Below are 72,089 nucleotides of genomic sequence, written 5' to 3' on the forward strand. Positions count from 1 at the left end.
GGTAACCACTAGGCATAGCTCAAATATTACATGGGGGCTCCTTTCTTCTCAAAGAACAACGAGCTTGCACCATTGTAATAGGCTATCAAGCTAGGCTTGGAAGCCACGTGTATTCACCTAAAACCCCGGGTTATCCTGCCTCTTTAAGTAAGCCACTCAGTCCAGGTAAACCTGGTATGACCCATCGAACGTTTGACAAGTCAATCTCATAGACCGTGAACTTGTCAAAGCTAAAACGGTGATTGGTTAAAGATTGAGGTCCATCTTAAAAGGCTTTGCTAAATGGTGTAACTCAGCGGCCTGGCAGCCCATGAAAAGCCTCGATTAAGGCCTGGCAGCCCATGAAAAGACTTGCATATTTCTTTTGTCTTTGATGTTTTTATAATCTTTTAATAAGGGATTTATGAATATTTTCTGATAAACCGGTGTTTATTAAAACCCGGCGTGACTTTCAACGCTTAGTTGTCAGTACATGATCAGTTTTAAACCGGCAATACGTTGCTCCGGTCTGGTTTTGACTAGATGTCACCAGCATTATACGAACAAATCAGCGGCTATTATAGCCTGGTATGGTTTTTATATGAATCGGCAAGAGGGCAAGGAGTCATCAACTGTGATGCCCCCGATTCAATCGTACACTAATCATACACGTAAACGTGTACGATCAAGATCAGGGACTCACGGGAAGATATCACAACACAACTCTACAAATAAAATAAGTCATACAAGCATCATATTACAAGCCAGGGCCCTCGAGGGCTCGAATACAAGAGCTCGATCATAGATGAGTCAGCGGAAGTAACAATATCTGAGTACAGACATAAGTTAAACAAGTTTGCCTTAAGAAGGCTAGCATAAACTGGGATACAGATCGAAAGAGGCGCATGCCTCCTTCCTGGGATCCTCCTAAACTACTCCTAGTCGTCATTAGCGGGCTGCACATAGTAGTAGGCACCTCCGGAGTAGTAGTAGTTGTCGTCGACGGTGGCGTCTGGCTCCTGGGCTCCAACGTCTGGTCGCAACAATCGAGTATAGAAAGGGGGAAAAGGGGGAGCAAAGCAACCGTGAGTACTCATCCAAAGTACTCGCAAGCAAGGAGCTACACTACATATGTATGCATTGGTATCAAATGGAAAATGCTATCATATGTGGACTGAACTGCAGAATGCCAGAATAAAAGGGGGATAGCTAGTCCTATCGAAGACTACGCTTCTGGTAACCTCCATCTTGCAGCAGGAGAAGAGAGTAGATGGTAAGTTCACCAAGTAGCATCGTGTAGCATAATCCTAACCGATGATCCTCCCCTCGTCGCCCTGAGAGAGAGAGAGAGCGATCACCGGTTGTATCTGGCACTTGTAAGGGTGTGTTTTATTAAGTATCCGGTTCTAGTTGTCATAAGGTCAAGGTACAACTTCGGGTCGTCCTTTTACCGAGGGACACGGCTATTCGAATAGATCAACTTCCCTGCAGGGGTGCACCACATTTCCCAACACGCTCGATCCCCTTTGTCCGGACACACTTTTCTGGGTCATGCCTAGCCTCGGAAGATCAACACGTCGCAGCCCTACCTAGGCACAACAGAGATGTCAGCATGCCGGTGTAAATCCTATGGCGTAGGGGTCTGGGCCCATCGCCCATTGCACACCTGCATGTTGCGAGGGCGGCCGGAGAGCAGACGTAGCAACCTCCATTACTAAGGAAGTTGCGTTACACGGTCCAACCCGGCACGCGCCGCTCAGTCGCTGACGTCACGAAGGCTTCGGCTGATACCACGACGTCGAGTGCCCGTAACTGTCCCCGCGTAGATGGTTAGTGCGTATAAGCCAGTGGCCAGACTCAGATCAAATACCAAGATCTCGTTAAGCGTGTTTAAGTATCCGCGAACGCCAACCAGGGCCAGGCCCACCTCTCTCCTAGGTGGTCTCAACCTACCATGTCGCTTCGCCTCAAAGTAATAGTTGGGGGCCGTCGGGAACTCAGGCCCACCACTACCTGGATGGAGCCACCTGCCCCTTCAGCCCCCATCTCCGAACAGCATCATAAGTAATGTAACAGTAAAAAGTATATAGCATATGCCTGTGATCACCTCCCGAAGTGATCACGGCCCATTAGTATAGCATGGCAGACGGACAAGAGTGTAGGGCCACTGATGGAACACTAGCATCCTATACTAAGCATTAGGATAGCAGGTAAAGGTAACAACAGTAGTAGCAAGGACAAGCTATGCATCAGAATAGGATTAATGGAGAGCAGTAACATGCTACACTACTCTAATGCAAGGAGTATAGAGAAGAGTAGGCGATATCTGGTGATCAAAGGGGGGCTTGCCTGGTTGCTTTGGCAAGAGAGAGGGGTCGTCAACACCGTAGTCGTACTGGGTAGCAGCGGCGTTGGTCTCGGGGTCTACCGGAGAAGAAGAGGGGGGAGAATCACTAAATACGGAGCAAACAAAGCATCACAAAACATAACGAGGCAATACGCGGTGCTAGGTATGCCGTAATGCAGTAGGAGGTGATACCGACGAAGGGGGAAAACAACCGGGAAAGTATCCCCGGTGTTTCACGTTTTTGGACAGATGAACTGGATGGGGAAAGTTGCATGTTTGCCACGCTAGGGATGTGTGGCAGACGAACGGGTCGCGTATCCGGATTCGTCTCGTCGTTCTGAGAAACTTTCATGTAGAAAGTATTTTCATCTGAGCTACGGTTTATTTTATATGATTTTCTAAAGTTTTAATCATTTTTAGAATTTATTTAATTATTTAATTCTAACATTATCTAGAATAGTGCACACTGACGTCATCATGATGGCAGCATGACATCAGCAGTCAACAGGGAGTTGACTGGGTCAACCTGACATGTGTAACAGGTCAATTAGCTAACACTAACGAGAAGGTTAAGCAGTGTTAATTAGTGGGTGGGGCCCACTGTCATACTCTCTGCGCTAATCTAAAAGGCGTCATTAGTGATTACATCGCCGGATCTTCGCCGACGACGACCAACCGACGGCGGTAGTTCATTGTACGTTCGATATAGGGCCCCAATCTTCACGCGGTTTGCGGCTACGAGAAGCTGGCACTCGCGCGGGGCCATTGGGACAAGCGGGGGGAGCTAGGGTGGACTGTGCTTGCCGGAATCGAGGTCATGGCGGCTGCCATAGTTCGGGCGTCGAGCGGGTCACGCGCTGGGGCTCGGGTTTGACAAGTGAATGGGTCCAGCGGCTTCTCCAGGAAGCCCTGAGCACACGCATGTGCTCAGCTGTCCCAGGGACGGTCCATCACAATGACGGTGAGGTGCACGGCGACGGCCGGAGCAAAACGATGGCGGTAGTGGCGCTACAACTACAGATTAAGGGCGGGGACAGAGGGAAAATGAAGGCGGCCTCACAATGATTGCGTTGAAGAGCTCGTGCTGGAGCGGGGTAAGCTGGGGCGGCCTCAATCGGCGAAGGCGACCGGTGGCCGTGGAGGAGGGAGGAGAGGCGGGCATCGGCGATGGTGCTCCCTGGCTTCGTTCGAGCGTTGTGGAAGACGAAGGCGAGCCCGGTGATGCGGATGGACGACCCCCTAGGCTCGGGGTGGTCGGTGGCCGCGAGCTCCAATAGAGCGCGTCCATGGAGGCGCTCGGACGCGCGAAGTAGAGAGCGAGGGCGGGTGCGGGGAATAACTAGGCGTGCTAGGGTTTGCGAGGAGAGGGGAGACGCGGGGAAATGAGTGGAGCAGGGGAGGGAGAGAGAGAGCCGGGGACCTTATCCCCTTGCCGACGCCGGTGAACGGGTCCGGCGGGTTTCGCCCCTATTGCTACCCCGGTCGGAGGAACAGGGAGAAGAAGTGACCAGGGGCGGTGGACTTGGCCGGTCGGGTGGCCGAGGCCCAGGTGGGGCTTGGGGCCTTGCTCCTTTTTTGTTTCTCTTTTTCTTTTATTCTTTCTGTTGTCATCTATAGTTTCATTTATTTTAGTTTAACAAAATACCAAGTTAGCCCCTAAATTAGTATCATCAATATAGGCCACTTCCAAACCTAGTTTGGACCCAAATAAATTAGTTCAATAATTTTATAATTTCAAAAGCAATTAAATTACTATTTTAGCCACTGTTTTTAGTTAGTCTAGGGCATTTAAACATTTTGAAAAAGGTTGGTTCCACCACCAAAATTAGTTACGGATTATTTTCCACATGATGAACATTTTAGTTTTAATATTTGAAAACATTTACCGTTTGACTTGATTTTGAATTTGAATGAGTTTTGAATCATCGCGAGATTATCAACAGTAATCGCGGTGACGTGGCAACATTAGCAGAGGTTTACTGTAACTTGATTATCCGGGTGTCACAATTCTCCTCCACTACAAGAATTCTTGTCCCAAGATTTAAGAGGTAGAGCAAGGGGGAAAGGTCTGGTTACGATATTCTAACGAGCGTTCTCGATCTTGGTTGCTCTTCTCGAAGCGGTCGATCCATTACATTGATGTCTACATTTCTCTGCTTCAGGTCATCATGACGAAGTCCGCATCCTTTCTTCGGGATCTTCACCGTACTTATGAAAATGATAAGGGGTAAGTCGAAGGAACGAAACTCTGCATGGTTGCTTATCCGATAGATAACATTAGGGAAGGTGGCGAAAAGTAACTCTCGAACTAAAACTTAAGAAAATGCCAAGAGCAAGTAAGAAAGTACCATGAGAAGTTTCAAACGGGTAGGCAATCATTCGAAGCCTGAAACAAAGTGTAAAAGAGGGTCCAGAGCAATGGTAATAAGTTTTGCGTTTGATCCAGAATAGATCACAGGCAGGTGGCCCGTGAACTACATACGAAGTCAAGCTCTAGGAATAAGTTGGCAACAGGGTGTATAGGAGAGCCGGGTTTCGATCCTGTAGAACTGTGGGTTATGGGCCCACCATGTGGGTTAAAAGTAGGAAGGGCGGTGACATCTTGCCAGATCATGTAAGCAAGGCCTGTTAGAGGATAGTCTATCGATTATGTCGGCAACAACATCGGTACCAAGGGCGAGGGACGAAGAGAACCCTTTTCCTGCTCGTTGAACGAGGCGGACCAATAGGCAAGGTTCTCGTCCATCGGTGGCTACTGGAATGCCATCAACAATAGTAACAGGGTCTTACTGACAAAGTTGTACACCGAGGTGTTTACATAAGCAGTGAATTATTACTGCTTAGATCATATAGACCTCAAGAAATGTTGAACCAAACAATGGAAAGGATAATATGATTATGAAATTAAACAAAACATGGAAAGGAAAAATGTGTTTAAACACATATTTCAGGGGTATGTCCTTCCCAAGAACAAGAAGAGTATGATATCCAAGACCAGATAGAAGGTAGAAAACTCTCTAGGTAAGGGGAGAGAAATTTCATGACTTTACCCATACAGCGGTGTTTGGATAATTGATAAAGAAAAGTTTAGCATTGTGGTTCAAATGTTCTTATGAAAATCGGAGTACCACATGCATGCTTCGGGATAGCATTGACATGGTCTTAAAGCAAGGATCAAACTTGGTTACACAAAGGATTCATCAGGAACAACATATAGAGAAGTCTTACAATTTCCTCATGGGAGAATGTTTAACCTTGCTAAATAGGAAACTGACAACAATAGGTCCTCCGACCAGGTGTGCTAGGATGACATCACCTTATTGGGTTAAAGACCAATGTTATAACTCTTGTGAATAAGTTCCAACCATCATATCTGACCGAGGTTCAGATCTGATTGGTGTCAGGATACCTCAAACTTAGGATACCTGAGAAGAAAAGGTGCAACACAAATCGATGAGATGACAATGTAAGATTCTCGGGAATTTAACTATGGGAGTGAGTTCCGACACAAGAGTTCATCATTTAAAATAAGGAGAGGATGAGGGGGTAGCTGATGCAGTCAGCGGCAATCCTCGAGATTTCCAAAAAGGTGGATTTCCACAATTATTGCGAACAAGGAGATAACATTTGTCAGAACAAATGATGTAATGAGGTATGCTCGAGGAAAACATGCATAGTTAAACATTGGTTGAAAGGTGCACCCGAAATATGGGCTTAGGTAGCACGATCAAGGTTAGAATGGTGATTCATTATCCAATAGTCTGAAAATGATCTGTCGACCATTAACTCCAATGCAATAGGGTTGCTAGGAGTACAGAATACAAGCAGCACCATGCACTTGTTGGTATTCTGGTTAGAATCAACATTGGGACCAAGAAAGAATGGTGCTGGTGAGAAGTATCACAATACCAAGAATTTTTAAGAGGTGATGAAATTCTCACGACATTCCTGACATGAAAGATGGTAATACTCCAAGGTAAAGAAGATCAAATGATTGATAACAAGGAACTCAAGGTATAACACAAAACACGAACAAGTTTGTGTTCGAGGGAAGGCAGTAAGGTGGTCAATGATAACACAAATCATCGAGGGCAAGGATGATATTTCTCATCATGAATTCAATTGATATCCTGGAAGAGCTCGGAAGGCTGATGATGATCTGACACATTAGTCGAGAGATTTCGTGAAGATGTAACCGACCGGTGATGACATCAAGTCCCAGGAATGATGAAGCGAAAAGTTATTGGAACCAAGGGTACAACACAAACTCGAAATCAAGCTTGTTGTTCAAGGCGAAATGATATGACGAGGAAAGTCGACGTGAGCTTAGCTCATCGTCGAAAATTGTGCTTCGGAAAGAAGGACCAGATAGCATAGTTAAAAAGTTGCACGATAATGAGATAGCCCATAAGGCTAGGAATGACTTGAAGGACTAAACTCATAAGCAATGAAAATTACTTTAAGAGTTATCATACCAGAATGCGGAATTGGTTCACATATCAGTGTTCTTGAGCGACTAACAACTCAGAACCCATGAAAAATTGGAATCGGTGAGAAATAATAGCTAATGAAGAACTCATAAGATGCAACACAATTCTTAGATATTCTCGAGATACCAGAGGGTAATACTCGACAGTAGATCAAAGTAGAGGTTGGACTGGTGTATTGATTAGCAAAAGACAAGTGCTTTAACTTGTCCGAGAAATGGTATTAAGGAGAAAATATGGTCGGAACCACGATTGCAAAGGACCAAACATAGATACAGGACGAACTTATAACAAGGGGATCATTATCATTTACAAGAAGCTTCGATGATAAGTTCCACATCGGGTCCATGGGCATGAGCACAGGGGCTCAAGGTCGACTCCCACTTCTTCAATGCATAACCTTTCATTTTACTTCCCGCTTTTGATGAGGCTGTAGTGTAGAAATTTTATCTGGCGAAACAACATAAGAGTATGACTCATGAAAACTTTCGAGTTCACACATATTAAGGAAGGCATAGGTTCAACCCGTTAGGGTGTCATGGAAACATATACCACAAGCTTCAATAGTAAATACCACCAGCTCAAAAACAGAGCATGGTTGAGAAAGCAGAGGATATAATTTACCAAAGGCTTTATATATCCGTGGAAAGGCTCACAAGGTTATTTGAATATGAAGGACATGGTCGGATAAAATCCGACAACGGGTCTGATGGTCCACAAGGGATCTGATGTGAGCATCGGTACTCAACCAAAGGAAGAAAGAATGCAAGGAGGTCAGATTACAGAAACAACTGACTAACTCAAAGCTCAAATGCAAAGGAATTATGAATTCCAAGACAAGGGATCAGAAGCAATGTTTTGATTAAGGATGGATAAGTTGAATAGCCTTAGGGGTACAATCGATAGCAATTTGATTGGTCGAGATCCAGCTGATGTTTAAAATGATGTATGAGCCAGAAGGACAAGCTGAAGGATCTGATTAAGGAATGCGAGCATTCGCAACATATTGATTCAACGGACTCAAACTGATAATGACTAAGGATGCAAATAAGTTTATCGGACTTATGAGGTTAATCATAATGCAAGCAAGCAAGAATTTCAAGAGCAATAGGCTATTGAGGATTTTCGGGGATCGAATAGTATTTTGAAGACTTTTGTGAAATACATGAATCAACCGGGGATGAGCGGATACTCGATAAGTGCGAGAAATTATCCGTAAGGGTATGTCTGCGGCAAAGAGCTGCAAAGCGGTGGGCACATGGGATTCTCGAATTATCGAAGAAATTTTCAGAGTATCAAGTAGTAACAGGGGCAACTAGGAACAAAGGTAAGAACGACAAGTGTAAGAAGTTATCCATAAGGATTTATCGGTGGTCGGGAATAGCAAAAGTGGTGGGCATAGGGTCTCGAGAGAATAACAGAGAGTATCTTCGAAATCTTCTGGTGAAGCAGGCCATCATCTGGAATGAAGGGGCTCTTTGGGAGAAAGTATTTACGAGAACCTAGAGTTAGAGTTAGCAAAATCATTTAACCCAAATAGAAGGTAGATCAGAGTCCCAGAGTATAGACGAGGAGTAAAAGATCCTAATTTCACCCAATGGCAACGTGGGCCCATGGGCCGCACAACCATGTTAGTAAAACAATTTTCATCGACTAGACTCAACTTCGGCCAAGGAGTGTGGAAGGGGGATTCCTACAGGCAGTCGGCTCTGATACCAACTTGTGATGCCCCCAATTCAATCTTACACTAATCATACACGCAAATGTGTACAATCAAGATCAGGGACTCACGGGAAGATATCACAACACAAGTCTACAAATAAAATAAGTCATACAAGCATCATATTACAAGCCAGGGGCCTCGAGGGCTCGAATACAAGAGCTCGATCATAGACGAGTCAGTGGAAGCAACAATATCTGAGTACAGACATAAGTTAAACAAGTTTGCCTTAAGAAGGCTAGCACAAACTGGGATACAGATCGAAAGAGGCGCAGGCCTCCTATATGGGATCCTCCTAAACTACTCCTGGTCATCGTCAGCGGGCTACACGTAGTAGTAGGCACCTCCCGAGTGGTAGTAGTCGTTGTCGACGGTGGCGTCTGGCTCCTGGGCTCCAACGTCTGGTCGCAACAATCGAGTATAGAAAGGGGGAAAAGGGGGAGCAAAGCAACCGTGAGTACTCATCCAAAGTACTCACAAGCAAGGAGCTACACTACATATGTATGCATTGGTATCAAATGGAAAAGGCAATCATATGTGTACTGAACTGCAGAATACCGAAATAAGAGGGGGATAGCTAGTCCTATCGAAGACTACGCTTCTGGTAACCTCCATCTTGCAGCAGGAGAAGAGAGTAGATGGTAAGTTCACCAAGTAGCATCGTGTAGCATAATCCTAACCGATGATCCTCCCCTCGTCGCCCTGAGAGAGAGCGATCACCGGTTGTATCTGGCACTTGGAAGGGTGTGTTTTATTAAGTATCTTGTTCTAGTTTTCATAAGGTCAAGGTACAACTCCGGGTCGTCCTTTTACTGAGGGACACGACTATTCGAATAGATCAACTTCCCTGCAGGGGTGCACCACATTTCCCAACACGCTCGATCCCCTTTGTCCGGACACACTTTTTTGGGTCATGCCCGGCCTCGGAAGATCAACACGTCGTAGCCCTACCTAGGAACAACAGAGAGGTCAGCACGCCGGTCTAAATCCTATGGCGCGGGGGTCTGGGCCCATCGCCCATTGCACACCTGCATGTTGCGAGGGCGGCCAGAGAGCAGACCTAGCAACCTCCATTACTAAGGAAGTTGCGTTACGCGGTCCAACCCGGCGCGCGCCGCTAAGTCGCTAATGTCATGAAGGCTTCGGCTGATACCACGACGTCGAGTGCCCATAACTGTCCTCGCGTAGATGGTTAGTGCGTATAAGCCAGTGGCCAGACTCAGATCAAATACCAAGATCTCGTTAAGCATGTTTAAGTATCCGCGAATGCCGACCAGGGCCAGACCCACCTCTCTCCTAGGTGGTCTCAACCTACCCTGTCGCTTCGCCTCAAAGTAATAGTCAGGGGCCGTAGGGAACTCAGGCCCACCACTACCTGGATGGAGCCACCTGCCCCTTCAGCCCCCATCTCCGAACAATATCATAAGTAATGTAACACTATAAAGTATATAGCATATGCCCGTGATCACCTCCCGAAGTGATCACGGCCCAGTAGTCTAGCATGGCAGACGGACAAGAGTGTAGGGCCACTGATGGAACACTAGCATCCTATACTAAGCATTAGGATAGCAAGTAAAGGTAACAACAGTAGTAGCAAGGACAAGCTATGCATCAGAATAGGATTAACGGAAAGCGGTAACATGCTACACTACTCTAATGCAAGCAGTATAGAGAAGAGTAGGCGATATCTGGTGATATCTGGTGATCAAAGCGGGGGCTTGCCTGGTTGCTCTGGCAAGAGAGAGGGGTCGTCAACATCGTAGTCGTACTGGGTAGCAGCGGCGTCGGTCTCGAGGTCTACCGGAGAAGAAGAGGGGGAAGAAATAGTAAACACGGAGCAAACAAAGCATCACAAAACATAATGAGGCAATACACGATGCTAGGTATGCCGTAATGCGGTAGGAGGTGATATTGACGAAGGGGGAAAACAACCGGGAAAGTATCCCCGGTGTTTCGTGTTTTTGGACAGATGAACTAGAGGGGGAAATTTGCGTGTTTGCTATGCTAGGGATGTGTGGCAGACGAACAAGCTGCGTATCCGGATTCGTCTCATCGTTCTGAGCAACTTTCATGTAGAAAGTATTTTCATCTGAGCTATGGTTTATTTTATATGATTTTCTAAAGTTTTTATCATTTTTAGAATTTATTTAATTATTTAATTCTAACATTATCCAGAATAGTGCATGCTGACGTCATCATGACATCAGCAGTCAACAGGGAGTTGACTGGGTCAATCTGACGTGTGTAACAGGTCAATTAGCTAACACTAACCAGAAGGTTAAGTAGGGTTAATTAGTGGGTGGGGCCCACTGTCATACTCTCTGCGCTAATCTAAGAGGCGTCATTAGTGACTACATCGCCGGATCTTCGCCGGCGACGACCAACCGACGGCGGTAGTTCATTGTACGGTCGATATAGGGCCCCAATCTTCACGCGGTTTGCAGCTACGAGAAGCTGGCACTTGCGCGGGGCCATTGGGACAAGCGAGAGGAGCTGGGGTGGACTGTGCTCGCCGGAATCGAGGTCATGGCGGCTGCCGGAGTTCGGGCGTAGAGCGGGTCACGCGCTGGGGCTCGGGTTTGACAAGTGAATGGGTCTGGCGGCTTCTCCAGGAAGCCCTGAGCACACGCATGTGCTCAGCTGTCCCAGGGACGGTCCATAGCAATGGCGGTGAGGTGCACGGCGACGTCCGGAGAAAAACGATGACAATAGTGGCGCTACAACTACAGATTGAGGGCGGGAACGGAGGGAAAATGAAGGCGGCCTCACAGCGATTGCGTTGAAGAGCTCGTGCAGGCGCGGGGTAGGCTGAGGCGGCCTCAATCGGTGAAGGCAACCGGTGGCCGTGGAGGAGGGAGGCGATGCGGGCGTCGGCGATGGTGCTCCCTAGCTTCATTCTAGCGTCGTGGAAGATGAAGGCGAGCCCGGCGATGCGGATGGACGACCCCCCTAGGCTCGGGGTGGTCGATGGCCGCGAGCTCCAACGGAGCGCGTCCATGGCGGCGCTCGGATGCGTGAAGCAGAGAGCGAGGGCGGGTGCGGGGAGTAACTTGGCGTGCTAGGGTTTGCAAGGAGAGGGGAGACGCGGGGAAATGAGTGGAGCAGGGGAGGGAGAGAGAGAGCCGGGGACCTTATCCCCTTGCCAACGCCGGTGAACGGGTCCGGCGGGGTTCGCCCTGTTGCTACCCCGGTCGGAGGAACATGGAGAAGAAGTGACCCGGGGCGGTGGGTGGTGGGCTGGGCCGGTCGGGTGGTCGAGGCCCAGGTGGGGGTTGGGGCCTTGCTCCTTTTTTTTTGTTTCTCTTTTTCTTTTATTCTTTCTGTTGTCATCTATAGTTTCTTTTATTTTAGTTTTAAAAAATACCAAGTTAGCCCCTAAATTAGTATCATCAATATAGGCCACTTCCAAACCTAGTTTGGACCCAAATAAATTAGTTCTATAATTTTATAATTTCAAAAGCAATTAAATTACTATTTTAGCCACTATTTTTAGTTAGTCTAGGGCATTTAAACATTTTGAAAAAGGTTGGTTCCACCACCAAAATTAGTTACAGATTATTTTCCACATGATGAACATTTTAGTTTTAATATTTGAAAACCTTTACCATTTGACTTGATTTTGAATTTGAATTTGAACGAGTTTGGAATCATCGCAACATTAGCAGAGGTTTACTATAGCTTGATTATCCGGGCGTCACATCAACACTCCGGATTGGTGTTTTTCACCCTTACTATACAAATAGTTGGTCAGCCAACGAGGTATGTCACAGGTATCATCTATTTTATATCTGATTAATACAAATCTTGGTTATCCATCCAAGTTATGTATATATTTTTCGGCATCATGACCCGTCCAGTGGTAAACCACTAGGACACTTTCAAGTTCTTATATGCAGGAACACAAATCATAATGGACTATGCATAAAATAGATCCTACAAGCATGACAAGTTTTCAAGTATCAAGCAAAACAAACATGCTCAATGGCATGGCAGATAAAGTGTTTACACTATCTTATTACAAGGCGCTTCAAACAGCCCAAATTGCATTATTGTTTTAAATAGGAGTGGCAGACTACAGCTGATAAACCGGCCAGCGGTTTAGGATTCTTCATCAGGACAATTTGACGGTTGAGGGTCATCTTGTGCAGTCACGTTCTCCTCATCCCTCCCTAGACGCTGGAAATCAACCGTTGACCAATCAATTCCAGTTAAGGCTTGAAAAACAGCCTCTTCATGAATAAGGCTCGAGGGGTCAATGTGAGGAGCATAAGTATGCTTACGGATTGGCGGCACAAGATCTTCAACATTATGAATCAGCATGGGTTGTCTTTTTCCCTCAGCATCGTAAACTGGTTGAAAATGAGATAGATCTGTGTCCTTTGCTAGTTTGCTCACTATCGGTCGCATCTCCTTTGTCAGCCTTCGGAGATCGTCGTTATTGAAGTCTGAGCCGTCTTCTTTCACACCAGGATACCCTTTCATGATATCTGCCGGTTCAAGATCCGGAATCCATGCCTTGGCCTGGATTAGCGCGGTCAGCGCTCCTGACCTTGCGGCTGATCTCTTCAGTTCATTGATCCGGGCAGGCAGCATGGCCAGCTTTTCAATAGTTTCTTTTATTAGCGTTGGTGGAGGTTTGTTATAAGCTGCAGTGCAAATGGCTCGTTGGGATCCAGAGAACATGAGCGCGGCGTGCAAATTTTACTTCTGGTTTACTTCAACAGATCGGTTGATATATGGAGGACAGTTTTGCAAGAGATTAAAGTATTATAAAGTCTCGGTTTATGATTGCCATCATAAATCGACCCTTGGGGGCTACTTCGGGTGATACTTGTACTTTGGATTTAAGAAAGGAAAAGTGATGAAAATACCTCATAGCGTTCCTTCATCAGGTTCACCAAACCGGCTTCATAATCACGGTTTGAGTGCAGACGGTTTAGAAAACCGGAGTGGAGTTCTTGAGCGCTGAGATGGGTGTAGCTTGACAAGTCGGTGCTCCATTTGCCTTTTTCCATGGCAGCATGTTCTTCCTTGGCACTATGTTTGGCCAAAATTGCAGGATGGCCAGGGGAGGTGTGACCAATACTAGTAATGATAACTTCGTCTTCTTTGTCTCCATCAGTCTTTGCTGGAGTTGCTGGGGTGTAAGTAGCTCTCACCAGATTAGAAGATCTATCATCAGCCCGGATTGGATCTGCCGGTTCATCATCAGGCACAGTAGTGTCAACTTCTGGTTGTTCATCAGTATTGTGATCTTGAGGGGGTGGTTCATCAAAGGTAGCTTCAGGATTTGGACCCTGTGGTTCAACTGTTTTCTCCGGTTCAACCGTTTGCTCCGGTTCAATGACCACCTGGTCTTCGGGCGGATTGTTCACCCGAGCCTTTTTGCTGGGCCTAGATGGCTCTAAAAAAGAATAAGATGCGAAAGTTAAGCATAGCATGTAAAGTATGAAAACATCAAAAGAGGGGGTTGAAAGTACTTACCCAGCTACAGTTTTGAGAGGAGGAAGTTGGGTCGCTATTGACTCGCCAGAGGATGAAGGAGGTGTCACCTGATAATTCGAATTGAACGGATTAAGAGGTTGTCGGAAATAGCCTGCCTTGGGATAAGAAGTGTCAGAAGTGGGTGAGACCTCAGATCGGCGCTTTCGAACCGGGGTGTCTTGTAAACCGGCCGAAGTGACCTTTTGGCCGCTGTGTAGGGTAATGCGGCGAGCCTCGTGCTGCTGCATCTTCAAAATAAATGTTGGATCCAAGTGAGCAAGACGATGAGAAAAGCTTACTTTCCGGACCGCTTGACGGATTTTTTGTGTTGGCACATAGGCTGAACCGGAGGAAAGGATAATTACCCCTGCATCATCAGCTTGGCTGCCCTCAGCGTCCTCCTAATAAGTATCATTGTCAATGAGATGCATGAAAAGTGAACCAAGTGAATCAAGTTCTACCTCAACTTCCGGTTCATCCGGGTCATCATCCAGTTCCATACTGATGCGTTCAGGTGCCTTCTGCTTTATGGTTTTTTTTGACGGCTTTTGTTTTAGGACGAGAAGGCTTTGCCGCTTTCTCTTGAGGCTTCTTCTTCCAGAACGGATCATCACCCTGTTTAAAAATAAGCAGAAGGGTATTGAAAGATTGGATAGTTTAAAGATATCAAGGGTAAAGCGGAAGAAGAGTACTTACAGCAGGCGGTTTGTTTTTCGTGTAAAAAGGGTCTAAACCGGTTTGGCGGCAGACAGCTTCCGACTCATTTAATATTTTCTTGACAGGTTCAGTAACTTCTTCATCTGTTAGCTGAATATTAATATGACGTTGGGAGTCTTCTACTTCACCAGTATATTCGCACATTAAACCGGAACGACGACTTAACGACAAGATGCTCCAAGATATCCAACAACGGACAAAGTCTACACATGTTAAACCGTTGGCCAAGAAGGCTCTCAGCTTGGTGAGTTGAGGTGCATACGGGGCCCGTTCCTGAGCACTTAGCCGCTGTGGAAGTGGATGAGTGTTGGCAAGCCGGTGGGCACGGTAACCCGGCAGAGGATTCTCATCTTCAGGGGAGGTGTCTTTACAGTAGAACCAAGTGTGGTTCCACTCTTTAGGGTGACTGTGCAGTTTGGCATGAGGAAATTGCTACCTCTTGAGCACTGCATTGGATTTCCCCGAAGAGGAAGGGATGATGCAGCAAAGTAGCGTAAGTATTTCCCTCAGTTTTTGAGAACCAAGGTATCAATCCAGTAGGAGGCTACGCTCGAGTCCCTCGTACCTACACAAAAACAATAGCTCAATGCAACCAATGCTAGGGATGTCAATTTTATCCTTGGATCCAGATACCCATGGATACCCGACCCGGTTGGGCAAGGGTATGGAGCACATTTTTGCCCATGGGTCCGTGGATATGGATACCCATGAACAGCCGGGTTGGGCATGGTTATAGTTTGTGCTCCATGGATATCCAATGGATACCCGTATGACATGTTGGGCCATATGCCAGTGATAGTAGAAAGAGCAAATCAATGGGAAATGGCAGGAAATATGCAACTTGTGCCATGAGCTATATGCCGCAGAATCAACCTCTGGTATGTCACACTTAAGGACTCATCGTATTACTTGTTGCCTACTTATGCATGGCTTATGTTGTCATTTGTGAGTGAATGATGATGAGTTAATTTTACCTTCGGGAAGGCTTCATGCTGACTTTTTCTATGCCCATGGAGCTCCATGGGTATGTGGGTATCCAGTGGGTTTGGGCATGGGCACAAGTTGTGCCCATGGATAATTTGGTGGATGGGCAGAGGGTAGGAAGATGAGTCATGGGTTGGATTTGGACCAGCTCCACCCGCCCCAAACCCGACCCATTGCCATCCCTAACCAATGCGCTTAGGGTTGTCAATCCCTTCATGGTCACTTACGAAAGTGAGATCTGATAGAAATGATAAATAATATTTTTGGTATTTTTGGTATAGAGATGCAAAGTAAAAAGTAAAAGCAAAGTAAAAGCAAAGCAATAATAAAGTGATGGAGATTGATATAATGAGAAAGAGACCCGGGGGCCATAGGTTTCACTAGTAGCTTCTCTCAAGAGCATAAGTATTCTACGGTGGGTGAACAAATTACTGTTGAGCAATTGACAGAATTGAGTATAGTTATGAGCATATCTAGGTATGATCATGTATATAGGCATCACGTCCGAGACAAGTAGACCGAAACGATTCTGCATCTACTACTATTACTCCACTCATCGACTGCTATCCAGCATGCATCTAGAGTATTAAGTTAAAAACAGAGTAACGCCTTAAGCAAGATGACATGACGTAGAGGGATAGTTTCATGCAATATGATAAAAACCCCATCTTGTTATCCTCGATGGCAACGATACAATACGTGCCTTGCTGCCCCTTCTGTCACTGGGAAAGGACACCGCAAGATCGAACCCAAAGCTAAGCACTTCTCCCACGGCAAGAACAACCAATCTAGTAGGCCAAACCAAACTGATAATTTTAAGAGACTTGCAAAGATAACCAATCATACATAAAAGAATTCAGAGAAGATTCAAATATTAGATCATAAACCCACAATTCATCGGTCTCAACAAACACACCGCAAAAAGAAGATTACATCGAATAGATCTCCACGAGAGAGGGGGAGAACATTGTATTGAGATCCAAAAAGAGAGAAGAAGCCATCTAGCTACTAGCTATGGACCCGTAGGTCTGAAGTAAACTACTCACACTTCATCAGAGGGGCTTGGATGATGATGTAGAAGCCCTCCGTGATTGATGCCCCCTCCGGCGGAGCTCCGGAACAGGCCCCAAGATGGGATCTCGTGGATACAAAAAGTTGCGGCGGTGGAATTAGGTTTTTGGCTCCGTCCCCGATCGTTTGGGGGTACGTGGATATATATAGGAGGAAGAAGTATGTCGGTGGAGCTTCGAGGGGCCCACGAGGTAGGGGGCGCGCCCTGGGGGGGCGCCCTCCACCCTCGTGACTGCCTCGTGGCTTTCTTGACGGAGGGTCCAAGTCTCCTGGATCTTATCTGATGAGAAAACCATGTTTCCAAAGGTTTCATTCCGTTTGGACTCTGTTTGATATTCCGTTTCTCCGAAACACTGAAATAGGCAAAAAACAACAATTCTGGGCTGGGCCTCCGGTTAATAGGTTAGTCCCAAAGATAATAGAAAAGTGGAAAATAAAGCCCAATATAGTCCAAAACTGTAGATAATATAGAATGGAGCAATCAAAAATTATAGATATGTTGGAGACATATCAAGCATCCCCAAGCTTAATTCCTGCTCGTCCTCGAGTAGGTAAATGATAAAAACAGAATTTTTGATGTGGAGTGCTACTTGGCATAATTTTAATGTAATTCTTCTTAATTGTGGTATGAATATTCAGATCTGAAAGATTCAAGACAAAAGTTCATATTGACATAAAAATGATAATACTTCAAGCATACTAACTAAGCAATTATGTCTTGTCAAAATAACATGGCCAAAGAAAGTTCATCCCTACAAAATCATATAGTTTAGTCATGTTTCATTTTCGTCAAACAAGAATGCTCTCATCATGCACAACCCCGACGACAAGCCAAGCAATTGTTTCATACTTTAGTAATCTCAAACCTATAAACTTTCACGCAATATATGAGCACGAGCCATGGACATAGCACTATGGGTGGAATAGAATATAATGAGGGGGGTTATGTGGAGAAGACAAAAAGGAGAAAGTCTCACATCAACGAGGCTAATCAATGGGCTATCGAGATGCCCACCGTTTGATGTTAATGCAAGGACTAGGGATTGCCATGCAACGGATGCACTAGAGCTATAAATGTATGAAAGCTCAACAAAAGAAACTAGTGGGTGTGCATCCAACTTGCTTGCTCATGAAGACCTAGGGCACTTTTAGGAGGCCCATTGTTGGAATATACAAGCCAAGTTCTATAGTGAAAAATTCTCGCTAGTATATGAAAGTGATAACATGAGAGACTCTCTACTATGAAGATCATGGTGCTACTTTGAAGCACAAGTGTGGTAAAAGGATAGTAACATTGTCCCTTCTCTCTTTTTCTCTCATTTTTTGGGCCTTCTCTTTTTTATGGCCTTTCTCTTTTTTGGGGGGCCTTCTCTTTTTATGGCCTTTTTTTATTTATTCCTTACTTGGGACAATGCTCTAATAATGATGATCATCACACTTCTATTTATTTACAACTCAATGATTACAACTCGATACTAGAACAAAGATGACTCTATATGAATGCCTCCGGCGGTGTACCGGGATATGCAATGAACCAAGAGTGACATGTATGAAAGAATTATGAATGGTGGCTTTGCCACAAATACTATGTCAACTACATGATCATGCTAAGCAATATGACAATGATGAATGTGTCATGATGAACGGAATGATGGAAAGTTGCATGGCAATATATCTTGGAATGGTATGGAAATGCCATAATAGGTAGGTATGGTGGCTGTTTTGAGGAAGATATAAGGAGGTTTATGTGTGAAAGAGCATATCATATCATGGGGTTTGGATGCACCGGTGAAGTTTGCGCCAACTCTCAATGTGAGAAAGGGCAATGCATGGTACCGAAGAGGCTAGCAAGGATGGAAGGGTGAGAGTGCGTATAATCCATGGACTCAACATTAGTCATAAAGAACTCACATACTTATTGCAAAAATCTACAAGTCATCAAAAACCTCGGCACTACGTGCATGCTCCTAGGGGGATAGATTTGTAGGAAAAGACCATCGCTCGTCCCCGACCGCCACTCATGAGGAAGACAATCAAAGAACACCTCATGTTTCAAATTTGTTGCATAACGCTTACCATACGTGCATGCAACGGGACTTGCAAACTTCAACACAAGTATTTCTCAATTTCACAACTACTCAACTAGCATGACATTGATATTATTACCTCCATATCTCAAAACAATGATCAAGCATCAAACTTTTCTTAGTATTCAACACACTCATAGGAAAGTTTTATTATTAATCTAGCATACCAAGCATATTAGGATTTTAAGAAAATTACCATGCTACTAAGACTCTCAAAAAAATCTAAGTGAAGCATGAGAGATCAATAGTTTCTATAAAACAAATCCACCACCATGCTCTAAAAGATATAAGTGAAGCATTAGAGCAAAATTATAAAGCTCAAAAGATATAAGTGAAGCACATAGAGTATTCTATCAAATTCCAAATCATGTATGGCTCTCTAAAAAGGTGTGTACAGCAAGGATTATTGTGGTATACTAACAAGCAAAGATTCAAATAATAAAAGACGCTCCAAGCAAAAAACATATCATGTGGTGAATAAAAATATAGCTCCAAGTAAAGTTATCGATATAAGTAGACGAAAGAGGGGATGCCTCCCGGGGCATCCCCAAGCTTTGGATTTTAGGTGTCCTTAGATTATCTTGGGGGTGCCATGGGCATCCCCAAGCTTAGGCTATTGCCACTCCTTGTTCCATAATCCATCAAATCTTTACCCAAAACTTGAAAACTTCACAACACAAAACTTAAAGTAGAAAAATCTCGTGAGCTCCGTTAGCGAAAGCAAACAAAAGACCACTTCAAGGTACTGTAATGAACTCATTCTTTATTTATATTGGTGTTAAACCTACTGTGTTCCAACTTCTCTATGGATTATAAACTATTTTACTAGCCATAGATTCATCAAAATAAGCAAACAACAAACGAAAAATAGAATCTGTCAAAAACAGAACAGTCTGTAGTAATCTGTAGCTAGCGCATGATCTGGAACCCCAAAAATTCTAAAATAAATCTCTGGACGTGAGGAATTTATCTATTAATCATATGCAAAAATAATTAACTAAATATCACTTTCCAAATAACAATGGCAGCAATTATAGTGAGTGCTAAAGTTTATATTTTTTACAGCAAGTTCAACAAGACTTTCCCCAAGTCTTCCCAACGGTTCTACTAGGCACAAACACTAATTAAACACAAAAAACACAACCAAAATAGAGGCTAGATAATTTATTTATTACTAAACAGGATTAAAAAGCAAGGAATAAAAATAAAATTGGGTTGCCTCCCAACAAGCGCTATCGTTTAACGCCCCTAGCTAGGCATAACAAGCAAGAATAGATCTAGGTATTGCCATATTGGGTAGGAAATTCTTCAATGAGGCATCTACCTCCCTTAGGAATTTCTTTCTTTCTAGTGATTATCAAACTCTTAGGCACAAGATTGAAAATTTCATTTGTAGCAAGTGGTTCCTTAATGATAGCAAAGAGATTGGGATGAATACTTATAGATTTAAGATCCGCGGTTTCCTTAATAGATGATTCACCCTTATTTTTAGGAACATACATAAGCTTGGCAATTTTAGTAGGAGGACTTGGAGTATTATTTACGGAAGAAAAAGCGGTTCCCAAGTTTGTAATGATACCCTCAAGTTTATCAATTCTAGTAGAATCTAAGATTATCTTCTCATTAACTATGGGTTCCTTTTCCTTAATATTTTTCAAAGTCATTCCTACCTTAGATCCATATTGAGTAATTTGATTGTGGATCTTTTTATCTAGATTTTCAATTAATTCAATACTAGCAACTTTATTTTCAATAATTTCAAGTCTTGGCATAACATGCTCCAAAGTTAACATAGTTCCATTAACCAAAAGAGGTGGTGAGCCAAATAAATCTAACATAGCATTATAAGAATCAAAAGTATGGCTACCCAAGAAATTCCCTCTGGTAATGGTATCAAGGATATATCTATACCAAGGATTAACACCTACATCAAAATTGCGGAGAAGAACTGAAGTAGATTGCTTCCTGGTAGATCTATTTTGAGCATTGCAAATTCTATACCAAGCATCTTTAGATTTTCTCCCTCCCTTTGTATAAAATTTAGAACTTCATTCTCGGGAGACAATGGAGAAGATATGAGACTAGCCATGATGACAAGCAAACAAACTAACACACGAGCAAACAAAGAGCAAACGGGCAAAAGAGGCAAATAGAGAGAGAGAGGGAGGATAGATACAGAGAGAGAGAGAGAGAGGGCGAATAAAACGGCAAGGGTGAAGTGGGGGAGAGGAAAACAAGAGGCAAATGGCAAATAATGTAATGCGGGAGATAGGGATTGTGATGGGTACTTGGTATGTTGACTTTTGCGCAGACTCCCCGGCAACAGCGCCAGAAATTCTTCTTGCTACCTCTTGAGCACTGCGTTGGATTTCCCCGAAGAGGAAGGGATGATGCAGCAAAGTAGCGTAAGTATTTCCCTCAGTTTTTGAGAACCAAGGTATCAATCCAGTAGGAGGCTACGCTCGAGTCCCTCGTACCTACAGAAAAACAATAGCTCAACGCAACCAACGCATTTAGGGGTTGTCAATCCCTTCACGGTCACTTACGAAAGTGAGATCTGATAGAGATGATAAATAATATTTTTGGTATAGAGATGCAAAGTAAAAAGTAAAAGCAAAGTAAAAGCAAAGCAACAATAAAGTGATGGAGATTGATATAATGAGAAAGAGACCCGGGGGGCATAGGTTTCACTAGTGGCTTCTCTCAAGAGCATAAGTATTCTACGGTGGGTGAACAAATTACTGTTGAGCAATTGACAGAATTGAGCATAGTTATGAGAATATCTAGGTATGATCATGTATATAGGCATCACGTCCCAGACAAGTAGACCGAAATGATTTTGCATCTACTACTATTACTCCACTCATCGACCGCTATCCAGCATGCATCTAGAGTATTAAGTTAAAAACAGAGTAATGCCTTAAGCAAGATGACATGATGTAGAGGGATAGTTTCATGCAATATGATGAAAACCCCATCTTGTTATCCTTGATGGCAACGATACAATACGTGCCTTGCTGCCCCTTCTGTCACTGGGAAAGGACACCGCCAGATCGAACCCAAAGCTAAGCACATCTCCCATGGCAAGAACAACCAATCTAGTAGGCCAAACCAAACTGATAATTCAAAGAGACTTGCAAAGATAACCAATCATACATAAAAGAATTCAGAGAAGATTCAAATATTATTCATAGATAGACTTGATCATAAACCCACAATTCATCGGTCTCAACAAACACAACGCAAAAAGAAGATTACATCGAATAGATCTCCATGAGAGAGGGGGAGAACATTGTATTGAGATCCAAAAAGAGAGAAGAAGCCATCTAGCTACTAGCTATGGACCTATAGGTCTGAAGTAAACTACTCACACTTCATCGGAGGGGCTTGGATGATGATGTAGAAGCTCTCCTTGATCGATGCCCCCTCCGGCGGAGCTCCGGAACAGGCCCCAAGATGGGATCTCGTGGATACAGAAAGTTGAGGCGGTGGAATTAGGTTTTTGGCTCCGTCCCTGATTGTTTGGGGGTACGTGGATATATATATAGGAGGAAGAAGTACGTCGGTGGAGCTTCGAGGGGCCCACGAGGCAGGGGGCACGCCCTCCACCCTCGTGACCGCCTCGTGGCTTTCTTGACAGAGGGTCCAAGTCTCCTGGATCTTATCTGATGAGAAAATCACGTTTCCGAAGGTTTCATTCCTTTGGACTCCGTTTGATATTTCGTTTCTCCGAAACACTGAAAAATGCAAAAACAACAATTCTGGGCTGGGCCTCCGATTAATAGGTTAGTCCCAAAAATAATATAAAAGTGGAAAATAAAGCCCAATATAGTCCAAAACAGTAGATAATAGAGCATGGAGCAATCAAAAATTATAGATACGTTGGAGTCGTATCAGAAATTGAACCTCTTTTCTTTTCTGAATAGAGATGCTACCAAGTTCAGTATTGGGTCCATCTACTAATTCAGGCACCGGTTCAGATGGAAGAAATCCCGGAACAGCTCAACAGTTGGTTCTTCTTGTAAGTACACTTCGGAGAAGACTTAGAAGTTGCATATATTGGATACCGAGCTGGGTCCAATATCTTGAGGGAGGAGTTGAAAGCTGGCAAGCACATCCCAGAAAAACTTAGACCCGGGCGGTTTGAAGCCACGACCTATGTGATCAACAAACACCACTACCTCCCCCTGCTTAGGGGTGGGAGGATTTTCCGGGCAGGGAATCGCCAACGGATCTCATTCTTCTTTGGTAAGGTGCTGATTTTAACCATACCATTCAGTTGCTCCTCTGTGACCCGGGAGGGAGCCCAGTTGCAGGAATAAAACTGCTTGGCCATTGCAAGTGAAAGGCTGGAAAGAAATGTCGGTTTAACAATTCATTCATAGTGATGCATAAGGTGCAACAGAAAAAAGGAGTTCAAGTATGTAAGATTGGTAAACCGGAGGATGATATAATTATGAATGACAAGGCGATAAGTGGAAAAAGAGATATACACATATTATTAAACCAAAATATGACAATGGAAATCAAGGAGTTGTCGGTTTACAAGGGGACTAATGGTATGTGATAGATTGTTTTCTACAAAGGTAAACCGCCTATGTAATGAAGAAGATACAGATCTAAGGCAAGAACGACTAAGTAAGGTAAAACAGGTTTCACAAGATTACATGGAAATTTTGGATCTACCGTAAGACAGGAAAAGCAAAAAGATTTAGACCTAAAAAGGTTGGTCCCGAAGCAGTTCACAAAGGTCTAGATCAATTTTTATGCGCATAAGGGTTTGTTGTGATAGCAAAAGATAAGGAATGCTATAGCTACTACACGGAATACATCAAGCTTGAGGTTTTTATCCATGGACTAAGGAGGAACAGGGAAGAATAGTTGTCGGAGCTTCGGTGAACTTCGATGAACACTGAAACCCTAGGTAGATCTATAGAGGAAAAGGAAAATCTTACAGCGGTTGTTGAAGCAAGCGGAGATACGCCGCGGCTCTCTGGTGCAACCAGGTTGATGCAGCGGCCAACGGAGATGCAGAGGCGGAGCTCAGCGATGGCGGCGATGCTCGGGTGCAGGGTCGTCGCGAGGAGGAAGAAGAAGCGAAGAGATGGAGGGAAAAAAGGAAATGACCCTTGGCCCTATTTATAAGGTAAAGGGGGGAGGTAACAAGCGCGAGAATCGAGGGGCCGGAATATTAGATACCTAACAGGAGCGATCGCCTTGATTGTCGGAGGTTCATTAACTGAAGGTGAGATGTATTATTTTTAAATAACAAGGTGACGCCACAGCGATTTATCATGATCCTGGAGTATGACGTCACAGCGGTTTACAAGATCAAGGCGAAGATGCAACGGAGGAATTTTTCTAAGTGTTGAAGATTGACATGAATAAGTTCAAACCAATCTGGGGCCCTATTGTTGGGGATAATACTACTGGACGTAAACCGGCCAGGAGTAGCCGGATTAACTTTATGAAGATTAGAAGCCCATGAAGACATAAGAATAATGGAGCTTTACGAAGGCCCAAGGCCCAAAGGCGAGTTAAGACATGTAGAAGTAAACCGACTTTATTATGTAACTTGCATTGTAAGATACGAAGGATAGAGACCGAGCCAGACATGTTTATGATCCGGCCTCGGGATTCTATAAACCGGCGGGCGTCAACCTATGTATATAAAGGGACAACCCGACAGCGGTTTAGGGACAACAGACAACAACTCGAGTGCCAGGCAAAGCGGATTCGCTCCCTGGTCATCGAAACCCTAGCAATACCAACACAACTAGACATAGGCTTTTACCTTCATCGAAGGGGCCAAACTAGTGAAAAAACCCCTCGTGTCCCTTGTCCGGTTTAACCCCTTTAAGCTAACCCATAGCGATGGCTCCACGACTAAGTCCTTTCACGAGGACATCTGCCGTGACAAACCCACGACGATACCCATGTTAGATGCCCATCATATTAGGACTAATTTTATAGCCAAAGCAAATTACTATGCTATTCTAAAAGACTCTAAAAATAATATAAGTGAAGCATGATAGATCAGTATTTTCTATAAAATAAAACCACCACCGTGCTCTAAAAAGATATAAGTGAAGCACTAGAGCAAAACTGTATAGCTCAAAATATATAAGTGAAGCACATCGAGTATTCTAATAAATTCCAATTCATGCGCGTATCTCCCAAAAGGCGTGTACAACAAGGATGATTGTGGTAAATTAAAAATCAAAGACTCAAATCATACAAGAGGCTCCAAGCAAAACACATATCATGTGGTGAATAAAAATATAGCCTCAAGTAAAGTTACCGATAGAAGAAGACGAAAGAGGGGATGCCTTCCGGGTCATCCCCAAGCTTAGGCTTTTGGTTGTCCTAGAATTTTACCTTGAGGTGCCTTGGGCATCCCCAAGCTTAGGCTCTTGCCACTTCTTGTTCCAAAGTCCATCAAATCTTTACCCAAAAACTTGAAAACTTCACAACACAAAACTCAACAGAAAATCTCGTGAGCTCCGTTATTATAGGAAAACAAACCATCACTTTAAGGTACTGTAATCAACTAATTCTTCATTTATATTGGTCTTAAACCTACTTTATCCCAACTTCTCTATGGTTCATACCCCCCGATACTAGCCATATATTCATCAAAATAAGCAAACAACATGCGAAAAACAGAATCTGTCAAAAACAAAACAGTCTATAGAAATCTGTAGGTTTTGAATACTTCTGTAACTCCAAAAATTCTGAAACATTAGGAGGACCAGGAAAATTTGTATGTTGATCTACTGCAGTTGGAATTGGTATTTTATCGCTCTCTGGTAAAAAATGAAAATTATTTTCATGAGCGCATACTTTCTGTTTTTATCAGCAAGATCAAACAACAATCACCCAAGAAGATCCTAAAGGCTTTACTTGGCACAAACACTAATTAAAACATAAAAAACACAATCATAACAGAGGCTAGATAAATTATTTATTTATTACTAAATAGGAACAAAAAGTAGAGAACAAAAATAAAATTGGGTTGCCTCCCAACAAGCGCTATCGTTTAACGCCCCTAGCTAGTCATAAAAGCAAGAATAGATCTAGGTATTGTCATCTTTGGTATGCAACTCTTCAATTGAACATTTATAACCCTTAGGAGGTTCTTTGTTTTTGCTAATGATCAAACTCCTAGGTAGGAAATCAAGAAATTAATTTGTAGCAAAAGGTTCCTTAATGATATTGAAAAAATTCGGGTGAACACTTATTGATTTGAGGTCTTCATTTTTCTTAGAAGATTCACCCTTATTTTCAGGAACATAGATAAACTTGGCAACTTTGGTAGGAGGAGGATTTGAGGTATTCTTAGCGGCGAAAAAATCAGTCCCCAAGTTGGTAATAATATCTTCGAGTTTATCAATTCTAGTGGAATCCTGATCTATCTTCTCATTAGCTATGGGTTCATTTTCCTTAAGATTTTTCAGAGTAACTCCAACCTTAGATCCATCTTGGGTAATTTGGTTGTGGATCTTTTTATCCAAATTTTCAATTAACTATATAGTGGCAATTTTATTTTCAATAATATCAAGCCTTTGCATCACATGTTCCAAAGTTAAAATAGTTCCATTGACCAAAAGAGGTGGTGGGCCTAACAAATCTATCATAGCATTATAAGAATCAAAAGTATGGCTTCCCAAGAAATTTCCTCCAGTAATGGTTTCAAGAACATATCTATACCAAGGTGTGACGCCTACGTAAAAAGGGCGAAGAAGAACGGAAGTAGATTGCTTTTTAGTAGATCTATTTTGAGCATTGCAAATTCTGTACCAAGTATCTTTTAGGTTTTCTCCCTCCCTTTGTTTAAAATTAAGAACATCATTATCGGGAGTATTAACAATGATAGGAGAACTAGCCATGAAGACGAAACAAACGATCTAACACACGAACTCACAAGAAGCAAGCGAAAAGAGACGAGCGGAAAAGGGCGAATAAAACGACAAGGGTGAAGTGGGGGAGAGGAAAACGAGAGGCAAATGGCAAATAATGTAATGCAAGGGAGAGGAGTTTATGATGGGTACATGGTATGTCTTGACTTGCCGTAGAACTCCCAGGCAATGGCGCCAGAAATCCTTCTTGCTACCTCTTGAGCATGCGTTGGTTTTCCCTTGAAGAGGAAAGGGTGATGCAGCAAAGTAGCGTAAGTATTTCCCTTAGTTTTTGATAACCAAGGTATCAATCCAGTAGGAGATGCTACCTCTAGAGCATGCGTTGGTTTTCCCTTGAAGAGGAAAGGGTGATGCAGCAAAGTAGCATAAGTATTTCCCTCAGCTTTTCAGAACCAAGGTATAAATCCAGTAGGAGGTAACACACAAGTCGCCTAGTACCTGCACAAACAAACAAGAACCTCGCAACCAACGCGATAAAGGGGTTGTCAATCCCTTCACGGTCACTTACGAGAGTGAGATCTGATAGAGATAATAAGATAAATATTTTTGGTATTTTTATGGTATAGATTGGAAAATAAAGATTGCAAAATAAAAGGCGGCAAAAATAGCAAGTAGATATGAAAATAATATGATGGAAGATAGACCCGGGGCCATAGGTTTCACTAGTGGCTTCTCTCAAGATAGCAAAATCTACGATGGGTGAACAAATTACTGTCGAGCAATTGATAGAAAAGCGCATAATTATGAGAATATCTAGGCATGATCATGTATATAGGCATCACGTCCGCAACAAGTAGACCAAAACAATTCTGCATCTACTCCTATTACTCCACACATCGACTGCTATCCAGCATGCATCTAGATTGTTAAGTTCATAAGAACAGAGTAACGCATTAGGCGAGATGTCATGATGTAGTGGGATAAACTCAAGCAATATGATATAAACCCCATCTTTTTATCCTCGATGGCAACAATACAATACGTGCCTTGCTGCCCCTGCTGTCACTGGGAAAGGACACTGCAAGATTGAACCGAAAGCTAAGCACTTCTTTCATTGCAAAAAAGTCAATATAGTAGGCCAAACCAAACTGATAATTCAAAGAGACTTGCAAAGATATTAAATTATGCATAAAAGATTTCAGATAAGAATCAAATATTGTTCATAGATAATCTTGATCATAAACCCACAATTCATCGGATCTCGACAAACACACCGCAAAAAACTTACATCGAATAGATCTCCAAGAGAATCGAGGAGAACTTTGTATTGAGATCCAAAGAGAGAGAAGAATCCATCTAGCTAATAACTATGGACCCGAAGGTCTGTGGTAAACTACTCACACATCATCGGAGAGGCTATGGTGTTGATGTAGAAGCCCTTCATGATCGATTCCCCCTACAACGGAGCGCCGGATAAGGCCCCAAGATGGGATCTCACAGGTACAGAAGGTTGTGGCGGTGGAAATAGGGTTTCGTGGTGCTCCTGGATGTTTTCAGGGTATATATATATATATATATATATATATATATATATATATATAGGAGGAAGAAGTAGGTCAGTGGAGCTGCGAGGGGCCCACGAGGGTGGGGCCGTGCGCCCACCCCCTTGGGCACGCCCTCCTGCCTCGTGGCCTCCTCGCTTCTTTCTTTACGTCCACTCCAAGTCTCGTGGATGACGCTTGTTCCAAAAATAACTCTCCCGTAGGTTTCATTCCATTTGGATTCCGTTTGATATTCCTTTTCTGTGAAACACTGAAATAAGCAAAAAACAACAATTTGCACTGGGCCTTTGGTTAGTAGGTTAGTCCCAAAAATAATATAAAAAGGTATATTAAAGCCCATGAAACATCCAAAATAGGTAATATAATAGCATGGAACAATAAAAAATTATAGATACGCTGGAGACGTATCAAGCATCCCCAAGCTTAATTCCCGCTCGTCCTCGAGTAGGTAAATGATAAAAATAGAATTTTTGATGTGGAATGCTACCTAGCATAATTCTCAATGTAATTTTCTTTATTGTGGCATGAATGTTCAGATCCGAAAGATTCAAGACAAAAGTTTAATATTGACATAAAAATAATAATACTTCAATCATACTAACAAGGCAATCATGTCTTATCAAAATAACATGGCCAAAGAAAGTTATCCCTACAAAATCATATAGTCTGGCTATGCTCTATCTGCATCACACAAAGTATTTATTCATGCACAACCCCGATGACAAGCCAAGCAATTGTTTCATACTTTTGATGTTCTCAAACTTTTTCAATCTTCACACAATATATGAGTGTGAGCCATGGACATAGCACTATATGTGGAATAGAATGGTGATTGTGGAGAAGACAAAAAGGAGAAGATAGTCTCACATCAACTAGGTGTATCAACGGGCTATGGAGATGCCTATCAATAGATATCAATGTGAGTGAGAAGGGATTGCCATGCAAAGGATGCACTAGAGCTATAATTGTATGGAAGCTCAAAAATAAACTAAGTGGGTGTGCATCCAACTTGCTTGCTCACGAAGACCTAGGGCATTTTTAGGAAGCCCATCATTGGAATATACAAGCCAGGTTCTATAATGTAAAATTACCACTAGTATATGAAAGTGACAACATAGGAGACTCTCCATCATGAAGATCATGGTGCTACTTTGAAGCACAAGTGTGGTAAAAGGATAGTAACATTGTCCCTTCTCTCTTTTTCTCTCATTTTTTCTTTTCCTCTTTTTTTTCGTCCGGATTGTCATCCCGACTTTTGGGGGAATCATAGTCTCCATCATCCTTTCCTCACATGGGACAATGCTCTAATAATGATGATCATCACACTTTTATTTACTTACAACTCAAAATTTACAACTCGATACTAGAACAAAATATGACTCTATGTGAATGCCTCCAGCGGTGTACCTGGATATGCAATGACTCATGAGTGACATGTATGAAAGAATTATGAACGGTGGCTTTGCCACAAATACAATGTCAACTACATGATCATGCAAAGCAATATGACAATCATGAAACGTGTCATAACAAGCGGAATGGTGGACAGTTGCATGGCAATATATCTCAGAATGGCTATGGAAATGCCATAATAGGTAGGAATGGTGGTTGTTTTGAGGAAGGTATATGGTGGGTGCATGTTACTGGCGAAAGATGCGCGGTACTAGAGAGGCTAGCAATGGTGGAAGTGTGAGAGTGCGTATAATCCATGGACTCAACATTAGTCATAAAGAACTCACATACTTATTGCAAAATCTATTAGTTATTGAAACAAAGTACTACACGCCTGCTCCTAGGGGGATAGATTGGTAGGAAAAGACCATCGCTCGTCCCCGACTGCCACTCATAAGGAAGACAATCAATAAATAAATCATGCTCCGACTTCATCACATAACGGTTCACCATATGTGCATGCTATGGGAATCACAAACTTTAGAACAAGTATTTCTCAAATTCACAACTACTCAACTAGCATGACTCTAATATCACCATTTTCATATCTCAAAACAATCATCAAGTATCAAACTTCTCATAGTATTCAATGCACTTTTTATGAAAGTTTTTATTATACCCATCTTGGATGCCTATCATATTAGGACTAATTTTATAACCAAAGCAAATTACCATGGTATTTTATAAGACTCTCAAAATGATATAAGTGAATCATGAGAGATCATTAAGTTCTATAAAATAAAACCACCATCATGCTCTAAAAGGATATAAGTGAAGCACTAGAGCAAAATTATCTAGCTCAAAAGATATAAGTGATGCACATAGAGTATTCTAATAAATTCCGATTCATGTGTGTCTCTCCAAAAGGTGTGTACAGAAAGGATTGTTGTGGCAAACTAAAAATCAAATACTCAAATCATACAAGACGCTCCAAGCAAAACACATATCATGTGGTGAATAAAAATATAGCCTCAAGTAAAGTTACCGATGGACAAAGACGAAAGAGGGGATGCCTTCTGGGGCATCCCCAAGCTTAGGCTTTTGGTTGTCCTTGAATTTTACCTTGGGGTGCCTTGGTAATCCCCAAGCTTAGGCTCTTGCCACTCCTTATTCCAAAATACATCAAATCTTTACCCAAAACATGAAAACTTCACAACACAAAACTCAACAAAAAATCTCACGAGCTCCGTTAGTATAAGAAAACAAACCACCAATTCAAGGTAATGTAATGAACTCGTTCTTTATTTATATTGGTGTTAAACCTACTGTATTCAAACTTCTCTATGGTTCATACCCCCCGATACTAGCCATAGATTCATCAAAATAAGCAAACAACATATGAAAAACAGAACAGTCTGTAGTAATCTGTAGGTTTCTAATACTTATGTGATCCCAAAAATTCTGAAATAAATTGGTGCACGTGAGGACTTTGTCTATTAATCATCTGCAAAAATAATCAACCTAATCACACTCTCCAGTAAAAAATGGCAGCTAATCTCGTGAGTGCGAAAGTTTTTGTTTTTTTACAGCAAGATCGCAAAGACTTCCCCACAAGTCTTCCCAATGGTTCTACTTGGCAAAAACACTAATTAAAAACATAAAACCACAACTAAACATAAGCTAGATGAATTATTTATTACTAAACAGGAACAAAAAACAAGAAACAAAAATAAAATTGGGTTGCCTTCCAACAAGCGATATCGTTTAACGCCCCTAGCTAGGCATTGACAATTTCGATGATGCTCACATGAAAGACAAGAATTGAAGAACAAAGAGAGCATATTAAAATACATGACAACCACATCTAAGTCTAACATACTTCCTATGCATAGGCATCTTATAGGCAAACAAATTATCAAGGCAAGCAAAAACTAGCATATGCAAGGAAGCGGAAAGAAACAATAGCAATCTCAACATGATGAGAGGTAATTTAGTGACACGAAAATTTCTACAACCATATTTTCCTATCCCATAATAATTACATGTAGGATCATAAGCAAATTCAACAATATAGCTATCACAAAACATATTCTTAACACGATCCACATGTATGCAAAGTTGACACTCTTCTAAAATAGTGGGATTAAAATTAACTAAAGTCATGACCTCTCCAAACCCACTTTATAAAAAAACTTCATAAGATTGAACATTCCCCAAATATGTGGGATCTAAAGTTGACACTCTTCCAAACCCACTTTAAATAATATTGCAAACATTATTATCAATCTCATATTCATCATGGGGCTTAAATAAATTTTCAAGATCATAAGAAGAATCACCCCAATCATGATCATTGCAACAAATAGTAGTCATAGAAAAACTAGCATCCCCAAGTTTGAGGTTTTGCATATCGTTAACACAATTGACATTAAGAAAATTAATAATAACATCATTGCGGTCATGCTTTTCATCAAAGGAACTATCAACTATGGGTGCAATAGCAGCGATCTCATGTTTAACATAAGGAACTATAGGAAATTCATCTTCATAAATATTGGCATCATGGCCACAAGAATAGCAAGCATCATGTTCATCAAGGGGTATTTCAATCAAATCATCAGAATCATAATTATTATAGATTCATGCATATCATTATTTTCTTCTGAAGCAACGGTCATTCTTTCAATAGATTCTTTGACATAGACATTATGAGCATAGTTTTCATAGCAATATTTAAGTATGTCAAAATTTTCAGATTCGTAGAGAGTAATATCATACTTTTCAATCAAAGAAGCAACTTCATAAGCACCATTAAAAGCAACAAATTCTTCAATTTGTTCGATATCGCAGTAACTATGAACACCCTTTGCATAAGAAGATAAGATTTCATTATCATTAAACTGACATAGGTAGGGGAGGTGTTTTTTAGGGTTCTTAGAGCAACAAGTAAAATCACAAATTTCACCAAGATTCCAAGCATAACACAACAATCTATTTATTTGATCCCATAAGAGTCTTCCTTTTTCAGACAAATGGTGGCGCACAAAATGAGCATGCTCATCTAAATATTTCCCATCAACTAGGCTAGTTGGGGTTTCAGCATGAGCGCATAAGGATCGAAGATGATCCAAGTAGAACACTTTAAATGGATCCATATCAATAGATTTTTAGCAAGCAAAGATGCAAGCAAATAGAAGACACATGGAAACACAAACAAAAGACATACGGGAAGAAGGTGAAGAAAAGGCAAAGGTTTTTTGAAAAACGTTTTAGAAGTGGGGGAGAGGAAAATGAGAGGCAAATGGCAAATAATTTAATGCGAGGGATAAGAGTTTCTGATGGGTACTTGGTATGTCTTGACTTGTGTGTAGATCTCCCCGGCAACGGTGCCAGAAATCCCACGTTGGCGGGAGATCGAATCTTGACTTGACTTGGTGCAAGCTCCCCGACAACGGCGCCAGAAATCCTTCTTGCTACCTCTTGAGCATGCGTTGGTTTTGCCTTGAAGAGGAAAGGGTGATGCAGCAAAGTAGAGTAAGTATTTCCCTCTGTTTTTGAGAACCAAGGTATCAATCCAGTAGGAGGTAACACGCATGTCGCCTAGTACCTGCACAAACAAACAGGAACCTCGCAACCAACGTGATAAAGGGGTTGTCAATCCCTTCACAGTCATTTACGAGAGTGAGATCTGATAGAGATAATAAGATAAATGTTTTTGGTATTTTTACGGTATATATTGGAAAATAAAGATTGCAAAACAAAAGGCGGAAGCAATAGCAAGTAGATATGAAAATAATGTGATGGAAGATAGACCCGAGGGCCATAGGTTTCACTAGTGGCTTCTCTCAAGATAGCAAATTCTACGGTGGGTGAACAAATTACTGTCGAGCAATTGATAGAAAAGCGCATAGTTATGAGAATATCTAGGCATGATCATGTATATAGGCATCACGTCCGCGACAAGTAGACAGAAACGATTCTGCATCTACTACTATTACTCCACACATCGACCGCTATCCGACATGCATCTAGAGTATTAAGTTCATAAGAACAGAGTAACGCATTAGGCAAGATGACATGATGTAGAGGGATAAACTCAAGCAATGTGATATAAGGCCCATCTTTTTATCCTCGATGGCAACAATACAATACGTGGTTTGCTTCTCGTGTTGTCACTGGGAAAGGACACCGCAAGATTGAACCCAAAGCTAAGCACTTCTCCCATTACAAGAAAGATCAATCTAGTAGGCCAAACCAAACAGATAATTCGAAGAGACTTGCAAAGATATTAAATCATGCATAAAAGATTTCAGAGAAGAACCAAATATTGTTCATAGATAATCTTAATCATAAACCCACAATTCATCGAATCTCGACAAACACACCGCAAAAATAATTACAGCGAATAGATCTCCAAGAGAATCGAGGAGAACTTTGTATTGAGATCCAAAGAGATAGAAGAAGCCATCTAGCGAATAACTATGGACCCGAAGGTCTATGGTAAACTACTCACACATCATCGGAGAGGCTATGGCGTTGATGTAGAAGCCCTCCGTGATAGATTCCCCCTCCGACGGAGTGCTGGAAAAGGCCCCAAGATGGGATCTCACGGGTAGAGAAGGTTGCGGTGGTGGAAATAGGGTTTCGTGGTGCTCCTGGATGTTTTTGGGGTATATTGATATATATGTGTGTATATATATATAGGAGGAAGAAGTAGGTCGGTGGAGCTGCGAGGGGCCCACGAGGGTGGGGGACGCGCTCTCCTGCCTCGTGGCCTCCTCGCTTCTTTCTTGACGTCCACTCCAAGTCTCCTGGATCACGTTTGTTCCAAAAGTAACTCTCCCGAAGGTTTCATTCCGTTTGGATTCCGTTTGATATTCCTTTTCTGCGAAACACTGAAATAGGAAAAAAAAAACAATTTGCCCTGGGCCTTTGGTTAGTAGGTTAGTCCCAAAAATAATATAAAAAGGTATATTAAAGCCCATTAAACATCCAAAACAGGTAAGATAATAGCATGGAACAATAAAAAATTATAGATATGTTGGAGACGTATCAGGAGACAACGCACAGGTCACCTAGTACCTTGACAAACAATCAAGAACCTTGCAACCAACGCAATAAAGGGGTTGTCAATACCTTCACGGCCACTTGCGAAAGTGAGATCTGATAGAGATAATAAGATAAATATTTTTGGTATTTTGTTGTATAGATTGGAAAGTAAAGATTGCAAAATAGTTAACAAGATGCGATAATAAAAGAGATGCAATATAATAAGAAAGAGACCCGGGGGCCATAGGTTTCACTAGTGCCTTCTCTTATGATAGCATGTATTACGGTGGGTGAACAAATTACTGTCGAGCAATTGATAGAAAAGTGCACAGTTATGAAGATATTTAAGGCAATGATCATGAATATAGGCATCACGTCCGTGTCAAGTAGATCGAAACGATTCTGCATCTACTACTATTACTCCACACATCGACCGCTAACCTTCATGCATCTAGAGTATTAAGTTCATAACAACAGAGTAACACTTTAAGCAAGATGACATGATCTAGTGGGATAAACTCAAGCAATGTGATATAAACCCCATCTTTTTATCCTCGATGGCAACAATACAATATGTGCCTTGCTGGCCCTACTGTCACTAGGAAAGGACACCGCAAAATGGAACCCAAAGCTAAGTACTTCTCCCATTGCAATAAAGATCAATCTAGTAGGCCAAACTAAACTGATAATTCGAAGAGACTTGCAAACATATCAAATCATGCATAAAAGAATGCAGAGAAGAACCAAATGATATTCATAGATAATCAAGTTCATAAACCCACAATTCATCGGATCTCGGCAAACACACCACAAAAGAGTATTACATCGAATAGATCTCCAAGAACATCGAGGAGAACTTTGTATTGAAGATCAAAGAGAGAAGAAGCCATCTAGCTAATAACTATGGACCTGAAGGTCTGTGGTAAACTACTCACACTTCATCAGAGAGGCTATGGTGTTGATGTAGAAGCCCTCCCTGGCAGATCGCCGAAAAAGGCCCCCAGATGGGATCTCATGGGTACAGAAGGTTGCAGTGCTGGAAAAGTGGTTTCGTGGCTCCCCCTAATGTTTCTAGGGTATAAGAGTATATATAGGCGAAAGAATTACGTCGGTGGAGCTCTATGGGGCCCACGAGGGTGGGGGCACGCCTACACCCTAGGCGCTCCCTCCTATCTCGTGGCCGCCTAACGGAGTTCCACACTTCCACTCCAAGTCTCCTGGTTTGCTTTCGGTCCAAGAAAGATCATCACGAAGGTTTCATTCCGTTTGGATTCCGTTTGGTATTCCTTTTCTACGAAACACTGAAATAGGCAAAAAAATAGACACTGGCACTGGGCATCCGGTTAATAGGTTAGTCCCAAAAATAATATAAAAGAGCATATTAAAGCCCATTAAACATCCAAAATAGATAATATAATAGTATGGAATAATAAAAAATTATAGATACGTTGGAGACATATCAGGGATGATTATTCAGACACGGTTCTGCATTGGAAACCATGACCTATTATGTTCACACACGGATTTTGCTGCGAGAACCGTGTGTAATTCAAACTACAATACTTGTAAATTCCGGCTACCGGCGTGTGTACTGTCCCCGTTGATCTAGATTCTGGCCGCCAATAAATACTACCTTGCTCATGTCGTCCCGCCTGCATTCTCATCTACATCCTCCCCTTGCTCTCTCTCTCTCTCTCTCTCTCAAATCTCTGCCATGGCGCCGCCGGTCTGCCCATGCGCCGACGAGGAGTCGCCGCCACCCGAGGACGCTCACTCGATTAGCAGCAACGAGGACCCCTGCGCGCCGCCTGACGAGGTTGCGCCGGACCCCCCAAGTTTGGATTGGTTTTGGGGCCAATACAATCTTTGTCTGTGGAAGATGCTGCCGCCGGCTGAGAAATCCAGGCAAGTGGCATTCAAGAAGGAGATGGCGGAGGAGGAAGCCAGGTACCAGGCGGCCTGTGAAGCCCGTGATGCCGCCAGGAAAAAGGAGGTGGCAGAGCTTTGGGGGCGGGCGCGTCGTCATGCCGAGGAGGTGTACGAAGACGGGTACTTCACGAGGAAGGTAGGTGCTGGGCGCCTCGTCGCTGCGTGGAGGTGGGCCAATAAGCTCCAGCATGCCACTGACGAGGAGCTCCGGTGGGCGCCCAACGAAATGGAAAGATCGGCCGCGCGCGTTCTCCAGCAAGGGGCAGATTGATACGTCAAGCGCTGCGAGGCGGAGAAGGCGGAGTACTGCCTCCGCACTAGGAATACTATGATTGCTGTGAATACATAGCTATCCACGTCGAAACGACTTTTCAAAATAAAACGCGTCCATGAGACCATGACTAGCAGCCCTTGCCTACGGTAGCTCTTGGCTCTGCCTAAACTCGTGTTGGCGTTCGTCCAAGCGGTCGACACGCTCGCGATACATCTGGAACATGCTCTCATGCTCCAAGTTGGCTATTTCATCAGAGATCACCAGCTCGAGGATGGTACGGCCATGTTCCTCTACTGCGCCCAGGTGAACACCTGGGCCAAGGAGGCGGTCGAGCCTACGGACCAGGGCGTTGGCATCTAGCAGGCCACGGACAAGGCGAACGGCGGCACCCATGCGAACGGCACGGCGGGCGTCCGGTGCAAGTACGGCGCGACCGACCTCTAGTGCAAGTACGACACTAAGGGCCTCTACCCACTCCTGGCGAGGAATGGGGGTACTGACCGGACGTGTACCTAGCTGCTACGCCATGTCGAGAGCAGGCAAGCACCGATGGCGTGCTTCAACGGTCTCGCCTCTTGCTCTGCGGCGCTTCAACGGTCTCGCCGTGCGGCGAGCCACAGCCTATCAGCGTGGACGCGCCTAGCTTGCTCTACGCGCGCCATCTATCATGTTGTGTGGCGAGCTGCAGCCTGTCGGCGCTGACATGCCTATCTTGATCCGCGGTGCTCAAGTGCCATGCACCAAAGGTCTGCTCAACCCTGGCGATGACGCGCATCACGGCGTCGTCCATCGCATTGCCAGGGAGCGCCTCGGCCTCGACGGGCCGTAGCGCCTGCTCGTTTTCCTCGTCGACGAGGTTGATGGCAGAGGTGGCGCTTTGTTGAGTTGGCATGCTTGGAAAAGGTGGATGTGCTACAGGCTGCGCATGTTGCCTCCGTGCGTCACACACCGCCTATGTGCAATATCGCTGGGTGGCAGTAAACATGTGAGGAAATGGCGAGAAACGGTGGTGTGTTCATAAAACACCATCAATTAATGGAAACTTAGCATAGAAGGAATATCGAGCTAGCACAAGAAGGAGATGATGATCAGATGAACACGGACCACACTAGGGAACCATTTCTGTTATTATTGGCATTCACACACATTTCTGATTACAGACCTGTTTGCTGCATATCACACACGTCTTTTTATATTGAGTCGTTTCTGTTCTCTTTTCGCAACGCAAATAGTTCATCCGAGTGAACCACATGCCGTATATCGCACACACCTTCATCTCGCTGCCCGTTTCTTTTGTGTTGCCTAATCACACACAGTTCATCTGAGTGAACCGTATGCTGTATATCGCACACACCTTCATCTAGCTGCCTGTTTCTTTTGTGTTGCCTAATCACAAAGAGTTCATCCGAGTGAACCGTATGCTGTATATCACACGCACCTTCATCTGGCTGCCCATTTCTTTTGTTCCTCCTCATCGCAAACAATTAATTGAGCTGGACTGTATGCCCTGTATTGCACACGCAACTAAAATCTGAACCGTTTTTGATGCATCCTCCATCGCAAACATTTTGCACCTTTTTGATGGTTTTTTACACCACCATTTGCGATTATGGCATCGCACACAGTTTCGTCGAAGGGTCTCTGATCGTAGTGTCACGTTATGTAACACCCCGGATGTAATTTACCTTATCTGTATCCCAACTCTTGCCGTTTCCGTCCTAAGTTATTTTATTTTCCTCGGTGTCGGGTTTTTGTCTCTGTGTGTTATTGCCTTTGTCATGCATCTCATATCATGTCATCATGTGCATTGCATTTGCATACGTGTTCGTCTCATGCATCTGAGCTTTTTCCCCGTTGTCCGTTTTGCATTCCGGCGGTCCTATCTCCTCCGGTGGTCCTTTCTACCTCTTTTCGTGTGTGGGGGTTAAACATTTTCGGATAGGACCGAGACTTGCCATGTGGCCTTGGTTTACTACCAGTAGACTGCTTGTCAAGTTTCGTGCCATTTGGACTTCGTTTGATACTCCAACGGTTATCCGAGGGACCGAAAAGGCCTCATGAGTGTTGCAGCCCAACACCCTTCCAATTTGGCCCAAAACCCATCTAAACCCTCTCCATCATCTAGAGCGTTCGATCACGATCGCGTGGCCGTAAACCGCACCTCATTTGGAGCTTCCTAGCTCCCTCTATGCCTATAAATAGATCCCCTCACAAAAATCATGGGTCTTCTTCCCCCCTAACCCTAGAAATCTCATCACGTCGTGCCGGACGTGTCCGTTCCGGCCGGACAACGTCCGCCGCCGCCCCGCGCCCAACCACACGGTGACATGTGTCCCGCCGGACCTCTCTCCGCCGCCGGCCTGGGAGGCCCAAACCGGGCCATGAGGCCCGTTCGCCGCCCCGCGCCCCAGATTTTGTTTTGGAGTTTTTCGTTATTTTATTTGAAATTAGGAAAAATGTGCATTTTTTAGAATTGCATTTAGGCCCCAAATAAATGTTCACCTTGTGCGGCTTGATGTTAGAAGCCCGGGAAAATTTATTTCGGGATTTTTGGAGTCCGTTTAGTATTTCTTTTTATTTTTCTTCCGCGGGTAATTATTAAAAAAAACGAACCGACCTACGGGCCGTGTCCGACCAGGACTCCGGCCCGCTAGCCTTTATAAGCCGGGGGGGAGCCTAGACAAACCCTAGCCCGAGCCACCCCAGCCCCAGCCCCGCCGCCACCGCACGCCACCCGAGGTTCGCCGCGCCTTGAAATCCGTGCCATTTTTTATTTTTTTTCGAAAAACCGTTCGGTTTTTCCGTCGGTTTTTCGTCGGTTTTTGAGTTTCGGTTTTTTTAAGAAATAGATCGGTTTTTCCGGTTTATTTTTTTTAGCGAGCATTCGTCGTTTTTCTTCTCAGATTAAATCCGCGATTTTTCTGATCGCGATTCCTGATCCGATTTTCGTTTTAGTATAACTTTTCGCTCGTTTATCGGAATCAGGTGATTCAAGCGTCTGGAGTTTTGTCTCGAAACCCTCTATCCGTTTAACGAACTTAAACAAGTTTTGCCACTGTAAAAATTGCCTTAGATCCAGATTAGTAGAACAAAGTTGTTTTCTTTCGCCGTTGGACATTCGTTGCTTCGTTCGATTTGATTCTTTTTGCAAACCGGAGTTCTTAAGTTGAACCTTTTGGTTAGATCTCTTATTTGAGTTTTACCTGTGCATTAGATGAGTACTTATTGTATGCTTGTTTGTTTGCGATAGAGTACCCGGAGTGCGCCGCTTGTTACTTCGAATCGCTAGGTTTCGCGGATCATCAGCAAGGCAAGTAACACTTTGATCATACTTTTTCTACAACCTAATTTTATTGCATTAGATCAACCCTCACACATTGCATGACTAGGATCTAATTAAATTGTGGGATGGGAAGTAGTTGAGGTAGAACCTATAACCTGTTTATTGTCAAACCTTTGGGAGTTACTTCTACGTTTGCCTACATTATGCCATGCTATGCTAGTAGACGTGGATTGGGTGAGTGTATCCATGATAGATGTGAGTATTGTTAATTAACGGTTTATCTAAGGTGGCAACTTAAATACACATCTGGGTGGATTGAGGTACCTGGGTATTCTAGGATTGCCCGTTTCTTTTTGGACCGCCACCCAGGCTCAAAGGGGTCATGAGATTATTCATACTAGAAACTTCCGTGTGCAGCCACAAGCCATTATGGGCTCTGGCATAGTTGATTAAGTCATGTGAACTCTTACAGGGTACACTAGAAGATGTAGGGGAAAGTAGGTGTAACGGTCTATCCTTCGTAAGGTGCTAGCGCTTCTGAAAGACTATGTCTCGGTCATCCGTCTTCTCAAACACCATGTAGTGCGAGAAACCAAACGGTGGCGATCGAGTCTTGTGGGGATAAGTGCGCAAACCTCTACAGAGTGTAATAAACTAATCATGATTAGCCGTGTCACCGGTTATGGACATCTTGAGTATCTAGTACCTGGATTATCATGTGAATCTCAACATGTTACTCTAAATTAATTTTGTTGGGTTTTGATTAATGATGATGTTTAATTGGGATTGAGAATGCTGTCAACCATTCTCAATGTTTAACAACCACCATGATAGTGAAATAAATTTATTCCTTTGCAGTAGGGAAAAATTGGCTTTACGCAAAACTGTAACCATAGAGCTTTCCACCAGCCAAATATGCATATAGTATAGCTGTTTCATTCTATTACTCTCTCTGTGTTACATTGCTAGCATATTCCATGTGCTGACCCGTTTTGGGCTGCAACGTTAATGTTGCAGACTTTTCAGATGATGATTAAGGAGTTTTTAGGTCGTGGTTCTATACTTATTGATGCCGTTGGAGTTGATGGACTCACTTATCTTCCAAGCCTTCCGTTGTTATCGTTATTAGATGGCCTTAAGCCATATTTATTGTAATAAGTTCTCTATTGAGACACTCGATGTAATAAGTGTGTGATTGCTACTCTGTTATAAATCCTCCGAGTACTGTGTGGTGTCAGCATTACTGATCCAGGGATGACACCGGAGCACAGAGATCAGACTGTTTGAGGTCTAGTCGCTACAGAGATGGTATCAGAGCACACGCTGACTGTAGGACACGACAACTATGCTAAATACCTAGATCACTATTCACTCTCTTCTCTTCTGACCTCTCATCTTTTCTACTCTTTAGGATGGCGGATGCAAGGAACAAGTTCACGCAACCGGATGATGATACACCCTTTGGACGTCACTTGAAGGAAGTCACTAGATACCTGAACATAGGAGTACCAAGCTTCACCGGAACCTACAATGCCACTTTACCTAAAGAAGAGCACTGGATGATTCAAGTTCAAGTTCCAGGAAGGACGTTCATGCCAGTCACTGAGCCCATAGAGTTTTATTTTGATGCACCATGTTGGAGTCTAGGAAAGAGCATGGTAGCTCACATCGCCAAGGGACGCATTGGAGAAGTCTACCGCAATGATCTCAAGGATACTATCTACCAGATATGTGGACGCCGAGATAAGCACTGGGAGATGATCAGCACCAGGAAGGATAGATCAATTGCAGCTTTTATCCAGGAATTAAATCAGCACATTCGACGACAGGAGAACCAGATGTGCGCCGACATGATAGATCTGAAGAAGGCAAGGACAAGAATCAAGGAACTGGAGGAAGAACTCAAGGCTACACGTGAAGATTATGAAGAGGAAATTGAAGTATTGGTGGATAAGAATGCTGACCTAACAATGAAGATCGGAATATTTATGGGAGGCCCTACGCCAGTAGATGAAGACGAAGAACCCAAGGAGATTCGCCCGGAAGGCTACATCATCATCGACGACACCGACTCGGATCCAGATGATAGCGATGATGAATATATTGATGAAGCTGGAGTAGATATCATGGAGTCTGCAACCGAAGAATATTTCTAGTAGACCACCTCATCAGTAGTAGTAGCCCACCATGTAAATATAGTACTCCGAGCACTTTTGCGATAGTTAGATCGATTGTATGCCTTTGTTTGATTGAATGAAGTGAATTGTTTGCTTTTGCCTCATGTGCATATGGGTAGTGTTTTCTCTTTAGACCCCTCTATTCTTACATCTCATCTTTTCTAAACCCTCAGATGCCTCCGAGACAAGACCCCGGATTTACCTTTCCACCGGAGCTCACCCAGTTGATCCAGCAGCAGAACACATTGATGCAGTTGCTAGTCCAGAATCAGGATCAGGGGAACAACAACAACAACCTGCCACCACCACCACCTGTTGATCACTTAGCCCATTTTCTTAGGCTAAATCCGCCGGTGTTTTCCAGTAGCACCAAGCCGATAGTAGCAGATGATTGGCTCTGCAAGACAGCTAGAGAGTTGACCACAGCAGGATGCACATATGCGGAGAAGGTGAAGTTTGCCGCACATCAGCTAGAAGGACCCGCAGCATCATGGTGGGAGAATTTCACAGCCACTTTCCCAGTCGACACTGTCACATGGGACCAGTTTCAGCAGGCTTTTTGCACTGCCCATGTTTCAGCAGGAGCTATGGCCATGAAGAAGCGTGAGTTTCGCAACTTGCGCCAGGGAGGATGGACGGTTGGCCAGTATGTGGAGGACTTTAGTAAATTAGCACGTTATGCCCCAGATGACGTTGCTACAGATGCAGCTAAGCAGGAGAAGTTTCTGGAAGGACTGAATGATGAGTTGAGCATGCAGTTGATGGTAGCAACCTTCAACAACTACCAGGAGTTGGTAGACCATGCTCTTATGATTGAAGGCAAGCAGCAGCAAATTGAGAACCACAAGAGGAAGTATGGATAAGGGAAGTACAATTCTGGAGCCCAGCAGAAGCCACGTTTTACCCCTAGATCGGGAGGACATTTTCAGCATACTCATGGAGGAGGTAGCTCGCACAATCACAACGGCACCAAGAATGGTAATGGAAATGGAGGAAGCAACGGCCAGAATCGCACCAACCCAACAACCCCAGCCAAGAAGGACCTGAGCCAAGTCACTTGCTTTAAGTGTCAGAAGACTGGACATTATGCCAATGAATGTCCTGAAGGCCAGAATGGCAATGGAAGTTATGGGAAGAAGCCGAACCCTTTCAACAGGGGACAGGTGAACCACGTTAACGTGGAGGAGGTTGAAGAGCAGCCGGATGCCGTAATCAGTAAGTTTTGGGTTAAGTCATTTACTGCACTCGTTCTTTTTGATACTGGTGCATCGCATTCATACAGATCAAGGGGATTTGTGGATAAGTATAACCTGCCCACTAAGGTTCTTAGAACACCTATGCTAGTAAGCTCACCAGGAGCGGAGTATATAGCCAGTCAAGGATGTTTTCAAGTGCAATTGAGTATAGGTAGGCATGTGTTTCCCTCGGATTTAATCATTTTAGAATCACAAGGATTGGATGTAATTCTGGGTATGGATTGGCTGTCGATGTATGGAGGAAACATCGATTGCGCCAGTAAGACAATTTTGCTTACTACCCCAGAAGGGAAAAGGATCAAGTATGTATCCCGACATGTGCCAAAAGGGACTCAAGTAAATTGTTTAACAGGAGTTGTGCAAGAGGAAGTACCAGTGGTAAGGGATTTCCCTAAAGTATTTCCAGAAGAGTTGCCAGGCATGCCACCGGATAGAGATATTGAGTTTTTGATTGAGCTATTGCCAGGCACAGGGCCAATATCAAAGAGACCATACATGATGCCTGCAAAGGATTTGGTGGAAATTAAGAAGCAGATTAAGGAGTTACTGGATAAGGGATATATTCGCCCATGTTCTTCGCCTTGGGGATCGCCAGTACTTCTAGTGGAGAAGAAGGATGGATCGTTAAGGATGGTTGTTGATTATCGAGGATTGAATGAGGTAACGATCAAAAACAAGTACCCACTACCAATGATCAATGATCTGTTTGATCGATTGCAAGGAGCTAAGGTATTTTCCAAGATCGATCTGCGATCAGGATACCACCAGTTGAAGATCCGAGAACAGGATATTCCTAAGAAAGCTTTTACCACTAGGTATGGGCTGTACGAGTATACCGTTATGTCATTTGGTCTGACTAACGCACCTGCTTATTTTATGAACATGATGAACAAAGTGTTTATGGAGTTTTTAGATAAGTTCGTCGTAGTGTTCATTGATGATATCTTGGTTTACTCAAAAATGAAGAGGAGCATAAGGAGCATTTACGTTTGGTACTTGGTAAGCTCAGAGGACATCAGTTGTATGCCAAGTTCAGCAAATGTGAGTTTTGGTTGAAGGAAGTAGGATTCCTCGGACACGTTATATCGGGAGAAGGTATAGCAGTAGATCCTACCAAAGTTGATGCCGTGACCAAGTGGGAAGCACCAACCACGGTTGGATAGATACAGAGTTTTCTTGGACTCGCAGGATACTACCGGAGATTTATTGAAAACTTCTCGAATATTGCAAAGCCTATGACGGAGTTGTTGAAGAAGGATACCAAGTTCAAATGGACTGAGGAATGTGAGGCTAGTTTCCAAGAGTTGAAGAAACGCTTGGTTACTTCACCAGTGTTGATTTTTCCAGACCAGACAAAGGATTATGAGGTGTATTGCGACACTTCATGTCAAGGACTTGGAGCAGTGCTTATGCAGGAAGGGAGAGTTGTTTCATATGCCTCAAGAAAGCTTAAGCCTCATGAGTTGAATTATGCTACGCATGATTCGGAGTTAGCAGCCGTAGTGCATGCATTGAAAACATGGAGACATTTCCTCATTGGAAACCATTGCGAGGTGTACACGGATCATAAGAGTTTGAAGTATATTTTCACATAGAAGGAGTTGAATCTCAGACAAAGGAGATGGTTGGAGCTCATCAAGGATTATGATATGAGATTGCATTACCATCCCGGAAAGGCTAATGTAGTCACTAACGCATTAAGCCGTAAGAGCCATGTCAATACATTAATGACGGGAGAAATACCAAGGGAGTTAGTAGAAAATTTTCGTGAACTATGTTTGGAAATAGTTCTGAGAGGCTATGTAGCAGCATTGGAGATTCAGTCAACTTTGATGAATAGAATCAGAGAAGCTCAGAAGACTGACAAGGAGATTGCCTCTATAAAGGAGAAAATAAGAGAAGGAAAGGCTAAAGGATTTCGTGAGGATGAGCATGACACCCTATGGTTTGAAGAACGTGTTTATGTGCCCAATGATCCGGTGATTAGGAAGCGAATTCTGCAAGAGGCACACGACTCACCATATTCGATTCACCCAGGAAATACAAGATGTATTTGGATTTGAAAGATATTTTCTGGTGGACCGTAATGAAGAAAGATATTGCGGAATATGTAGCAGTTTGTGATGTGTGTCAGAGAGTAAAGGCAGAGCACCAGAAGCCAGCAGGATTGTTACAACCATTGCTGATACCCGAATGGAAGTGGGATAAGTTAGGCATGGATTTTATCACGGGATTGCCCAGAACTCGTTCAGGCTATGACTCAGTTTGGGTTGTAGTCGATCAGTTGACGAAAGTAGCTCATTTCATCCCGGTAAAGACCACTTACACCAGTGCTAAGTTGGCAAACATATACATGACCAGAATCGTGTGTTTGCATGGAGTTCCGAGGAGTATCGTATCAGATAGAGGAACCCAGATTACCTCAAAGTTCTGGAAGCAGTTGCACGAAACTTTGGGTACCGGGCTAGAATTCAGTACAACTTTTCATCCACAGACAGATGGACAGACCGAGAGAGTCAATCAGATTTTGGAGGATATGTTGAGAGCTTGTGCGCTAGATTATGGATCTAGTTGGGACGACAATTTGCCATATGCAGAGTTTTCTTACAACAACAGTTACCAAACTAGTTTAAAGATGGCCCATTTCGAAGCCTTGTACGGACGGAGGTGCAGGACACCGTTATCATGGGACGAAGTTGGAGACCGCCAGTTGTTTGGGCCTGATTTGATTAAAGAGTCTGAACAGAAGGTGAAATTGATTCGCGATAGACTGAAGGTAGCTCAGTCCAGACAGAAGAGTTATGCAGATTCTAAACGCAAGGAGACTGTTTACGAAGTTGGAGATAGAGCTTATCTTCGAGTATCTCCACTTCGGGGAACAAAGCGTTTTGGTGTTAAGGGAAAGTTAGCGCCACGATTTGTAGGACCATATCGAGTATTGGAACGTATGGGAGAAGTGGCCTACAAGTTGGAATTGCCCGAAGGATTGTCAGGAGTTCATGATGTGTTCCACGTTTCTCAGTTGAAGAAGTGCCACGCAGAGATGGCTGACATACCCTTGAGAGACACAGTGCCATTGGAAGCAATTCAGTTGGATAATGATTTAACCTATGAGGAGAAACAAAAAAAGATTCTCGAGTTTGCCAGTCGAGTCACTCGCAGTAAGGTTATCAAGTTTTGCAAAGTTCAATGGAGCAACCACACGGAGGATGAAGCCACCTGGGAACGAGAGGAAGATTTGTTCAAGGACCACCCTCACCTATTTTCTAGCCAACCCGAATCTCGAGGGCAAGATTCATCTTAAGGGGGTAGGTTTGTAACATCCCAAATTTTCAATTTGGAATTTTATACATTAGATCATAAATGCATATCATATTTTATTTTGCATTTTGGTTGATCCTAGAAATTTCTACGCAACTCAAGGACCCACGGAGAGAGTTGGGAAATTCATTATTTTCATATTTGAGTTTCCTCAAATTTTGAGAATAGGATCATTTGATTTTTATTATTTTATCATCAATTATTTCTATTACAAAAATATGAGAGAGGGAATAAAATGATTTTCCCAAAATAAAGAAATATTGAGGATTTAATAATAAAATCAAATAAGATTTTATTTCGGAGTTTTTCGTTATTTTATTTGAAATTAGGAAAAATGTGCGTTTCTCAAAATTGAATTTAGTCCCCAAATAAATGTTCACCTTGTACGGCTTGATTTTAGAAGCCCGGGAAATTTTATTTCGGGATTTTTGGAGTCTGTTTAGTATTTGTTTTTATTTTTCTTCCGCGTGTAATTATTTAAAAAACAACGAACAGACCTACGGGCCGTGTCCGACCAGGACTACGGCCCGCTAGCCTTTATAAGCCCGGGGGAGCCCAGCCAAACCCTAGCCCGAGCCGCCCCAGCCCTAGCCCCGCCGCCGCCGGACGCCGCCCGAGGTTCACCACGCCTCGAAGTCCGCGCTGTTTTTTTTATTTATTTTTTTTGAAAAACCGTTCGGTTTTTCCGTCGGTTTTTCATCATTTTTTTAGTTTCGGTTTTTTTAAATAGATTGGTTTTTCCGGTTTAGTTTTTTAGCGAGCGTTCGTCGTTTTTTTTCTCGGATTAAATCCGCGATTTTTCTGATCGCGATTCCTGATCTGATTTTCGTTTTAGTATAACTTTTCGCTCGTTTATCGGAATCAGGCGATTCAAGCGTCTGGAGTTTCGTCTCAAAACCCTCTATCCGTTTAACCAACTTAAACAAATTTTTGCCACCGTAAAAATTGCCTTATATCCAGATTAGTAGAACAAAGTTGTTTTCTTTCGCCGTTTGACTTTCGTTGCTTCGTTCGATTTGATTCTTTTTGCAAACCGGAGTTCTTAAGTTGAATCTTCCGGTTAGATCTCTTATTTGAGTATTACCTGTGCATTAGATGAGTACTTATTGTATGCTTGTTTGTTTGCGATAGAGTACCCGGAGTGCGCCGCTTGTTACCTCGAATCGCTAGGTTTCGCGGATCATCAGCAAGGCAAGTAACACTTTGATCATACTTTTTCTACTACCCAGTTTTATTGCATTAGATCAACCTCACACATTGCATGACTAGGATCTAATTAAATTATGGGATGGGAAGTAGTTGAGGTAGAACCTATAACCTGTTTATTGTCAAACCTTTGGGAGTTACTTCTATGTTTGCCTACATTATGCCATGCTATGCTAGTAGACGTGGATTGGGTGAGTGTATCCATGATAGATGTGAGTATTGTTAATTAATGGTTTATCTAAGGTGGCAACTTAAATACACATCTGGGTGGATTGAGGTACCTGGGTATTCTAGGATTGCCTGTTTCTTTTTGGACCGCCACCCAGGCTCAAAGGGGTCATGAGATTATTCATACTAGAAACTTCCGTGTGCAGCCACAAGCCATTATGGGCTCTGGCGTAGTTGATTAAGTCGTGCGAACTCTTACAGGGTACACTAGAAGATGTAGGGGAAAGTAGGTGTAACGGTCTATCCATCGTAAGGTGCTAGCGCTTCTGAAAGACTATGTCTCGGTCATCCGTCTTCTCAAACACCATGTAGTGCGAGAAACCAAACGGTGGCGATCGAGTCTTGTGGGGATAAGTGCGCAAACCTCTGCAAAGTGTAATAAACTAATCATGATTAGCCGTGTCCCCAGTTATGGACATCTTGAGTATCTAGTACCTGGATTATCATGTGAATCTCAACATGTTACTCTAAATTAATTTTGTTGGGTTTTGATTAATGATGATGTTTAATTGGGATTGAGAATGTTGTCAACCATTCTCAATGTTTAACAACCACCATGATAGTTAAATAAATTTATTCCTTTGCAGTAGGGAAAAATTGGCTTTACGCAAAACTGTAACCATAGAGCTTTCCACCAGCCAAATATGCATATAGTATAGCTGTTTCATTCTATTACTATCTATGTGTTACATTGCCAGCATATTCCATGTGCTGACCCGTTTCGGGCTGCAACGTTAATGTTGCAGACTTTTCAGATGATGATTAAGGAGTTTTTAGGTCGTGGTTCTATACTCAGTTATGCCCTTGGAGTTGATGGACTCACTTATCTTCCAAGCCTTCCGCTGTTATCGTTATTAGATGGCCTTAAGCCATATTTATTGTAATAAGTTCTCTATTGAGACACTCGATGTAATAAGTGTGTGATTGCTACTCTGTTATAAATCCTCCGAGTACTATGTGGTGTCAGCATTACTGATCCAGGAATGACACCAGAGCACAGAGATCAGACTGTTTAAGGTCTAGTCGCTACAATCACATAAAAAGTGTGTGTGATGGATAACCTTTGCCACACAGTTTCTTTCTACGCACCATGTGTGATGCATTCAATAAGGCAAAAGATAAAAATTATTAATATCGTGTGCAATGGAAACACTATCATAAACAATTTAATGGGAAAAATTTTGTGTGATGTACCTATGAACGGAAACATTTTCCTTGGAGCGACTTTGTGGGATGTACATACAAACGGAAATGTTTAGCGGGGACTGACTGTGTGGGATGTACTTGTGACCGGAAACAATTTCGCCGTATAATTGTATTTTTAGCTCTAGTGTATGTATTGTTGTATTTGAGCGCTCACCGATCGCACAGGACCACATTTTGCCGAACGTGTGTGCCAGGAGGTCATATCCCCGACGGTTTCTGGGTCGTGTGGGAAGGACCCCCCTATCGACCACACTCACTTGGCGATGGTTCCAGATGGTGTTGCAAAAAGGGGTTTTAAACCATTTTTTAGGACCGACGCACCGGTGACTCTTCCTAGATATAAATTGCCTAAGATACTGGAAGCTTATGTTATGGATAAGGAGACAACTAGAGACTTTCTTGCTTGCAATTATAGGGATGATCTTAAGAAATTACTATGCAAACTGAAAGAAAAAACTTTGAATGTTAGAATGAAATGTGATCCTAAGTTTTCTACTTCACCTATATTTGTTGCTGGTAAGGATTATGAATTCTCTCACTGGTACGCGTTGGTCCTATACAAACAGTTTTTAACCCCTTTCCGCGACGGCATTTGGAACCGTCGCAAAGTGAGTGTGGGCGATAGGGGGGTCCTTCCCACACGACCTAGAAACCGTCGGGGATATGCCCTCCTGGCACACACGCTCGACAAAATGAGGTCGTGTGCGACCGACGAGCGCTCAAATACGGAAATATACATATAGTAGAGCTAAAAAATTACAATTATACGACGAAATTGTTTCCGGTCGCATGTACATCCCACACAGTCAGTCCCCGCTAAACCTTTCCGTTCGTATGTACATCCCACACAGTCGCTCCAAGGAAAACGTTTCTGTTCATAGGTACATCACACATGTTTTTCCCATTATATCGTTTGCGTTATTGAATGCATCACACACGGTCCGTCGAAGAAACTGTGCGGCAAAGGCTGTCCATCACACACACTTTTTTATATGGTAAACATTTGCACAAGGTGGCCTAATGCAAACAGTTTTCAAGAGAAAGTCGTGTGTGATTGTTCATTGATCCAACGTGGTTTATTCCTAGAAACTGTGTGCGTTGCCTGAGGTCATCGCCCATGGTTTTTTTTCAACAACCATTTGCAATAGCAAAACCCAATTAGTAGGCTAATTATCCGATTATTCATAATCCATTTATTAATCTAATTAACATTTCATATTAAGCACACAATATATTTCAGTTTCATATAATTGAAATACATCAGAGTACAACATCATATAGATTCAGCACTCAGCTACCCCATTACACAACTACACCAGGACCAAGTTTCACATGCAACATCTATAACCTTTCAAAATTAGCATCATAGATAGTACATAGACAGATGTATCTCATTTCGAAAACTGCTGAAGCAAAAGGCGAATATTGAGCCTTCATTGATGTTGAAGGTCTTTGTAACTTTAGGCCAGTGCTTGTAGATGATTGAACGTCCATCCCTCGTCCTCTTCAGGAACACTTCAATATTGAACCGTGGGTGTTGTATGAATACCTTCCTTGCCTCTTGACCATACAGGTGGTTTGAGAGGTGATCATCAGTGAACTGCTTTGGAAAGGCCTGAAAACAAGGATGTGCATAAATATCTTCTCTATATTGGAAATGGGGCAAAGGAATAAAAAAGGCAAGGTATAATAGTTAGTACCATCCTGTAGTGAACTGATGTCTTCTTCATTGTGCAGATAAAGATCTTGTTGTTTGTTGTCGCTAATTTCTTTATCCTAACAATCTTTCTGAGTTTCTTGACTTGACTGATATTCATGGACAACCTCTGACAGCAGGACCTACATGTGCAAGACCAAATTGTTAGAAACCTAAATATTAGAATGGTTCCTGCAATTGCCCAACAATGTGCTATTAGACAACGGACCATGCACGTGCTAACCTCGATTGTAAACCTCAGTGCTTCCAGTTGTTTCCCTGCAACACATATAAGTTAGTTAGTCATCAGGTTAAGTAAGAGTTCGCATGCTATCAGTAAAATATGTTGATGAAAAATAAGCACATTGTAGATTCATCAGATTAATTCAAGCCACATGGAAAACCCATTTATCCAAACCAAGCATGATTAAGAACTAGGAAATATAGCACTTGTATTTGTTTCTCTTGTATTAAGTGCAGCCAAATTTGATTTATTCCTCACATGCACAAAAATACAAAATTCTACCCACAACAATTGGGCATCGCAGTGTAGAGTTGAACCATGCAGTTAGCTAAACAGCACAACAAATGAACCAAACATTAACTGAGCACCACATTGCACAATATAACATATTCCTAATGGAAGATCAGACAGTTAACCAAACCAAGCATGCTTAACAACTTGGAAATATAGCAATTGTATTTGGTTCTCATGTATTTAGTACAACCAAATTAGATTTATTTCTCACATGGTATACAATAAAAGAATGCACCCACAACAATTGAACATAGCATTTCAGAATTGAACCAAATAGCCAACCGCGTCGCGTCGGCAGCGTGCGAGGCGTCGATGGTGGCCTCGATGGCGAGGTGCTCCTCCAAGATGTTGGGGTCGACACGAATGGCAGCCATCACGACCTCATCAGCGTGTGCGGCCGGGATTTGCTTCTCTGCTGCCAAATGGTCCTTGGGATCCTTTCTATACTGTGTGCACCATGGCTTAGGGCGGCGCTTATTTGGTGGAGGGGTCGGTGATTTGGGTGGAAGGTGTCGCGCCGGCGGTCGGGGCATGTGGGATGTGGAAGGAGAAGGAGGAAGGGGGTCGGGTGTGGATTACCTGCCTGGATAGACGAGCCCGAGTAGTGTGGAGGAGGGTCGCCGGTGAGGAGGCGGCGCTGCAAAGGAGTGAAGGTTTCAACTTGGAAAGAAGGGCGGAAATAGGGGAAATGTGGATTTTGGTAAGGGGGAGGGGGCGGGGAGGTAGATATTTCCGCAAAAGCCAAAAATTTGGAATTACTTCAGCGAATAAACCAGCGTGCAAAGTGTCATCACACACGGTCCCTTATTCAGAACTGTGCACGATATGTGAATATCACAAACGATTCAGATAGCTTAACCCGTGTGTGTTGAGTTTGAATGTCAAAAATTTTGGTTCAAATTTCTCTGGTTACAGTGGCCATCCACGTCATTGCATAATTTTGGTACACAAAGGAGACTAACTTCTTAATTGAGCAAGTTCAGCAATTAATCAGAGCTAGCTGACCTAAACATTACTCTAACAAATTAAAGACCAGTGCTATTAATTAAACAAAACAAAGAGTACTACTATAGCTGGTGCTCGTCGATCTTCGACGCTGCCTCCATGTCCAGCTCGCGCCCGACGGTCTCCTGGGGAAGGGGCTCCATGGCATCAATTGCACCATACTCGGCAAGCATCTCGCCATCCGCATCCGCCATATCTTTGGAATAGGCCGCCATGAGCTGGGCGTGGGCGTCTGCGATCTGGGCTCTATGCCGCGCAGGAATGGATGGCTGCTCGAACTCTCTCAGCGATTGCCAACTCTTCGGCCATGGGTTGCCGACCGTTGTCGGAGAAGCTTCGTTCGATTTGTGCGGTGACTGCCACGAGCTGGGCGTGGACGGCCTCCACATGGTAGTGGGAGGCCTCCATCACGTCTAAGGACGCCGCTGAGGAATGGACAAATGCCGTGTTGCTCTCGCCAGTTGCTATCCTTGAGGCAGATGCTGCTGCCGTCGCTTGAGAAGCAACAACGACCATTTGGGCTGCCTTGGCCGCCCGGACGCAGACTGCGGTCGCCCTCATGAAGCTTGTTATCCTTGAGGCAGATGCTGCTGCCCTGGCAGCTGCGGCCACGCTCTCGCTGGAGTGGGCCGCCGAAGTTTCCCTCATGAGTGGGTCCGTGTCCCGATCTTTCACTGGCGATGAATGAACAATTAAATGATATTTGGGGAGTGAGCTAGTGTGCTTGACATGCCAGTTGTGGACTGTAGCCGAGGCACCTTCTCACGTAAACCATAGGCGTACTATACACCGACGATGCTCCAAGATATTTTGTGCTGCATCTCACACGGTTGGTGATAATAAACTGTGTGTGATCTACTTGATTTTTCGTCTTGATTTGAATTACGTAATGGGGTCACAACAATAATGGATGGTGTTTGAATTGCAAGAACTTTTATCTGCAGTGAACATGCAACTATAGCTGTGTCGTCAAAAAAACGGAATTATTCAGGGTCCGTTTGGATGTTTTTATACCTTACCAAGGTTTTATGGGCATTTTAGGTGCATAATTCTAATTTGAACTACATGCACATGCTCCAGTGCATATAAACGGGTTGAAAAATCAAATATGTGTCCTTGTTTGCATGCTTAGGTCCCATGCAAAAAATAGGAATGAATGTCACACACCCTGCCACCGTCACTCGGCCGCAAACATTGAGATAACTGGTTTTTAAATTCTAGTAAATCCGAAACTTGTTTGAAATTCATGAAACTTGGCATGCTATCATGGAGCGGCATCAACAAGCTGTGGTAAATATTTTGTCCCATTTGGGGCAGGTTTGGTTATAAGCTTCTCACAAACCAGAGCTTCTCACAACAAGCGTGATGGTTTCGGTAGGGAACGTGCCACCTTTGGGGACGAATCGATATCCGTTTCCTAGTATTGCTTTCAAAAAATTTCGAGTGTCAACATAGAATAACTGGAGTGTTGTATTTAATTTCTGATTTTTTCAGGGTTCGTTTGTACATTTTTATACATTAACTGGGTTTCCCAGGCATTTTATGCGCGTAATTCCAATTTGAACTACATGCACATTCTCCAATGCATATAAACTGGTTGAAAAATCAAATCTGTGTCCTTGGTTGCATGCTTAGGTCCCATGCAAGAAATGGGAATGAATTTCAAACACACTGCCACCGTCACACGGCCACAATCATTGAGATACCTGGTTTTTAAATTCTAGTAAATCGAAAACTCGTCTGAAATTCAAGAAACTTGGCATGCTATCATGGAGCGGCATCGACATGCCATGGTAAAAAATTTGTCCCATTTGGGGCAGGTTCGGTTATAAGCTTCTCATAAACCTTAGCTTCTCACAACAAGCGCGATGGTTTCGGTAGGGAACGTGCCACCTTTGAGGACGAAACAATATCCGTTGCCTCTTATTGCTTTCAAAAAATTTCGAGTGTCAACATAGAACAACAGGAGTGTTGTGTTCAATTTTGGAATTTTTCGGGGTTCATTTGGACATTTTTATACATTAACTGGGTTTTCCAGATATTTTATGTGCATAATTAAAATTTGAACTACATGCACATTCTCTAGTGCATATAAACTGGTTGAAAAATCAAATATGTGTCCTTGGTTGCATGCTTAGGTCCCATGGAAGAAATGGGAATGAATTTCAAAAACCCTGCCACCGTCACTCGGCTGGAAATATTGAGATACCTGGTTTATAAATTCTAGTAAATCCAAAACTCGTCTAAAATTCATGAAACATGGCATGCTATCATGGTGCGGCATTAACATGTTGTGGTAACTAATTTGTCCCATTTTGGACAGGTTTGGGTATAAGCTTCTCACAAACCTTAGCTTCTCACAACAAGTGTGATGGTTTCGGTAGGGAATATGTCACCGTTGGGGACGAAACGATATTTGTTGCCTTTTATTGCTTTCAATTTTTTCTAGTTTCGACATAGAACAACAGGGGTGTTGTGTTTAGTTTTGTAAATTTTCGGGGTTCTTTTTGACATTTTTATACATTAACTGGGTTTTCTAGGCATTTCATGTGCATAATTCAAAGTTGATTTACATGCACAAGCTCCAGTGCATATAAATTGGTTGAAAAATCAAATTTGTGTCCTTCGGGGCATGCTTAGGTCCCATGGAAGAAATGAGAATGAATTTCAGACACGAGTGCATTATTCATTGCTGGCAAAACATTGAGATACCTGGTTTTTAAATTCTAGTAAATCCCAAACTCGTTTGAAATTCATGAAACTTGGCATGCTATCATGGAGCGGCATCAACATGCCGTGGTAAATTTTGTCCCATTTGGGGCAGGTTTGGCTATAAGCTTCTCACAACAAGCGTGATGGTTTCGGTAGGGAACGTGCCACCTTTGGGGACGAATCGATATCCGTTTCCTCTTATTGCTTTCATAAAATTTCGAGTGTCAACCTAGAACAACAGGAGTGTTGTGTTTAATTTTGGATTTTTCGTGGTTCGCTTGGACATTTTTATACATTAACTGGGTTTCCCAGGCATTTTATGCGCGTAATTCCAATTTGAACTACATGCACATTCTCCAGTGCATATAAACTTGTTGAAAAATCATATCTGTGACCTTGGTTGCATGCTTAGGTCCCATGCAAGAAATGGGAATGAATTTCAAACACCCTGCCACCGTCACTCGGCCACAAACATTTAGATACCTGGTTTTTAAATTCTAGTAAAACGAAAAATCGTCTGAAATTCATGAAACTTGGCATGCTATCATGGAGCGGCATCGACATGCCGTGGTAAATTTTTTGTCCCATTTGGGGCAGGTTTGGGTATAAGCTTCTCACAACAAGCGCGATGGTTTCAGTAGGGAACGTGCCACCTTTGAGGCCGAAACGATAGCTGTTGCCTCTTATTGCTTTCAATTTTTTTTCGAGTGTCAACATAGAACAATAGGAGTGTTGTGTTCCATTTTGAAATTTCTCGGGGTTCGTTTGGACATTTTTGTACATTAACTGGGTTTTCCAGACATTTTATGTGCATAATTCAAATTTCAACTACATGCCCATTCTCCAATGCATATAAACTGGTTGAAAAATCAAATATGTTTCCTTGGTCGCATGCTTAGGTCCCATGCATGAAATGGGAATGAATTTCAAAAACCCTGCCACCGTCACTCTGCTGGAAACATTGAGATACCTGGTTTTTAAATTCTAGTAAATCCAAAACTCATCTGAAATTCATGAAACTTAGCATGCTATCATGGTGCGGCATTAATATGATGTGGTAAAAAAATTGTCCCACTTTGGACAGGTTTGGGTATAAGCTTCTCACAAACCTTAGCTTCTCACAACAAGTGTGATGGTTTCGGTAGGGCATGTGTCACCGTTGGGGACGAAACGATATCTGTTGCCTTTTATTGCTTTCAATTTTTTTCTACTTTCAACATAGAACAACAGGAGTGTTGTGTTTAGTTTTGTAATTTTTCGGGGTTCTTTTGGACATTTTTATACATTAATTGGGTTTTCTAGGCATTTCATGTGCATAATTCAAAGTTGAACTACATGCACAAGCTCCGGTGCATATAAATTGGTTGAAAAATCAAATCTGTGTCCTTCGGGGCATGCTTAGGTCCCATGGAAGAAATGAGAATGAATTTCAAACACCAGTGCACTGTTGACTACCGGCAAAACATTGAGATACCTGGTTTTGAAATCCTATAAATCCCAAACTCGTTTGAAATTCATGAAACTTGGCATGCTATCATGGAGCGGCATCAACATGTCGTGGTAAATTTTTTGTGCCATTTGGGGCAAGTTTGGGTATAAGCTTCTCACAAACCAAAGCTTCCCACAACAAGCGCGATGGTTTCGGTAGGAACGTGCCACCTTTGGGGACGAATCGATATTTGTTTCCTCTTATTGCTTTCAAAAAATTTTGAGTGTCAATATAGAACAATAGGAGTGTTGTGTTTAATTTTGGATTTTTTCGGGGTTCGTTTGGACATTTTTATACATTAACTAGGTTTCCAGGCATTTTATGCGCGTAATTCCAATTTGAACTACATGCACATTCTCAAGTGCATATAAACTGAATATGTGTCCTTGGTTGCATGCTAAGGTCCCATGCAAGAAATGGGAATGAATTTCAAACACCTTGCCACCATCACTCGGCCACAAACATTGAGATACCTGGTTTTTAAATTCTAGTAAATAGAAAACTTGTCTGAAATTCATGAAACTTGGCATGCTATCATGGAGCGGCATCGACATGCCGTGGTAAAAATTTTGTCCCATTTGCGGCAGGTTTGGGTATAAGCTTCTCACAAACCTTAGCTTCTTACAACAAGCGCGATGGTTTCGGTAGGGAACGTGCCACCTTTGAGGACAAAACGATATCCGTTGCCTCTTATTGCTTTAAAAAAAATTTCGAGTGTCAACATAGAACAACAGGAGTGTTGTGTTCAATTTTGGAATTTTTCAGGGTTCGTTTGGACATTTTTATACATTAAGTCGATTTTCCAGACATTTTATGTGCATAATTCAAATCTGAACTACATGCACATTCTCCAGTGCATATAAACTGGTTGAAAAATCAAATATCTGTCCTTGGTTGCATGCCTAGGTCCCATGCAAGAAATGGGAATGAATTTCAAAAACCCTGCCACCGTCACTCGGCTGGAAATATTGAGATACTTGGTTTTTAAATTCTAGTAAATAGAAAACTCGTCTGAAATTCATGAAACTTGGCATGCTATCATGGTGCGGCATTAACATGCCGTGGTAAAAAATTTGTCCCATTTTGGACAGGTTTGGGTATAAGCTTCTCACAACAAGTGTGATGGTTTCGGTAGGGAATTTGTCACCTTTGGGGACGAAATGATATCCATTGCCTCTTATTGCTTTCAAATTTTTTCTAGTGTCAACATAGAACAACATGAGTGTTGTGTTTAGTTTTGGAATTGTTCGGGGTTCGTTTCGACATTTTTATACATTAACTAGCTTTTCTAGGCATTTCATGTGCATAATTCAAAGTTGAACTACATGCACAAGCTCCAGTGCATATAAATTGGTTGAAAAATCAAATCTGTGTCCTTCGGGGCATGCTTAGGTCCCACGGAAGAAATGTGAATGAATTTCAAACACTAGTGCACTGTTGATTGCTGGCAAAACATTGAGATACCTGGTTTTTAAATTCTAGTAAATCCCAAACTCGTTTGAAATTCATGAAACTTGGCATGCTATCATGGAGCGGTATCAAGATGCCGTGGTAAATTTTTTATCCCATTTGGGGCAAGTTTGGGTATAAGCTTCTCACAAACCAGAGCTTCTCACAACAAGCGTGCTGGTTTCGGTAGGGAACGTGCCACCTTCGGGGACGAATCGATATAAGTTTCCTCTTATTGCTTTCAAAAAATTTCGAGTGTCAACATAGAACAACAGGAGTGTTGTGTTTAATTTTGGATTTTTTCGGGGTTCGTTTGGACATTTTTATACATTAACTGGGTTTCCCAGGCATTTTATGCGCGTAATTCCAATTTGAACCATATGCACATTCTCCAGTTCATATAAACTGGTTGAAAAATCAAATATGTGTCCTTGGTTGAATGCTTAGGTCCCATGCAAGAAATGAGAATGAATTTCAAACACCCTGCCACCGTCACTCGGCCACAAACATTGAGATACCTGGTTTTGAAATTGTAGTAAATCGAAAACTCTTCTGAAATTCATGAAACTTGGCATGCTATCATGGAGCGGCATCGACATGCAATGGAAATTTTTTTGTCCCATTTTGGGGCAGGTTTGGGTATAAGCTTCTCATAAATCTTAGCTTCTCACAACAAGCACGATGGTTTCGGTAGGGAACATGCCACCTTTGAGGACGAAACGATATCTGTTGCCTCTTATTGCTTTAAAAAAAATTCGTGTGTCAACATAGAACAACAGGAGTGTTGTGTTCAATTTTGAAATTTTTCAGGGTTCGTTTGGACAGTTTTATACATTAACTGGGTTTTCCAGACATTTTATGTGCATAATTCAAATTTGAACTACATGCACATTCTCAAGTGCATATAAACTGGTTGAAAAATCAAATGTGTCCTTGGTTGCATGCTTAGGTCCCATGCAAGAAATGGGAATGAATTGCAAAAACCCTACCACCGTCACTCGGCTGGAAATATTGAGATACTTGGTTTTTAAATTCTAGTAAATCTAAAACTTGTCTGAAATTCATGAAACTTGGCATGCTATCATGGTGCGGCATTAACATGCCATGGTAAAAAATTTGTCCCATTTTGGACAGGTTTGGGTATAAGCTTCTCACAACAAGTGTGATGGTTTCGGTAGGGAATGTGTCACCTTTGGGGACGAAACGACATCCGTTGCCTCTTATTGCTTTCAATTTTTTTCTAGTGTTAACATAGAACAACATGAGTGTTGTGTTTAGTTTTGGAATTTTTCGGGGTTCGTTTGGACATTTTTATACATTAACTGGGTTTTCTAGGCATTTCATGTGCATAATTCAAAGTTGAACAACATGCACAACCTCCAGTGCATATAAATTGGTTGAAAAATCAAATATGTGTCCTTCGGGGCATGCTTAGGTCCCATGGAAGAAATGTGAATGAATTTCAAACACTAGTTCACTCTTGATTGCCGGCAAAACATTGAGATACCTAGTTTTTAAATTCTAGTAAATCCCAAACTCGTTTGAAATTCATGAAACTTGGCATGCTATCGTGGAGCGGCATCAACATGCCGTGGTAAAATTTTTGTCCCATTTGGGGTAGGTTTAGGTATAAGCTTCTCACAAACCAGAGCTTCAAACAACAAGCGTGATGGTTTCAGTAGGGAACGTGCCACCTTTGGGGACGAATTGATATCCGTTTCCTCTTATTGCTTTCAAAAAATTTCGAGTGTCAACATAGAACAACAGGAGTGTTGTGTTTAATTTTGGCTTTTTTTCGGGGTTCGTTTGGACATTTTTATACATTAACTGGGTTTCCCAGGCATTTTATGCGCATAATTCCAATTTGAACTACATGCACATTCTCTAGTGCATATAAACTGGTTGAAAAATCAAATCTGTGTCCTTGGTTGCATGCTTAGGTCCCATGCAAGAAATGGGAATGAATTTCAAACATCCTGCCACTGTCACTTGGCCACAAACATTGAGATACCTAGTTTTTAAATTCTAGTAAAACGAAAACTCGTCTGATATTCATGAAACTTGGCTTGCTATCATGGAGCGGTATCGACATGCCGTGGTAATTTTTTTTCCCTTTTGGGGCAGGTTTGGGTATAACCTTCTCACAAACCTTAGTTTCTCACGACAAGCGTGGTGGTTTCGGTATGGAACGTGTAACACTCCAAAAAATTTGATTTGGTTTTATCAAATTCTCTATTTGATTTGAAGGAGGTTATTTAAAATTTTCTTTTATGACAAGTATTTTTTTGTTGGGGTTCATCCAAATCTTGATCTTTGGTCTTGAGGGTCTTTCATCTTGTATTGGCTCAGCACAAATAAGGTTGGAAGGTTTTTACAATTTCTTTTTAATAAAAAGAATTCCAATGTTTTGGATTTATTCTTCCCCATCCAAAAAGTATCCTCTTGCCATGACCTGGTAAAATATTTTCATCCAAAACCCACCTCCCTACTTTGGATCAAGCCAAGCATCCAATCCCAGCAAGTTTCAACTTCCCCTAAATTTTATTTCTATTTATTTTAACCTCAAAATCTTTTCTGTCATTTAATTTGGACCTTAGAGATTTACAAAGGAACTGCCAAATTTCCTTTGAGTTTTGACTCCAAATAAATTTCTCTGGCTAGTCCTTAGCACCCTCAACCAAGATCCATCAAGATCCACTGGTCCACAATTCAAAATTTTCAATATGTGCTTGCTGCAAGTTTGGACCAGACTTACCATTTTTGGTGAAATTCATTTGTTTTCTTTTCCTAAAAATCTGAGAAAAATCAGGCAGCCTCTAGATGCATCAAGAGGTCACCTCACCAAGTCCAGCTCCAGAAAAATTTTCCTCGTGCCCAAAACATTTCGTCGAACAGCTGGCGTGCACTGTTCTTATCAAATTCAGAGTTTTAGTGATCAGTTTCAGTCGTTAGTATCGTTTTCTTCAGAGCCTCACGTCGAACTCGCCAGTAACTGCAGTGGAGCCTTGCTCCCTGTTCCCCTCCTTATCCAGTGCGCCGCACGGTTGCCTGGGCTGATGTGAGCATCGGCGGTGAGCTGGCAGAGGTGCATCGCCCCAGTGAGCGGCGGCAGCAACACTTGTTGTCGCCGCCAGAGAGGCGCAGCGTGGAACGGCGCCGTCCAGCACTTCCCATACCACCAGGCGCCTCCGCGTGGCCGTCCCCTCCCCTGTACGTGCTGCAGAGCCGTCGTCATGGCCTGGAAAGCACAGAGCATGCTCCCAACCACTGACGTGCCCATGAGGCCGTTCCATCGAGAGCTTGGAGTATCACCCAAGTCATACCAAGTATAGCCCTTGAACAGAACCAGTGGACCAACTCGATGATGCCCAATCACCTAAACCTCCAGCCCGACCACTGCCTCGCCGTAATCGCTTGCCGGAGTTATCCCGTTCTCGGCAACCGCCTCGGGCCGGCTATAAAAGGAGGCCACGAGCTTGCATTCGACCCAGCACCACCTCTCCACCTCACCAGAGCCACGCCCAGCCACTAGGAGGACCTCGAGGAGGCCTTCTTCCCTGACTCCGGCCACCCCGATCCGCTTCGGGCTCCAGCATGATTCTCTCCGGCCAGGGCACCCCCGCCTCCCAAACCTTTCCAGTAGCCTCCTAGTGCTCCCACTCTTCTGACCCTAGCCTCAATTTGGCGTCTGCAGCCCTCTTCGGCGAAATCCACCACCGCCCGAACCAGCGTACGTCGAAGTGGAGGCCGCCGTCGACGTGGTGCTCGCCGACGACAAACTCCACCACCCACAGACGCGGAAGAGCTCCGTGAACCCGTAGGTACTCTCCGTTTCTCCTACCTCGCTGTGGATCGACGTCGGCGACCACCGCAAGCCTCGGGCACCGGTGGACTCTGTTTTGAAATTCAAACCTGACAGGTGGGACCCCCTCGTCAGCCTCTCCCCTTCTTATTTGAACCATTTTCTGAAAACACCTTCGGGCAAAATACGTATTCCTTTGGGGTTGGCGTATTTCTAACCGAAACGTTTTCTGTTTTTATAAATGAACCCCTGGAAACTTTCTGTTTCATTACAGATGAGTCCCTGGACTAAAACCTTTATAACTTTTAAACAAAAGATGATTTTGAGTTGATTCTTTTTTTGTCATCCTTATTTTTCTATCTAGTTTTTATCATATTTATTTGAAAAATATTAGAATTTTTTTTTTGCACACACGGTATTTACGTTAGTATCCAATTTCTTTTATACCGTAGATACCGAAGGAGGTGACGGAACCGCAAACTTCGCCGAGCTAGACTCCGACTACTCCGAACCAGGCAAGCATGTTTGAACCTTTGATATGATGAGTGTTTTGCATGTTTGCTTGAGTAGTTTTCTCATGGCATGTTTATATAAGCATATTGTGAATGTTATATTGCATGCAAGGCAAGCTACAGGTGAGCTTCGAAGTTTGATGTGTTCATATGGTGGTGAGATAACCTGATCATGTGGTGGCATGATAGGTTGTAAGCTGGTATTGTTGAAGCCCCAGTCTTATGTCAACCGCGTAACTCCAGTGTTAATGTGGATCAAGTCTTGTTCCCGTTCGTCCCTGTTCGTGCTACCACATGTTTTCTGCAAAGAATGCGGTTTAGTAAGTTGCAAACCTCTCTCCTTGTACACACCAAATAGAGGGGCCGTGATGAGGGTTCCATGGCCCTGGATTAAAGCCCATCATCCGGTCAGGGGGCATGGGTGTTTCCGGTTGGGACCGAGAGGGGGGCACCCCTTAGAGCGCGCGAATATAAATTTGATCCCAAGCTATTCCAGGTTGTAGCCTCCCCGTCTCAGAGTTTTTCTTGAACGTTGCCTAGGCTGATCCCTGGCAGCAGAATGTGGAATGGGTGTGTACTGGTTAGATGTGTTTCTTCTAAAATACGGTAAACAGAACTAGTCCTTTGTGACTACTGAAATCCGTTGGTTGTGGATTAACAGTGCAAACTCTGCAGAGTCATAACCATTCGAGTAACCGTTTCCATGGTCAAGGAACTTGATCAACATATCAGTGCCAATCTTCGTGTCTGTCTCAGTATCCGTCTCAGTGAAAGTCTCCGAGAATGAGCATGAAACCGAGAAGGGTAAACCCGGCTGAATGTTATTTCTGTGGACGGACTAACCAGTTTATTATTATGTACTAAGTATTTCCTTGGAATGATGTAAATTCATGAGCTACTTAAATTCGAAATGACGAAATATAAGCCCTTTATGTGATGTCGCTCAGACGTCCGACTGTGGCATCCTGATTATTTACTTTCATTATAAGCCCTTTCCGAGATGTCGCTTAGACGTCCGACAGAGGCACGCACTGTCATTTACATTTCAATATAAGCCCTTTATGTTATGTCGCCCTGACGCCCGACTGCGGCATGTTAATTTATTTTTACCTTTCGAGGCATCGCTTCAGACACCCGATCGGTCTTCAGTTATTTTATTGGGATTTCAGGAGGACAACCGCCTGATTTCCTTTTATTTATCGTGCAGTGCAAATTTATTACCTGAATGTGCCTTACTAATCTGCTCATCTGCATCATGTTTGCATTTGTTATATCTTATGTCCAAACTGTCTTGCGAGTACATTCAAAGTACTCACTTGGCTTGTTGATTTGGCTAGATGTTGACGAAGGCGATCTTATGGATGAAGAGTTCGATAGCGTGTCCAACGCCTAGAGGAGTCCCAGTCAGTCCCGTGCGATCCTGGAGTTGGTCACTTGTATTATATACGCTTCCGCTACCCAAATAAAATCATCAAGCCTCACTCCGGCGCTTGATGAGTTGTAAGATTTTGGAGTCATGCCACCCACTTCACTGCAACATATCCACCACCACTTTTATTGCGAGTCAGTAGTTATGCCACCATACTCCTTTGTTTCATATCCACCCTTATGTAGAATATCGGCGTGCTTGTAATAAAATTGTTGAGCAGCCTCATCTCAACCTTGTATATTATTTAGTAATTATGGATATCTGTATCAAGGATTTGTCTACCAGTGAGGAGGATTCTTCTGTACTGGTCAATACAAGGGTCGGCTTTTCAATAAATGTTTTATTGAAAAATCGGTCCTGACAACCTTGGTATCAGAGCCAGGCTGATTGTAGGAAGCCACTAGGTGCGATCGCTAATCGGTTATTAGCGTAATAAGTGCTATTTTTAACACTTTACAATGGTAGCAATTTTCTGTTAGTCATCATAAATTTATGAATTGACTATCTGGAAATTTTGTCTACTTTTGTAGATGGCTGGCAGCGACTGTGAGTCATAGGTAGTCGCCAATGTACCTGAGGGGTTTATCAAGCTTCTCGTCTCCATCACCAAGGTCGCGATCGGGCCATCAACTCGTCCGGAGTTCACACTCTACCAGCACAAGATCAGCGACAGCGTGTCTATGTACCAGGCCGCGGTGCAATTCAAGGGAGGGCGTTCTCAGACACGCCGCTTCCGATTTGTGGGAAGGGCTATGCCTACGGAGAGGCATGCCATGCAGATGGCTGCCCGTGAGGCGATAGCTCGTCTCCGGGATGCTCTTCCTTCGATGAAGACTCGTCGCTACTGCTACCTCCCATGCCATGTGCCATACACTTGTCACTATGCATTTGCTTGCGCTAGGGGATAGAGAGATGAGGCTATTGAAATGTTGGTTGAATATCTCAAAGCTCTTGAGGCAGCTTTTGACAACCTCGTGGACGACCTTGTGGCTGCTCGTATGGACTTCGTTCAGGGCTGTTCCACCAACAGGAGGGAGCTCCTCCATACAGCACCACCACTGACTTACGTCTCGTCCTCAGCCTCCTATGCACCTGCCATCTTAGCCACCGCTCGCCGCCTGCCTACTACTGAGGAGTTTGACCAAGTCATTGCCCCTACTCCAATCCGTGCTGCACCACCAACCGCGCCCGCACCAGCTCCTCAAACCAGTACTTCGCGCCTGGAGCCTATTAGTGAGGAGGAGGTCGAGTCTCCAGCATCACTGGGTCTTACCCTCGGCAGGCAGAAGGAAGTGTTTACCATCTCCGACTGAGTGCGCCTGGCAGTCGTGCGATGTACCAGCTTGTATGATATGTGTATTTGTATATAGGTTTGGTGAGAAGTAGTTTGTGTGCGCATCATGTAGGAACTCGGAGAAGTGCACTAGCCTAAATAACATGTCAGGAATGTGTACGCACATCCTGAGTGGTGTATTGTATAATTATGGCTTGCGTGTAAGATATGTACTGAGCGGTCTTTCTCCATGCGCAACCAAGTATTTCCTTGAAAAATGTTGGAGTTCTTAAAAATTTCCGCCTTTGCAAAACTATTTATTTTTGCCACTCAGTTTTTCTCATGATTTCTGCAAAAATACCCCAGAGTGGAAAATGCCTCGTCCCTGGACTCTTTCCATGCCAAGTCCGCCGGAAGAAAACTATGGTACCCAGACAAGTAACAATTTCACTCAGGGGCAGTCATGTCAGCAAGGCAGTGAAACAGCATTTTCTCAAGTATGTTGCCTTTATAAGCAAAGCCAGCAGCAGCATCAAGAAATGATGAACCATGTTATCAATATGGGAAATCACCGTGAACCGTATCAGCAGCATTCCAAGTTGTCTGAACTACAAAAGACACGTCCCCCAATGTTCTCTCACACTGATAGACCTCTTGAGGCTGATGATTGGCTTCAAGACATTGAAAGGAAGTTAATTATTGCACAGTGTTCGGACCGTGAGAAGGTACTTTATGCACCTCACTACCTCACGGGAGCAGCTGCATCATGGTGGGAAAATTTCCTACACATGCACCCCAATGAAAATAATATCACCTGGGAAGAATTTAAAGAAGGTTTTCGTGGGGCGCACATTCCCAGAAGTATTATGAAGATCAAGAAAAGGGAGTTTGATAACCTCAAGCAGAGAAGCATGACAGTGACTGAGTACAATAGTCAGTTTACTCAATTATCTCGTTATGCCAACGAAGAGCATATGACCGAAAATAAAAAGATGGAAAAATTTCTGGACGGTCTGGCACCAGCACTTAACTGCCAGCTGGTCATACACACCTTTCCGGATTTCAAAACACTTGTGGACAAAGCTATTACATTGGAAAATGAGCGCCGCAGCTTGGAGGATTTTCGCAAGCGCAAAAGGGACAAGACTACTCATGCTCGCAACAACTGGAACAAGACTGATCTTCAGAAAATTGGAGCGAAGAAACGCCCAACCAGTGCTCCACGCCCGAACAAAAAATTTCATGCAAGAGACAAGGATTTTACATATCGCCCAGGCGTTACTTGCTACGCTTGTGGAGAGGAAGGACACTATTCCAAACAGTTCCCAAAGCCAAGAAACGCGGCCCCCAAGCCGAACAACAATGGAAATAATTCAACACCCAAGCGTAGCAACTTCAACCCCAATAACAATCACAGGAAGGGTCACTTGAACCATGTGACCAAGGAGGAAGCCCAGAATGCCCCGGATATCGTACTCGGTACGTTCCCTGTCAACACAATACCTGCCACGGTTTTGTTTGATTCTGGAGCTTCTCACTCATTCATTTCAAAGAAATTTGCTTTGCAACATGATTTTTCGATGCTTCCCTTAGAAAAATCCATGACCATCAAGTCCCCCGGGGTTAAACAAATCACTCAGAGTTACTGCCAAGGTGTGGTTATTGAGATTGAGGGACTGAAGTTTCAGGCAAACCTCATTGTATTGGAAAATAAGGGACTGGATGTTATCCTAGGAATGGACTGGTTAACCACCAACATGGGATTTATCGACTGCTTCAATCGGACTGTAATTCTTACTCACCATCACGGGAAGACGATAAAAGTTCCAGTTCAAGAAAGACCAATATCACGGCAACCAAAGTTGAACAAGGTGGACATTTCAGAGTTAAGAAAAGTTCCAGTGGTATGTGAGTTCCCTGACGTATTTCCCGAAGAACTACCAGGCATGCCACCAGACCGGGAAATAGAGTTCATTATTGAACTAGCGCCTGGAACCACCCCCATTTACACGAAACCTTATAGAATGGCACCCTCCGAGTTGGTAGAATTAAAGAAGCAAATAAAAGAATTACTGGACAAAGGATTTATACGGGCCAGCTCCTCACCTTGGGGTTCACCAGTATTATTTGCGAAGAAAAAGGATGGGACACTGAGATTATGTATAGACTATCGAGCACTCAACATGGTCACCATCAAAAACAAATATCCGATGCCATGGATAAATGATTTATTTGACTAGCTCGCACAAGCCAAGGTTTTCTCAAAAATTGATTTAAGGTCGGGGTATCATCAATTAAAAGTACGGACAGAAGATATCCCTAAGACAACATTCACCTCCAGATACGGATTATATGAGTTTACAGTAATGCCGTTTGGACTAACGAACGCCCCCACATATTTTGTCCATCTCATGAACAAAGTGTTTATGAAATTTATGGACAAATTTGTTGTGGTGTTCATTGATGATATTCTGGTATACTCTAAGACACCAGAAGAGCATGCTGAACATCTCAGAATTGTACTGGGAGAATTAAGGAAACATCAATTATACGCCAAATTCAGCAAATGTGAATTTTGATTAAGACAGGTTGGTTTTCTAGGCCACGTATTGACCCAAGAAGGTGTTGTCGTGGACCTAGAAAAAGTCAAGGCCGTACTTGGCTGGAAACCACCAGCCAACGTGACAGATGTACGAAGTTTCCTAGGAATGGCTGGATATTACCAAAGGTTTATTGAGGGGTTCTCCACCATAGCAAAACCAATGACACAATTACTCAAGAAGGATAAGACATTTGTATGGACTGAAGCTTGCGAGAAAAGTTTCCAAGAACTCAAGAGGAAATTAACAACAACACCAGTATTGGTTGTACCAGACATACACAAGAGTTTTGAAGTATATTGTGACGCATCCCGGAAGGGCCTCGGATGCGTACTAATGCAAGAAGGCAAGGTAGTCGCATACGCTTCCAGGCAACTATGAAGGCATGAAGAAAATTATCCTAGTCATGACCTGGAATTGGCAGTAGTCATTCACGCACTCAAGGACTGGAGACACTTTTTGCTTGGAAATCGTTGTGAAATATATACGGACCATAAAAGTCTCAAATATATTTTCACACAGCCAGAACTCAATTTGCGGCAAAGGCGCTGGTTGGAATTAGTGAAAGATTATGATGTTGGCATTCACTACCATCCAGGAAAGGCAAATGTAGTGGCAGATGCTCTTAGTCGAAACCCCAGCTTGGGCAACAATAGCCTATAGAACTTGAGACCTGAATTTTAGCAGGAGTTCGCCAAACTTAACTTGGTGATGGTCACTGAAGGCAATGTGTCAAAATTGGAAATACAACCCACCCTAATGGAACAAATTAAGAAGGCTTAGCACGGACACCCCAGCATTGAAGGCATAAAAATAAAAGTGAGTCTGGGAAAGGCCTCAAAATTCGTCATAGACGATAAGGGAATATTATGGTACGGAGACCGACTTTGCGTACCAAATATAGAGGACCTCAAACAGCAAATTCTAGCCGAAAGCCACACCGCTCCATATTCAATCCACCTTGGAGGAACCAAAATGTACAAGGACATTCAGGAAATTTTTTGGTGGCATGGTATGAAGAGGGATATAGCCGCATTCATTGCGTGTTGTGATTCATGTCAGCGCATTAAAGCCGAGCACCAAAAACCAGCAGGACTATTATAGCCAAACAGGATACCTGAGTGGAAATGGGACGAAATTGGAATGGATTTTATTGTTGGGCTACCTCGGTCAGAACATGTAAATGATGCCATATGGGTCATCATAGATAGATTAACTAAGGTGCAGATTTCATCCCAGTAAAGACAACCCACACCACTCAGAAACTTGCCAAGCTTTACCTCTCCCGTATAGTTTGTCTGCATGGAATTCCAAAGACTATAATATCCGATATAGGCACTCAATTCATCTCTAAATTTTGGGATCAGTTACAACAAGCTCTGGGGACTTAGCTAGTATTCAGTACAGCATACCACCCCCAGACCGGAGGACAAACTGAACATGTGAACCAAATTCTAGAGGACATGCTAAGAGCATGCGTTCTCACCTATGGAACCAGTTGGGAAGAAAGCTTGCTGTATGCCGAGTTCGCATACAACAACAGTTACCAAGCCAGTCTACAAATGGCACCTTTTGAAGCCTTGTATGGGCGAAGATGCCGTACCCCATTAAACTGGTCAGAAACAGGAGACAGCCGTATCTTCAGCCCAAACATGCTCAAGGAAGATGAGGAGAAAGTTAGACTAATCAGGGATCGACTCAAGACAGTCCAGAGCCGACAAAAGAGTTATTACGATCAAAAACATCGTGAGGTCAGTTTTGAACATGGTGAATGTGTGTACCTACGAGTATCTCCTATGAGGGGCCTGCAACGATTCAAAGTTAAAGGAAAGCTAGCACCACGATTTATCGGACCCTTCTGTGTGGTTGCACGAAGAGGCACAGTAGCCTACCAGCTAGACCTACCCAAAGAGCTGTCAGACGTCCACGACGTGTTCCACGTCTCACAGTTGAGGAAATGTGTAAGCAACCCGAAGAAGCATGTATCTCATGAGAACATTGACGTGCAACTAGACCTCACCTACAGAGAACGTCCAATAAAAATATTAGAGGAGTCTGAAAGGAGGACCCGTCAGAAAACAACTAAGTTTTTCAAGGTTCAGTGGAGCAATCACACCGAGGATGAAGCAACATGGGAAAGAGAGGATTTCCTTCAGGCAGAATACCCACACCTATTTGAGGATCAGCTGAAATCTCAGGGACGAGATTTTTCCTAAGGGGGTAGTGTTGTAAGACTCCAAAAATTTTGATTTGGTTTTATCAAATTCTCTATTTGATTTGAAGGAGGTTATTTAAAATTCTTCTAAAAGACCCTCCTTTTCAAAAAAAAATCTTTTATGACAAGTATTTTTTTTATTGGGGTTCATCCAAATCTTGATCTTTGGTCTTGAGGGTCTTTCATCTTGTATTGGCTCAGCACAAATAAGGTTGGAAGGTTTTTGCAATTTCTTTTTAATAAAAAGAATTCCAAAGTTTTGGATTTATTCTTCCCCATCCAAAAAGTATCCTCTTGCCATGACCTAGGTAAACTATTTTCTTCCAAAACCCACCTCCCTACTTTGGATCAAGCCAAGCATCCAATCCCAGCAAGTTTCAATTTCCCCTAAATTTTATTTCTATTTATTTTAACCTCAAAATCTTTTCTGTCATTTAATTTGGACCTTAGAGATTTACAAAGGAACTGTCAAATTTCCTTTGAGTTTTGACTCCAAATAAATTTCTCTGGCTAGTCCTTAGCACCCTCAACCAAGATCCATCAAGATCCACTGGTCCACAATTCAAAATTTTCAAAATGTGCTTGCTGCAAGTTTGGACCAGATTTGCCATTTTTGGTGAAATTCATTTGTTTTCTTTTCCTAAAAATCTGAGAAAAATCAGGCAGCCTCTAGATGCATCAAGAGGTCACCTCACCAAGTCCTAGCTCCAGAAAAATTTTCCTCATGCCCAAAACATTTTGTCGAACAGCTGGCGTGCACTGTTCCTATCAAATTCAGAGTTTCAGTGATCAGTTTCGGTCGTCAGTGTCATTTTCTTCAGAGCCGCACGTCAATCTCGCCAGTAACTGCAGTGTCACCTTGCTCCCTGTTCCCCCTCCTTATCCAGTGCACCGCACGGTTGCATGACCTGATGCGAGCATCGGTGGTGAGCTGGCAGAGGTGCATCGCCCCCATAAGCGGCGGCAGCAACAGTCGCTGCGGTTGCCAAAGAGGCGCAGCATGGAACGACGCCGTCCAGCACCGCCCACACCACTAGGCGCCTCCACGTGGCCGTCCCCTCCCCTGTACGTGCTGCAGAGCCATGGTCGTGGCCTGGAAAGCACAGAGCGTGCTCCTTGCCGCCGACGTGCCCGTGAGGCCGTTCCGTCGAGAGCTTGGGGTATCACCTAAGTCATACCAAGTTTAGCCCTTGAACGGAACCAGTGGACCAACCCGATGATGCCCAATCACCTAAACCTCCAGCCCAACCACTGCCTCGCCATAATCGCTCGCCAGAGTTATCCCGTTCTCAGCAACCGCCTCGAGCCAGCTATAAAAAGAGGTCCCGAGTTTGCCTCCGACCCAGCACCACCTCTCCACCTCGCCAGAGCCGTGCCCAGCCACTAGGAGGACCTCGAGGAGGCCTTCTTCCCCGACTCCGGCCGCCCCGATCCGCTTCGGGCTCCGGCACGATTCTCTCCGGTAAGGGCACCCCGCCTCCCAAACCTTACCAGTATCCTCCTAGTGCTCCCACTCTTCTGACCCTAGCCTCAATTTGGCGTCTGCAGCCCTCCTCGGTGAAATCCACCACCGCTCGTACCACCGTCCACCGGAGTGGAGGCCGCCGTTGATGTGGTGCTCGCCGACGACCAACTCCACCACCCACAGATGCGGAAGAGCTCCGTGAACCCATAGGTACTCTCTGTTTCTCCTACCTCGCCGTGGATCGACGCTGGTGACCACCACAAGCCTCGGGCGCCGGTGGCTCTGT

Source organism: Triticum aestivum, chromosome 5A (genome assembly GCF_018294505.1).
Source record: "Triticum aestivum cultivar Chinese Spring chromosome 5A, IWGSC CS RefSeq v2.1, whole genome shotgun sequence".
Lineage (NCBI taxonomy): Eukaryota > Viridiplantae > Streptophyta > Magnoliopsida > Poales > Poaceae > Triticum > Triticum aestivum.